Source organism: Rattus norvegicus, chromosome 2, assembly GCF_036323735.1.
Source record: "Rattus norvegicus strain BN/NHsdMcwi chromosome 2, GRCr8, whole genome shotgun sequence".
Lineage (NCBI taxonomy): Eukaryota > Metazoa > Chordata > Mammalia > Rodentia > Muridae > Rattus > Rattus norvegicus.
Genome location: NC_086020.1, coordinates 154124433 through 154196296, shown reverse-complemented (window position 1 = coordinate 154196296; position 71864 = coordinate 154124433). Strand labels below are relative to the sequence as shown.

The 71864-nt window shown below is 45.0% G+C and overlaps 1 protein-coding gene, 1 long non-coding RNA gene and 2 pseudogenes across 3 annotated transcripts; 2 read left to right on the top strand and 2 right to left on the bottom strand.

The window, feature by feature from the left end:
• The first annotated feature begins 8723 nt into the window (after positions 1-8723).
• Positions 8724-9810, top strand: P2ry4l-ps1 (pyrimidinergic receptor P2Y, G-protein coupled, 4 like, pseudogene 1; annotated as a pseudogene).
• A 10277-nt stretch (positions 9811-20087) lies between these two features.
• Mfsd1 (major facilitator superfamily domain containing 1) lies at positions 20088-40130 on the bottom strand. Of its 2 annotated transcripts, NM_001191847.1 has the most exons (16): positions 39908-40093; positions 38008-38060; positions 36990-37102; positions 35332-35374; positions 34668-34735; positions 33146-33254; positions 30315-30417; positions 28694-28792; positions 28192-28303; positions 27477-27533; positions 27004-27160; positions 25603-25700; positions 23715-23827; positions 23130-23177; positions 22387-22444; positions 20088-20843 (listed from the first exon to the last, which is right to left on the bottom strand). In NM_001191847.1, exons 1-16 carry the CDS (start codon positions 40065-40067, stop codon positions 20840-20842), a joined length of 1395 nt encoding a protein of 464 aa, NP_001178776.1. In that variant the 5' UTR covers positions 40068-40093; the 3' UTR covers positions 20088-20839. The 2 variants fall into 2 exon arrangements, with proteins under 2 accessions (NP_001178776.1, XP_008759278.1); XM_008761056.4 differs by lacking the exon at positions 20088-20843 and having other exon boundaries at positions 22383-22444; positions 39908-40130.
• A 10256-nt stretch (positions 40131-50386) lies between these two features.
• LOC120101350 (small nucleolar RNA SNORA17) lies at positions 50387-50503 on the top strand (annotated as a pseudogene).
• Positions 50504-56034: 5531 nt separating this feature from the next.
• LOC102550008 (uncharacterized) lies at positions 56035-70671 on the bottom strand. The gene is made up of 3 exons (XR_351756.4): positions 66380-70671; positions 63656-63703; positions 56035-56294 (listed from the first exon to the last, which is right to left on the bottom strand). It is a non-coding gene; the product is annotated as an uncharacterized LOC102550008 (long non-coding RNA).
• Between the last annotated feature and the right edge of the window lie 1193 nt (positions 70672-71864).

Here is a 71864-nt window from a genome sequence, read left to right as displayed (position 1 = left end):
GAAACAGTAAGTTGAACTGTATCCACAGTAAGACAGAGGCTGGTGTGTACTCATAAGTGGATATTAGGGGTTGGGGATTTAGCTCAGCGGTAGAGCGCTTGCCTAGCAGGCGCAAGGCCCTGGGTTCGATCCCCAGCTCCGGAAAAAAAAATAGGTGGCTATTAGACATAACATACAGGATACCCACCCCACGCTACAGTCCACGGATGCAACGAAGATAAATAGCAAGGAGGTCCCAAGGAAGGATGATTGAATCTCACTGAGAAGGGAAATAAAAACAGTCCTCCATGGTGAATGGAGGGAGGGAACCGGATAGGAGAGAGGATGGGGAGGGGAACGGGGTTGGGACATCCGGTGTAGGGAGAAAAAGCAATGCAGATGTCCCTATAGGGTGTGACCTAACTAGCAGCAGACAGTAGCATGTGAACCACCTAATCCTGTCTGGAGAGGCTTTTCTGGAGGGACATTTTGCTCAGTTTCTCAGAGGACAGTCCCTTAGAACTGGACACTCTGCTGCCCTTTGTGGGGACCACCTCAGTATCACATCATCAGTCCCCATATTGTCCCCCTCTGTAGACATGTTCCTCAAGTCACTCCATCCTTCCCCTCCAAAACAAATGATAACACACATGGCCAGGACTCTGCTTCCTACGTGGTCCAAGCTAGGACAACATCATCTGCCCCACCCTCTCCTTGACAAAGTGAGCCTTCCCCCTGGATGGCTTCAGGGTCTGCTGCTGTTAGCTTTCTCAATGCAAGCTACAAGCGATTCTCTCTGCCGGGTGAGAGGAAGGGATCCTGAGAGAAGTGAGGCTTTGAGATTTAGCTCAGCAGCTGCTTTTCTCTCTTGACCTACACCAAACTACTCTATATTTCTTTATACACAACACAGAGAAACTCAGGCATGATATATTTATAGATCTTTAATGCTAAACAAAAAGAAAGAGAAACTCTTCTTGGACAGTCTCTCTTAGGGTCCCAAGCCCAGAGACAGTGAAGGAGCTCCCCCCACCATGGAGTAATGTTGCAATGCATTGTTGTGTTGTTTTGTTTTTACGTCTTACACTGACACTAAAATTTCCGACTTCAGAGTCAAGTTCAAAGTTATCGCACGCTTCTACGGTGGTTCAACAAGAGCATCATGTCTGCTTTTCTGGAGCAATGTCAGCTCCAGAACCGTTACTGTGACAGCACAATGTTTCCATCCATCCGCATGTCCACACTGACCTGAAACTTCCAGCCATGCCACATCCTTGTCAACAGAACATAAAAACCCACAAACTGCAACACAAACTCACTCTGGAAGTGTTCACTGTATCAGATTCAGAACAATTAAGATGTCCAGCCAGAGCCCAGGTACAGAGCAGTCATGAGCCCATACTGTAAAATATAATACAAAACCATTTCAAAGCTAGCATACGTATTTAACTAGGACTCCAGATAAACTGTGAAAGTGGGTAGTGAATCACTAGGTAGATCTACTTAACAGTTTCCTTAGATGGTACAGTTAGCTGTTGCCCCTGTGGAGCATACATCCCAAGGCGCACATCACATGGAAACCTGAGTCTTTGTTTGGTACTGAACTTACATTTGCTATGCTTCTTCCCACACATGCATACACAGGATGAACTTTGATTTATAATGAGGAGCACGAAGGGACTAATAGCAGTCAGTAATAACAGAACAAAACACCCTTAACAGTATAATGAAACTGTGTGCTTTGAGAACATTATCGAGTAACGTGAGGGTCTCTTTGACACAAGAACTGCAGTACTTCATCTGATAACCTAAATGACTACCAAGTGACTAACAGGCAGGTAGCTTGTGCAGAATGTATACACCTGACAGACCTGATTCGTGGGACAGAACAGTACAGCAAGAGAATTTGTCATGCCACTCTGAATGACACGGAATTTAAAACTTAAGAATTGTGCACTGCTAGAATTTTCCATTTCATCATTTTGGACTGTGGATGACATCATACAACTGTAATCTCAGAAAGTAAGAACCAGGATAAATGGGAACTACTGTGGTCTGTTTAGTAGCTTCTCTGATTTGAGGCAATATTTTGTGGCACATTATGAAGGCAGGACAAACAGTGAGTTGGGAAGTGACTTGTTATTTCTTTTCCAATCTTTGCTCTTTGAGGGGAGGGGTGCAATTGTGGTGGAGTTAGGGAAGTAAGAGAACACTCCCCTGAAATCTGGGGGAAAGAAAATCCAATATTGCCTGCATGAGTTTCCCACAGCATACAATTCTTCTGAACCTTAGCCTCTCCGCTGTAAAATGAAGAGAATAATGTTTCCTGCTCTTACCTCCCAGAATATTCTGTGCTGTGGCCACTCAACATAAAGGGCTGCTTGCAGCTAACTGTAACTCCATTTGTTTGTGTGAAAGCAACATTGTAACTGTAGGTGCAGACTGATACTGCGGGGATCGTTGGTAGGATTATGGGGGGGGGGGTCCTCAGTAATCATGTCTCTTCTACAACCAAGATGCTGTGAACAGAGCCCAACCCCAATTCATGTTTTCATCCACAGGTCGGCGAGGAGGGAGGTTGAAAACTATCTGTGGTCTTTATTGCCATCCAGTGGTCACTTATCAAAATAGCATCAAACTATTTTCTAGTGCATTTGAAACAAAATTAATTCCAGGTAAAACACTTGCTGCATTAATCTGCCATAGAATTATTTGCACCCACATTCCTACCACTTCAAAGAAACCATAAAAGTTTTTTACATGAATGATTCTTTTTTTGTAAATATGTATATTATATGTAAGTATGTATTGTGTGTGTGTCAACAGCTGAATGCATATTTGCATTGATATGTAAACAAATAGGCATATGCTAATGATTTTTGCACCATCCTATTGGTTGAGGGCCCAGACAGGAAGAAAAAGGTGGAGCAAAGGTAAATCCACCCTCCTCACTGGAGCTGAAGTCCCATCTGCCCATCTTCTGACCTGGAACATTGGAGCTCATCCTTCTGAATACTGTAAACAGCCTCTAAGAGTTCTTGGGTGGGTCCAAAGTCAGTGATCCAAGCCAAGGGATGCCCATCAGGCTGAGGCCCACAATATGCCCTAATGGGTTCTCCAACCTTCATCAGCAAAATAGAGGAAGTGCTTGATTCACAAAGTTTGTCACCTGTGTGTGAAACACCAGGCGAGGCAGCACTGAATCTCAGCTTCTCTGTGGGAGCTTCTCACTGAGCTTCTCTAAAACTAACTAAGCATTTGCCAGCACCCTGACATGAAAGATTACAGGGCACAAAGTGAATGAAAACTACACTTATTACACTCTCCCAGGAAAAAGCTTTCTTCTTGTTGTCCAGTAGATTTTAAAGCCAGTCAGAGGAGTGGTGAATGGTTGACATCCTGAGGTTCATAGAACCTCCTCCATCTCTGTGTCCAGAGACAATCTTCGCTGTGCCTCCCAGACCTGGGCCTCACCGCGATAGTCCTCAGCACTTAAGAACTCATGTAGTACCTCCTGCCTCAGTAGTGTCTCTCCTGTCAGCTCCCTGCTCTGTATCCATCCTTGTTGGCTTTTCTGGGGCAGAGATGACTCACCCCTACATCCTGCAACAGCCGGTCTTGGTCTGACTGGTTTCTTCCTGCTCTAGGTTCAGGTCTACGGCATTATCAGTATCTTCTTCAAATACATCTGTTGGAAGGGATTTCCAGACAGTCAGGACAAATCGAATGCAAAGATAGCCTGAGAATTGTTACAATTGATTCATGCTGTCTGAAATTTCCAACAGTGTAATCTCTGGAAGATGGAGAGCAGGGGATCTGATAGCAGGGCTCAGTCTGAGGGCAAACATCTGAGAACCAGGAGTCGATAAACAATGTCCTAGAAAGGCCAGAAAGTCTTGAGCTCTGATGTTCAAGACCAAAAGATGGGACTTCCAGCTCCAGTGAGGAGTGTGGATTTACCTTTCTTTGACCTTTTCTTCCTGTCTGAACCCTCAATTGCAACCAATGGTGTAATGCTGGGTAAGGGAGGATCTTTCTCAATCTGATTCAAATGGCAGAATCCTCTGGAAGCACTCTCACAGGCAAAATTAAAATAATCATGTTCTGTCAGCTCTCTAGGTTTCCTTGTTCGGTGAGATGCGCACACAAGATGAAGCATCACCGGACTTACTCCTTCAGTACCCCAGTTAGGAATGTCCTTCCTCTCAACCCAGACTCTGCCGTCTTCGGCCATGTGGTCCCTCTGCACTTGCCGTCTCTTCTGGATGTTCCTCATCCTGTCCTTGTGCAGCCCATCTCCAGGCTCCTGTGCCTTCCTCTCCTGAAGCTCACCTGCTGTCTGTTTTAAAAAACCTTCACTTGGTCCCCTCAGTGGCTGTGTCCTGCCATTTTCCATAGCTTTTGTGACCACAAAATACAATAAGCTGTAGCCATTTATTTCTAACTTCCCTACAAAGGTGCAAGATCTGGGAGACCTGTGCCTGTGTGTGTGTCTGTGTGCGTGTGTGTGTGTATGTGTGTGTGTGTGTGTGTGTGTGTGTTGTGCAGGTATAAGTGTTTATGTGTGTGTGTGAGTATGTATATGTGCATGTGTGTATGTATGATGAGTGTATGTGCATGCATGAGGATAGGAGTATATGCATTGTGTGTATGTGCATGTGTATATATGTGTGTGCATGTGTGCATCCACTGTATGTGTGTGCAAGTGCATGTGTCTGTATGTGTGTGTGCAAGTGCAAATGCACACTGTGTACATGTGTTTGGAGGCCAGATGTTTACTTGAGTGTCATATTTTAGGTGACATTCTACCTTAGTTTTATAGAGGTGAGATCTTCAACTGGGCAGGAACTCACCAAGCAGACTAGACTGGCTTGCCAGCCCCAGGGATCCTCCTATCTCTACACTGGGTTTATGATATATGTCCCCTTGCCTGGATTGTGTTTAGATATGAGATCTAGGAGTCAAAGTCGGGTCCCCATGCTTGGACAGCAAGCACTTTACCCACCCAGCTCTCTCCTCAGCAGAAGTCCTGTTGTTTTCATTGTGAAGAAAGCTCTGTGGACAGTCTCCAGCCGTCAATTGTGCCCCAACATTACCCACCTTAACTTACCTCTCTTGCTATGTTGTGTTTTTCAGTGTTGTTTGGTTTTGTTTGTTTTGAAACAAGGTCTTGATATCTGGTTTGGTCTCAGACTCTTGGGTTTGACTAACCTTCTTGCCTCGGCCTCCCCTGTAGTATGAACACAAGTGTATGTACCCCACCCCGATGGCTTCACCCCTCTCCTTATTTTTTTTTATTAACTTGAGTATTTCTTATATACATTTCAAGTGTTATTCCCTTTCCCGGTTTCCAGGCAAACATCCCACTCCCCCCTCCCCTTCCTTATGGGTGTTCCCCTCCCAACCCTCCCCCCATTGCCGCCCTCCCCCAATAGTCTAGTTCAGTAGGGGTTCAGTCTTAGCAGGACCCAGGGCTTCCCCTTCCACTGGTGCTCTTACTAGGATATTCATTGCTACCTATGGGGTCAGAGTCCAGGGTCAGTCCATGTATAGTCTTTAGGTAGTGGCTTAGTCCCTGGAAGCTCTGGTTGCTTGGCATTGTTGTACTTTTGGGGTCTCGAGCCCCTTCAAGCTCTTCCAGTTCTTTCTCTGATTCCTTCAATAGGGGACCTATTCTCAGTTCAGTGGTTTGCTGCTGGCATTCGCCTCTGTATTTGCTGTATTCTGGCTGTGTCTCTCAGGAGCGATCTACATCCGGCTCCTGTCGGTCTGCACTTCTTTGCTTCATCCATCTTGTCTAATTGGGTGGCTGTATATGTATGGGCCACATGTGGGGCAGGCTCTGAATGGGTGTTCCTTCAGTCTCTGTTTTAATCTTTGCTTCTCCCTTCCCTGCCAAGGGTATTTTTTTCCTCATTTAAAGAAGGAGTGAAGCATTCACATTTTGATCATCCGTCTTGAGTTTCGTTTGTTCTAGGGATCTAGGGTAATTCAAGCATTTGGGCTAATAGCCACTTATCAATGAGTGCATACCATGTATGTCTTTCTGTGATTGGGTTAGCTCACTCAGGATGATATTTTCCAGTTCCAACCATTTGCCTACGAATTTCATAGACTCGTTGTTTTTGATAGCTGAGTAATATTCCATTGTGTAGATGTACCACATTTTCTGTATCCATTCCTCTGTTGAAGGGCATCTGGGTTCTTTCCAGCTTCTGGCTATTATAAATAAGGCTGCGATGAACATAGTGGAGCACGTGTCTCTTTTATATGTTGAGGCATGTTTTGGGTATATGCCCAAGAGAGGTATAGCTGGATCCTCAGGCAGTTCAATGTCCAATTTTCTGAGGAACCTCCAGACTGATTTCCAGAATGGTTTTACCAGTCTGCAATCCCACCAACAATGGAGGAGTGTTCCTCTTTCTCCACATCCTCACCAGCATCTGCTGTCACCTGAGTTTTTGATCTTAGCCATTCTCACTGGTGTGAGGTGAAATCTCAGGGTTGTTTTGATTTGCATTTCCCTTATGACTAAAGATGTTGAACATTTCTTTAGGTGTTTCTCAGCCATTCGGCATTCCTCAGCTGTGAATTCTTTGTTTAGCTCTGAACCCCATTTTTAATAGGGTTATTTGTTTCCCTGCGGTCTAACTTCTTGAGTTCTTTGTATATTTTGGATATAAGGCCTCTATCTGTTGTAGGATTGGTAAAGATCTTTTCCCAATCTGTTGGTTGCCGTTTTGTCCTAACCACAGTGTCCTTTGCCTTACAGAAGCTTTGCAGTTTTATGAGATCCCATTTGTCGATTCTTGATCTTAGAGCATAAGCCATTGGTGTTTTGTTCAGGAAATTTTTTCCAGTGCCCATGTGTTCCAGATGCTTCCCTAGTTTTTCTTCTATTAGTTTGAGTGTGTCTGCTTTGATGTGGAGGTCCTTGATCCACTTGGACTTAAGCTTTGTACAGGGTGATAAGCATGGATCGATCTGCATTCTTCTACATGTTGCCCTCCAGTTGAACCAGCACCATTTGCTGAAAATGCTATCTTTTTTCCATTGGATGGTTTTGGCTCCTTTGTCAAAAATCAAGTGACCATAGGTGTGTGGGTTCATTTCTGGGTCTTCAATTCTATTCCATTGGTCTATCTGTCTGTCTCTGTACCAATACCATGCAGTTTTTATCACTATTGCTCTGTAATACTGCTTGAGTTCAGGGATAGTGATTCCCCCTGAAGTCCTTTTATTGTTGAGGATAGCTTTAGCTATCCTGGGTTTTTTGTTATTCCAGATGAATTTGCAAATTGTTCTGTCTAACTCTTTGAAGAATTGGATTGGTATTTTGATGGGGATTGCATTGAATCTGTAGATTGCTTTTGGTAAAATGGCCATTTTTACTATATTAATCCTGCCAATCCATGAGCATGGGAGATCTTTCCATCTTCTGAGGTCTTCTTCAATTTCTTTCCTCAGTGTCTTGAAGTTCTTATTGTACAGATCTTTTACTTGCTTGGTTAAAGTCACACCGAGGTACTTTATATTATTTGGGTCTATTATGAAGGGTGTCGTTTCCCTAATTTCTTTCTCGGCTTGTTTCTCTTTTGTATAGAGGAAGGCAACTGATTTATTTGAGTTAATTTTATACCCAGCCACTTTGCTGAAGTTGTTTATCAGCTTTAGTAGTTCTCTGGTGGAACTTTTGGGATCACTTAAATATACTATCATGTCATCTGCAAATAGTGATATTTTGACCTCTTCTTTTCCGATCTGTATCCCCTTGATCTCCTTTTGTTGTCTGATTGCTCTGGCTAGAACTTCAAGAACTATATTGAATAAGTAGGGAGAGAGTGGGCAGCCTTGTCTAGTCCCTGATTTTAGTGGGATTGCTTCAAGTTTCTCTCCATTTATTTTAATTGTCTTTCTAAATGTTAAGTGCCTAGTGTTCAGTCCTGGGATTATACAGCTTTCAAGCCCCTGGGCTCCATGCTGATTGGCTGACCACACACTCCCTGCTCGGCCTGCAGTATCCGATCACCTCTGGGTACACCATCCTCTCAGCTGAGGGACTCCCCTAAGAGAGTTCCTGATACTAGAGTCTTTCCTTTGGACCTGGGTAGCAGTAAGGAAGAAACTGCACCTGGCTTCACAGTTCAAAATTGTTTTCTTAAGTGTTCAGGAGGTTGAGGTAGCTAATAAGCAAATTGTCCTCAGCATTCAAATGAGCAGTTAATAAATCCTGAAAGAGATACAAATCAAAATCCTTCCACGGAGCATGTAGGCAAAACCTGTGTTTTCCCTAATCCTGAAATACCACGGCTCACTTTCTCTTTCACAATGGTGTATGAGGCTAGCACCGGACTGTGGGCAGTATCAGATCCTCTGGGTACACCATCCTCTCAACTGGAGGGACTCCCCTAAGAGAGTTCCTGAGTCTATGCAAAGGGTTTTACTGGGAGGAGGGGTAGGTCATGAAACTCGCAGTTTGCTATGCCTCATTTAAAAGACAGAGCTGTCTTCCAGCCACCATGCTACTGGGTCCCCTGATACAACAGCAGAGAGCAGATGAGTTAAGGTAAGACCACTGAGCCCCAAAAGTCTAAGCACGAGTTTAAAGGTCAGGCTTAACTCTTCTTTTCTTCCCACCTTGGTCTGCTTGTGTTCAAATAAGGACTCCGAGAGCGGGAGACTCCGAGATCAGGGAAAAGCTGAATTCCGGGTTTGAGGGAGGCTAACACCCAACTGAAGTCCTGATGCTGTGCGTTTTATTTCCTTACAGGAGCAGCAGAAGTAGAGGCCATCTTTGAGGAAGCCTCCGTTGAGATGGAGAAGCTAGACGTGAATGTCTCAGAGGATGAAGGCTTCTGCCACTTCTCGGAGAGCTACAAGCAAGTCTACCTATCGCTAACCTACAGTCTCATCTTCATGCTAGGAATGCCCCTCAATGGCGCCGTCTTATGGCTCTCCTGGTGCCAAACCAAGCCCTGGAGCTGTACCACCATCTACCTGATGAACCTGATGGTGGCCGACCTGCTTTACATGCTGAGTCTGCCCTTCCTCATCATCACCTACGCGGCGGGTGACACCTGGCTCTTTGGGGAGACGCTGTGCAGGCTGGTGCGTTTCCTGTTCTACACCAACCTCTACAGCAGCATCCTGCTGCTGACCTGCATCTCTCTATACCGCTTTCTAGGAGTGTGCCACCCCCTGAGCTCACTGTCCTTCCGGACCCACCGGCATACCTGGCAAGCAGCCGCCACCACCTGGACCCTGGTAGTCGTCCAATTGCTACCGACTCTGGTCTTCTCCCACACAGACTATGTAAATGGCCACGTGATCTGCTACGACACAGCCAGCCCAGAGAATTTCGATCATTTCTTCGCCTACAGCATGGTGCTGACACTATCTGGGTTTGTCTTCCCCTCCTTGATCATTCTCGGCTGCTACTCTCTGATGGTCAGGAGCCTGACAAATCCAGCAGAGGACCTCCCAACGACAGGCCACGCAGCCCGTGCCAAGTCTATCCGGACCATCCTGCTGGTGTGTAGCCTCTTCATGCTCTGTTTTGTGCCCTTCCACATTGCCCGGTCCTTCTACTTGGTCATCCGCTTCCTGAACTCACAGGATTGCCAGCTCTTGTTGGCAGCCAGCATGGCCTACAAGATCTGTAGGCCTCTGGTAAGCGCGAGCAGCTGCCTCAACCCGGTCCTGTACTTCTTGTCACAGGGCAACAACAGAGTCCAACTCCTCCAGAAGCTGAGACAAAACAAGGTGGGTGAGCACCCCACTAGTGTGGAAGGAGCACGTAGAAGTAGGCAGATCCAGGCACTGCCAGGATGAAGTCTCAAAAGAAAGAAAGAGCTGGACACAGACCAGACCAGGGCTAGTTAGTGGGAGAGCAGCTGGGACCTTCCTATAGGGGAACGAGTAGAAAGGGTTTGATAGAGATGGCCAGAGATTTGGAAATAAGACTACAGAGGGAGCCAAGAGGGAACTGACCTTGATATCTTGTCATTCTGGTCTCAGGTCTAAGGTCATTACCTCAGCACCTCTGCTGCAACCCCCAAACCCCCACACACTAATGCTGCCCTCTCCCCATACACCAACCACTCTTTCCTCTCCCCGATCATGGTCTGTGGAAGATTTACTTCTGATGCACCTCATTGCATTGGTACACAGGCTCCAACAGGAGAGGAACCTCATCTTACTGCTGACCCCCATCACTGGTCTCTACCACAGGGCCCTGCAGGGTGCCACACAGTGGAGAGAGGCTGAGGGAATGAATGAAGGAAGCGTGGAATGAATGAAGCCCCTACTGTGTGGCAGCTGATGTGGGTGGGGCTGTCGCCTGTTCACAGAGAGGAAACAGGCACAGCATGTTTGGCTATTGGCAAGTTCATCCATCCGGAGAACACGCACCCAGATTATAATTGAAGGGACACTTCAAGCAATTCAGGGGCCCTTGAAGCTTGTGACCTAAACGCAGGACTTCCCAAGTGTCAGCAACACAGCCTATTCCCCAAGGTTGTCCGGCTCACCTCCATCTTGGTATTGACAGATCACAGAGTCAACCTTCTGGGCTCTCCTAGTACATCCCTTTACAGTAAACCACTGAGGAAAGGTTCTACCAGATAAAATGGTAGATATGAAGTCAAGTACCTTCCTGAATGACGGTTTCTCTTCTTTTCATTTAAGCATAATGTTTCCATTCGTGACAGCAACACAAACAATTTCCATTCTCTAAATTAATTTTTAGTTTTTATGAATTCTACGTAACATTGGTTTTCTCCTTTGATAATTTCATACATGTATAAAATATATTGTTCTCACCCCCTACATCTCCTATAAATAATTTTTTCAATTATTTAAGGGTCAAAGCATTCCAAAAAATAATAACCTTGACAACACACACAAAGCACTCTTCTTTTAAACAATACAATCCCCACAAGGATCCTTCTAACCTAAACAATCATCTACTAATTCGTTATAATCTCCGCAGGAAGAGATGGACAAATTCTCTTCATAAGAACCTCCCCCTCTACTGTACCACACTAATTATGGGAAATGTCAGTATAAACTGTGTATGTGTCTACATTACAAAGTTTCACTCTGGAAATACAGTTTATTGCTTCCAAGGCCACACAATAATTAGCTCAAAACCAAGTGCTGCTTGGAAGAATTCTTCAGGATAATTGGTCTAATGAACAGGCGAGGATGCTTTCTAATTAACAGGTCAGCTGGTCCCGTGTAAATGTTTCTATAAGAGCAGAGGGGGCTTCAGACTGTTTCTTCATCTGCACATACATTCTCTCTCTCTCTCTCTCTCTCTCTCTCTCTCTCTCTCTCTCCTCCCCTGCTCATTAGTAGTTTCTTTGCACAGCACACAGGGAAGATTCAGCAGCCGACTTACTGGTTCTGCTTTTCACCACCTACATTTAAATACAAAGCCATGTCCCTGCAGAGTTAGAGTACCAGGTCCCCCGTGGTACGAAGGGATCCTGGGTCATACCAGGCTGCTATCCACTGCCCACAAGCCTTTCTTTCCATCCTTAAGGTGGGAAGAAAGCTCCCCCAGAATCCTTCACACTCCTGGGCAACGTTTTCCTGTTATTAAGCCCCCCCCCCACCTCGTTAACCCACGAGTTTGCAGTGGTCTCTCTGACACACACAAAGCTGATTTTGATTCTGCTGAGTTTGTTTACATACTTAGTAGAAAAGTGTAAGCAACTGTATAAATCTTACTTGTGAAAAGCTAGGACAGAAAGTCTAACTTAGTTGACACCACATCCCTGGTTTGCCAGGAATCGTGTCTCCAGATACTAGAATCAAATTACTGTGTTCCCATTATGAAGGAAACTGTGGATCCTATAACACAGTTCCTACACATGCAGTTCTACACATGCTTTGTGATAAGGAGTTGCACGAGAAAAACAAAAAACAAAAAAAACAAAAAATAAAAACAAATGTCCCTTCTGAGTGTGCCTATCTCTGCAGGATGCAGGAAAAGCTGGGGCCCACAAATCCATTAGACCTTGGCACCTCAGCTTCTTCCACAGTCTTTCTGGTTGTTTGGACAGGTTAAAAAAAATAAGTCAGCAAGTATTATGTTTAAAAAAACCATAATGAGAGCTATAATGGATAAAAATTACTGTGGCCACCAAGACTGTTAATCATGACCCCAGCCCTTCAGGAGTCATAGGCCATAGGAGAAATAAAATGCAAAAACATACAAGTAACATGTGAACTCTAATTAACAATGGAAGCAGCTACAAAGAAGCCCCGTGAGCTGTTCATTATCGAATAGAGACCCAGCTGCCAGGTTTCCAGGGCGCCAGTGGGCACTCAGGCTGAGAGGAGCCCAGAAAGGGCTATGCATAGCTGGAAGCTGAATGTGACTTAGATCCAAATACTTTTCCAAGCAGCAAAGAAAACAGGAAGGGACGTCATTACAAGTAAATTCAGTTTGCAGGAGATCATCAGTTGGCTTCTAACAGGAAGGAGTTAGAGACCTGGCTGGAAGAGCAGCCACGGGGCCTCCCAAAGCCAGCAGAAGAGTCACTTCTCAAGCCAACTGCCCCTGAGCAGAGCAACCTGATGAAAATTAGCCTAGCAGCCCCAGAACTTAAGTGAATTAGAGAAAATAAATAAAAATGTCACAGAGTCCTATCAGGTCTCTTAAATTGGTTTTCCTTCCCTTCAACACCACCCTTCATTAAAAACCAGTATTTTCAAGGGGCTTTGGATATGCCTCAGCGGGTCAAGCACCGCTGCAGAAGGTGTGACAACATGAACTCAGATTTCCAAAAGCTATGGAAAGGTAGGGGCATTAGCACACAGCTCTGATCCTAGCACATCCATGGTGAGATGGTGGGCAGGGGATCCCCTGAGATCGAAGGCCAGAGAGTAACAAATGGCCAGTGAAAACAAGGTGGGAAACACAGCTGAGGTAACTTGAGCTTCTGCTCTTCCTGCCTCTACCTCCTAAGTGCAAGTGCTAGGATTACAGGATACAGTGTACCCCATTTGTGTGGTGCCGGGCTTGACATGCATACTAGGCAAATAGCCTACCAAGTGTGCCACTCTCCAGTCCCTAGCTTATCATTCCTTTGACACTTGAGGCTGAGTCATTTTGCTATTTCCCTATGGACTGGTTCACTTATTTTCACTCTTTGGAGTTTTGTAATACTATTAATGCCACCTTAGTTCTGCCCATTGTCCGAGTCTCAGATCCCCGCAATGGCCTTCTGATACCCAACATCTTCCTCCTCTTAGTTTGCAGCATCCCCCTTGCTTCCTCTCTGCTCTGCTTGTAATGTTGCTATGTTGCTGAGTTGAAAACAGAGTCATGAGGGAAGTAAAGAGACCCAAGATAAGAAAGGGTCCTGCATCAGCCCCAAGGCTGGAGTCAACTGTCAGGAGTGCCACCAGGGGCCAGAGGAACTGGAGTCCATGGTCTGTGGGAATAGAAAACAGACATTTGGAGAAGGTTCTCGCTGGATAGAGAGTAGAAGACAGTGAGCTCTGGAAAATGGAAGGGAGGAAGTCCCACTTTAGTGTTATGGTTGAAGTGGTGAGAGCAAAAGAATATGTAAGGCCTGCCTACGATGGGCTGGCAGGCCAGCCTGGGGACCATGGGCTCAGATGTAGAACATCTGTGGAGGTGACTGGAAATTGGGAACGGGAAGGTGATGTGTAGAAGAGTGCTGCTGGATCGATCCATGCTCATCACCCTGTACAAAGCTTAAGTCCAAGTGGATCAAGGACCTCCACATCAAACCAGACACACTCAAACTAATAGAAGAAAAACTAGAGAAGCATCTCAAACACATGGGCACTGGAAAAATTTCCTGAACAAAACACCAATGGCTTATGCTCTAAGATCAAGAATCAACAAATGGGATCTCATAAAACTGCAAAGCTTCTGTAAGGCAAAGGACACTGTGGTTAGGACAAAACGGCAACCAACAGATTGGGAAAAGATCTTTACCAATCCTACAACAGATAGAGGCCTTATATCCAAAATATACAAAGAACTCAAGAAGTTAGACCGCAGGGAGACAAATAACCCTATTAAAAAATGGGGTTCAGAGCTAAACAAAGAATTCACAGCTGAGGAATGCCGAATGGCTGAGAAACACCTAAAGAAATGTTCAACATCTTTAGTCATCAGGGAAATGCAAATCAAAACAACCCTGAGATTTCACCTCACACCAGTGAGAATGGCTAAGATCAAAAACTCAGGTGACAGCAGATGCTGGCGAGGATGTGGAGAAAGAGGAACACTCCTCCATTGTTGGTGGGGTTGCAGACTGGTACAACCATTCTGGAAATCAGTCTGGAGGTTCCTCAGAAAATTGGACATTGAACTGCCTGAGGATCCAGCTATACCTCTCTTGGGCATATACCCAAAAGATGCCCCAACATATAAAAAAGACACGTGCTCCACTATGTTCATAGCAGCCTTATTTATAATAGCCAGAAGCTGGAAAGAACCCAGATGCCCCTCAACAGAGGAATGGATACAGAAAATGTGGTACATCTACACAATGGAATATTACTCAGCTATCAAAAACAATGACTTTATGAAATTCATAGGCAAATGGAGGGAACTGGAAAATGTCATCCTGAGTGAGGTAACCCAATCACAGAAAAACACACATGGTATGCACTCATTGATAAGTGGCTATTAGCCCAAATGCTTGAATTACCCTAGATGCCTAGAACAAATGAAACTCAAGACGGATGATCAAAATGTGGATGCTTCACTCCTTCTTTAAAAGGGGAACAAGAATACCCTTGGCAGGGAATAGAGAGGCAAAGATTAAAACAGACACAGAAGGAACACTCATTCAGAGCCCACCCCACATGTGGCCCATACATATACAGCCATCTAATTAGACAAGATGGATGAAGCAAAGAAGTGCAGGCCGACAGGAGCCGGATGTAGATCACTCCTGAGAGACACAGCCAGAATACAGCAAACACAGAGGCGAATGCCAGCAGCAAACCACTGAACTGAGAACAGGACCCCCGTTGAAGGAATCAGAGAAAGAACTGGAAGAGCTTGAAGGGGCTCGAGACCCCTTATGAACACAATGCCAAGCAACCAGAGCTTCCAGGGACTAAGCCAATACCTAAAGACTATACATGGACTGACCCTGGACTCTGACCTCATAGGTAGCAATGAATATCCTAGTAAGAGCACCAGTGGAAGGGGAAGCCCTGGGTCCTGCTAAGACTGAACCCCCAGTGAACTAGATTGTTGGGGGGAGGGCGGCAATGGGGGGAGGATGGGGAGGGGAACACCCATAAAGGAGGGGAGGGGGAGGGATTAGGGGGATGTTTGCCTGGAAACCGGGAAAGGGAATAACACTCGAAATGCAAATAAGAAATACTCAGTTAATTAAAAAAAAAAAAGAGTGCTGCTGCTCTTCTTCCTCTTCCTCCTCCTCCTCCTCCTCTTCCTCTTTCTCCTCCTCCTCCCTCTCCTTATCCTCCTCCTCCTCTTCTTGTGTGTGTGGGTGTGGTTTTTTTTTCCTTTGAGGCAGGACCTCATGTATTCCTGGCTGACCTTGAACTCGATGCATAACCGAGGGTGACTTTGAACTCCCAATCCTCTCGGGCCCAGTTGCTGGAATTACAGGCTTGCTCCACGGTACTCCTTGCAGTGCTGAGAATAAAACTCATGGCTTTGTGCTTCTTACACAAGCATTATACCAAAGTACCAATTGCACTGGAATCCAGCTTGGCTAACCAATGAGTCCTCTTCCTCCTCCTCCTCCCTCCTCCTTCCCTTTTCCTCCTGCCCCTCCTTACCTTCTCCTCCTCTTCCTCCTCCTACCCCCTCTCCCTCTTCTACTCCCGCCCCTCTCTTCTTCCTCACCCTCCTCCTCCTTTTCCTTCTTTTCTTCTTCAACAGGTCTTGCCACAGAGCCTTGACTAGCTTGGAACTTGCTATGTCGACCCTTTGAGCTCTGACTCAGATTTCTCCTGGGATTACAGGTGTGTGCCAGCACACTCCAAGACACTGGGCTTTTATTGATCTTACAGGAGCAGGAATGACAAGGTTGCGTCACAGTGAACTCAGAGACTGTGACCACACACACACACACACACACACACACACACACACACACACCCTGCACAGATTTCAAGCCAGAAGAGGGAAAGTGGATACCAGCTCCCATCTCTAACCAAGAAGCTATCTACAGTTGGTACTTGTTGGCAAAGGAAAAATTAGGTTTTTCTCTAGTGGAGTCTCACTGGGTATACTGACCACACTTCAGGGTTGGCCAACACAGAATAAACTTAAGGGTGTGTTCTTAGACTTGATTTTGTGTTTAGGTATTCTTTGTCTTACTGGTGTTTTGCTTGTGTATTTGGGTTTCTGTGCCCTACACCTCCATATTCTGTGTGTGTGTGTGTGTGTGTGTGTGTGTGTGTGTGTGTGTGTGTGTGTGTGTGTGTGTCTGCACAGTGTAACCACCAAACTACACAGCTTCATCTGTAGCACAAAAAGGTTTACTGATGATCAGACCGCCAAAGCTGTCTTGGGGGTGGGACAGAAAGAAGCAAAATTGTGGAAAAACAAGAGGATTTTATGTGACAATCAGCAAGGTGAGGGGTTTTTGAGCTGCTACGGGCTGAGGGTAGAGTGAAGTTATGCATGTATTTCTCAGTCCTGGTATGCAGTGGAAACCAGGTTCCTCTTCAGCTTACTTGCATGCTGTTGATTCTAGGCCTGTAGCCCAGACACCTTGGCATCTTTCAGTGTTCATGATGTTCCATGGGGGACTCATGTGGGCCCTGAAGAGTGATTGCTGCTGTGAGGTTCAGGAAGACAGTGCTGGGGTTTCATGAGCAAGACCCGAGTCCTTGCATGGGGCTTGCAGTCTCCAGCTTGCTCTTACTCTCTAGTGTTCATGCATATGGCTGGGCGCCCCTGTGCACACACCTCTTATTGCTTGTTATATCTTGGGACTTGCACAACCTCTGCTTCAGATTCTGAGATCTACCCCTCTGACCAGCTATGACAGCCAATAGCTGGGTTAATGAGATTCAGGGGAGCTGATGGACATTTGGACTGCCATGTTGTATGAGTTTGTCCTTTGAAGTGGGTTCAATGTGTGTCTGCAAGCGGCTTTTTGGTGCTTCTATTTCCTGAAAAAAAAAATTGCTTCTGTTAGCCATCACAGTTCCGTTTTTGAAGTTTTATTCTGAATAGAATTTGAGAAACAGGCTTTGCTGTGCAGCCCTGGCTGGATGTAGCCATCAGGCCTGACTCACATTTACTTTTTGACATGTAAAAGTTGTTCCTATCTATGGAGCACCACCACATGACGTTTGATACTTGTTGCTCAAATCTGAACTGTCTTAGGGTTCCTATTGTAATAAACACTACCACCCAAGCCAACTCGTGGAGGAAAGAGTTCACCTTACAGCTGGTACTGTACCACCCAGAGAAGTCAGGGCCATAGAGGGATGCTTCTGCCTGCCTTGCTCCTCATGGCTTGCTCACCTGCTTTCCCATAGCACCCAGGCTCTTGCGCCCAGGGGTGGAGCCAATCACAGTGAGCTGGGCCCTCCCAGATCAACCATCAATTAGTGAAATCCACAGACTTGTTCATTGGCCAATCTGGTGGGGTCATTTTCTCAATGGATATTTCTTCTTCTAAAATGACTAGCTTCTATCTAGTGGACATAGAATTAGCTAATACAATGTGATTTCTTCACAGCTAAAAAAAAATAGAGAAAGATCTGTTTAGCTTGCGTTTATTTGTTTATTTACTTATTTAATTTACTGAGACTGGATCTCACGTGTAGCTCTGATTGGCCTGGAACTCACTACACAGGCCAATCTGGCTTCAGACTCACAAAGATGATTTGCCACCCTCTGCATCCTGAGTGCTGGAAGTAAAGGCACATGCCAGTGCTGGCTCAGTTAAAAACAACATACACAGCACATCATTGTTACAGCCATCCTGCTGTGCATGGACTTTTTACCACCCTTCATTCATGAGATCATTGCATAAAACTCTTTGTAGAGTTGATCATTCAGGGATGCAGAAGACATGGGCTGTCTTGCTCAGTGAATAGTGGTCCAAGGTGCTAGTCAATAGCTCAGAGATTGCGACCTATGATGAGTGTCTATAGACTAAGGATTTAGAGAACTTGAAAGCTCCAATATTCCTCAAGGGGATGGTCGAGGATGGTCTTTGAGCCTCATTATGTAGGAGTAGTGGCTGATGCATTTAGGTGGAGAAGGGGCTGGGTAAGGGGGAGCAGGAGAAGCAAGCTAGACCCTAAGGCTGAGCAAGCCTGCTAGGTAGTAGAAAGGGTAGAAGCTGCACGTGAGTTTGGGTTGAAAGGGTTGGTGCAAGGCAGATGGCTAAGGCCTCTTCTCCACATTCAGCACTGTGGTCTTTGACTTCGAGAAAAGTTTTATGTGGGGGTTCTCAAGACTTAGTTTGCACTTTTGAACAACTGGAAGCAGTAGGAAGGGAACGAGTCGTAGTTAGAGGGAAAGGATTTGGAGGCAGGGGAATGGTACGTAGACCAGAACAAGGATGCTGGAGAGATGGTAGTATGTGAACTTCAGCCCCAGCAGGATGGAATGGAGAGACAGATTCTGGCGGTGGCTGGGAGCTCCAACTGAAAGGCCTTTCAGGGGCGGTGTGGTGAGAAACCAAGGCACAGGCTTCTGACTAGAGGAGCAGCCCCAAGCCACATGCCTTGGGAAGTGCATTCTGTGGAAGTTAGAGACTTCCACAGGTCTTCCTATTTCAGTACTGGCAAGAGTGCTGAGTTCAAGAGACACCAAGAACCACTTCAGCTTACATACAAGCTGGGTGAGAGAGAGGGACAGGGGAGGGAAGGAGAGGGACGGGGGTGGGGGGCGGGGTGGGGAGAGGCTGCTGGAGTTTGTCTCCTTTATCCTCTTAGTATTGTACCCATTTGGCAAAAACACAAGTGGGTTCCCCTCCCAGGGTGAATAGTCATGTTTTGCACCTCCCCATGAAAACTCACCTGTGCCTAACACATGCATGGCCCTACCCTGGCTCATCCCCTACACTGCATACAACTCTTAAACTACACGTGTGAGAGATTCCCTGTCAGGACATTATAAAGCCAAGATGAAAGATGCTGCCTTAGAATATGTATGATTGCCCAATGGCTTCCTAAGGGTAAATATTAAATAAAAGGTTCTAAGCCAGAGGCAGGCAGTCCACCAACCCTTTTTGGATCATTTTATTTGTATTGCCATTTGTCCTCCAAACAGGTTATTCTAATTACTTTTATTTTATACATTATTCAAAAGGAAAATAGAAAAAGTTTTGTACATACATTATTGCTAGGCACTTGGATAAGCTCACTAACAAACCAGGCAACGTCCCTGCTCGTGTGGAGCTGACAATCTAAGAAGGAACAAATACACCCCAAACCCACAGTGCCGCAAATTCCTCACAAATCAACGTGAGCTGAAAAGGCACAGGATGAGGCTTTCAAAGTTCCTAGGTATCATGAATTGTATATGGTCTGAGTGGCCTGGAGAAGTTTCTATGTTAAAATGATTCCGGGCTGGAAGCTAAGGTTTCTGTTTAACTCAGATGAAAGCAGGTTAGAGTGTGCACTAGAGAATACACTCGAAGGGAAGGAAACCGAAATGGACAGCCCTGTGAGAGGGGCAGGCACCCAACCCGTTACAAACAGGTCCAGGCTCCCTACACCTTGTGTGTACACAGTGGAAAGGACAGGGCCAGTGTGGAGGAGCCACTTCAGGCTCTTGACATGCAAGAGCTACATGTTGGCAAAGCCTTGAAACTCACCAGGGAAGAGTCCCATAACAAAGTATAAACCAAAAGAAAAGGAATACATTGTCAAACTGTTTCCTGCACTGTTTAAGACTCATCATCACTGTGTGGTGTGCGCGCATGTGTGTGTGTGGGGGGTGTGCGTGGGGGGTGGGGGGGTGTGTGCGCATGCGCCAGCCTGAGGGAACCAAAGAATGCTGGATCCCTTGGAGTTGGGTGGCCATGAGTTGCCCCATGCAGATGTTGAGAACTGAACTGGGGTCCTCTTGAAGAGCAGCAAATGTTCTAACCACTGAGCCATCCATCTCTCCAGTCCCTTGATGCCAAAGCTTCAAGTATACAATGCTGTGTACCACATGTACCCTACACCCATAAAACTACTCAAAGAGACCGTGCCTAGGACATTTCCTTTGCTGCAGCTTTGATTTCTAGAGATTATCTTCCACAGAAAACTTGAGGTCAGTGCTGCAATGTTTTACAAATATAACCTCCTGCATTGGTTTTATGTATCCATGTACATAGGTAGCCACCATAAACTGAAGGACACTTTTATTGTCCTTAAAGAAAAGAAAACGTCCACAGGTTTGCTGCTCAGCAGCCACAAGTGACATTCATACACAACCTCCTCATGGGAAGTTCCGAGGGATTGCGTACTGTTCTCCAGGACACAGTGAGTGCGGTTAAGACGCCGTTCTTTATTGTGTACGTAACAGCTTCTACCCCAGACCCTTATGCTTTGGGGGTTTTCCCTTTTTCATGCTATGATGCAAAGGAAAGGCTACATCTGAAGGATGCACTTACTAAAAATCACCCCAACAGAAGATGCAGACCCTGACGAGGTCCTTCCAGAATGTTCCAGAGTCCCTAAACTGTTCACTGTTGACTAAACACTTCCATAACACACGGTTACGAAAGGCTAAAACGGTCTGCGTGAACCTTAAGTAGGTATGTATCAAATATAAATATATTCTCCACTATGTTATTTTTCTAAGTGATTTTCCTGAAGGTTTCCAGTCAGCAGCGAATGCTGTCTCTCTCACGGCAGCCATTTCAGAGTTTCATCTGCAAAACATAACACAGGAAATTACCAAAAGGCAGCAAAAATAGACAGGGAAATCCATACCATTTTCAGAATTAAAAGTGTAACATTGTAAAATACATGATGGTATGTCTGTTTCCTGTTATTTCTAAACATTTTAGCCATTAAGTTTATGATTTAAAGACATATCTATAAATATATGAATCATTTTTATTGGAGCAGCAGTGCACATGAGTGCAGGTGTCCGGGGAAGAAGCCCTGGGTTCCCTGGAGCTGCTGCTCCAGTCATTCCTGAGATACCCAGCATGGGCACTGGGAACGGCCTCTGGCCCTCTGTGAGGGCAGTACACACTTTTAACCAGAGCCGGCCCTTTAACCTTTCACTTCCAATTTTATAGCACGAAAAAGGAGAGTACCCACCCCCCTGCTTTAAGAAACACGGGCTGTTATTCCAGACTTCTTCCTGTTCAAGTCTCAAAATTTAATAATCAGATGATAGGTATATTTAACTTAAAGTTAACTTTAAGTTAAATAAATCTTTAACTCATAAGAAGCTTATGGCTAAACATTTTAGAAATAATAGGAAACAAATACCATATTTTAGCACATACTTATCGAAGAATAACTTAAATCCCAAACTATAGTCTTTAATCTGTTCTGAAGGAATCTGAAGAAAGCAAACAGCATACCAATATCAAGATGTGAACTGGACACAGTCTACAGTCACCAGAGACAGAATGTAATACAACTCAAGACTGGCCCGTGGGCTTGTCTGCTGGGCACTGTCTTGATTGTTAACTGTCAAGGTCCCAGGCACCTCGAAGCCATATTATCCTTGCATAGGAGGTCATGGGCTGTACAGGCAAGGCAGGTGAGCATGAGCCAGTGACAGAGACAGCAAGCAGCATCGCTCCACTGTTCCTGCTTCAAGGTCCTGCCTCAACTTCTCTCAATGAGAGATGGGATTGTAACCTTTGAATGAACGGTTTCCTCCCCAAGGTGCTTTTAGTCCAACTGTTTTAACCAAGCCAAGAATGAAATTAGGTCACAGGGAAAGTTGAAATGTTATCTTAACCACTGTCAAAAGGGCCAGCTGACAGAGAGAAGAGCACACACGGCCAGGGCAGGCGCAGGGCAGGGCTATGCTCCAAGAACGAACCCTGCAGCCTGCACTTCCCAGAAAGCAACAGGTCCTATTTCTTTTCTTTCTTTCATTTTACACCTTGATAGTCATCTTAGATTTCCTGAAATAAGAATTTTGTACTGCTTTTTCTGGACCTAATTATCAGCTCCTAAAAATGAAGAAAGCAACTAATATCTATAATATCCAAACCTAACTTGAAATAAATGCTCCTAGTTAAGAGTTTTAAGATCCCAGCTAGAGAGATGGCTCAGTGATTAAGAGCACTGACTGCTCTTCCAGAGATCCTGAGTTCAATTCCTAGCAATTGCATGGAATCTGATGCCCTCTTCTGGTGTGTCTGAGGACAGCAACAGTGTACTCATATAAGTAATTCTTTTAAAAAAAAGTTTCAAGATCCAATCTTTCCCCCCTTAAGTACTCACTCTGAATGAGAAGGCTTCATTTGTTCCCTTTGTTTTGCAGAATAATTTAGATTCCCACCTAAAACATAAATGAACATAGTCATTTTAAGTAACATGAATAAAATTCAATCATACACACACACATTTGCATAAAGCATGTGCAAGACAAAAAAAAAATGTCCTATAATCATGCTTTAATTTTAGCTTCACGTTTTCAAGTGTGAAGGTCTGTGCTGTTAGCAAAAACACTGTGTTAAATGTTAGCAATAATGAAAATTAAGAAAAACTAAAACAAATCTAAATTTATGCAGGCAACGTTGTATTACATTCTCCTGAGTATGCCATGCCCTTTAAGGACAGGCAATTAGAAAGATGAATAAAGGCAACATCAAATTCTTATTAAGAAAAAGATTACTCTAATGCTTATTAGCGTGTACTAGTTTTAAATATCTGTTATTTCTAAATCTAAACCAAATACATTCAACCTTAAAGTGAAAATGTTTACTTTTTCTTTTTTTAGAAATGTGACTATGAGGGGCTTAGAGGTTTTTGCTAAGAGATACCTGAGGTTTTATATTGTCAAACACTGACAATCCTAGAATGAACTGTACGGCCCCAACAGTAACGGATGAGACAGTTCAGGGCGTCTGACTATACACAGGCTCCCGCCAGTAAAACAGGAAATCACTAACACAAACTGAAGAAAACGCCGGCCCTTAAGACCACCCACCCGAGATGAAGAAGAAATCCTGAGAACTGCTTACCTCGGGCACGGTTCACCAAGTACAGAAAGACCACAGCTAACAGTGACACTGAAAAACACAGGGCACACTCTAAAGGACACCCATGCGATCAAACTCAAGCCCAGACCAAACTCCTCTTAATCGACATTTTAAAAAACACTTCATTTTTGCTTCTGAGAGCCCTGAAGTACCACAGCACTTCCCCCTAGGGAAGCACTGCTGCTTACCCCAGGGATGGCAGAGCACATCTGAAGCCCTACAGGAGAGGGAGCCAACACACCCCCAGCCAGCACCCACCCTGACCCTCCTTCCTCTCTTCTTGTCCCCAAAACTCCTGGCAGCTCCTAACCAGTTTGTCATTTCAAAGTAGTTCTGTAGGGGTTTCTACCTGAGAAAAACATGTGCCTTTACAAGTGAACAAAATCAGGACATTACCTTAGCCTCCTAGGAACCCAGAGCTACTTCCGAGACCAAGGCCGAGCTGGGCTTCCCGCCCTTACTCGCTAAGGCACGCTGACTAGTTAAACAATATAACAAAGCCCAAGTGTAACAATACCCACCCCTTACTGATATAAAAAGCCAAATGCTGCCACACGGCACACTCACAAGAAACACAGGCGATGAAGAACACCTCCAAAAGCAAGTATCCCCGCGTGTCCAGTATCATGCCAGCGAGGATGGCAATGACGGCCAGCCCAAGGTTCTGAATAGACTGCATGCTACAGTTTCCAGACACAGTAACACATCAGTGTCAAGTCTTCATGCACAGGCTAACCTCACTATTAATATCAGCATCTGAAACCACTCACTACTGGTGCTTACAAAGACTTTCAATCGGGGAGTGAATGGGTAGATTTTTGTTTGAGACAAGGAGACTAGCCCTGGCTGGCCTGGACTCACTCTGTAGATCGAGCTTGCCTCAATTCACCAAGACTCCGACCCCAGAGTGCTGGGACTTGGGTGTGCATCACCACACCCAGAGATTTTAGGGTTTGCCCTGGACTATTTCTGATACTAGACCCTCTGCTCCAAGGCAAGTGACGTGCAAAATGCCTTCCTGAATGAAAGGAGAGTTGTCTGCGTGCGGCCACTGGAGCAGGTGCCCCCTCTGCCTCTGAGAGGCCTGGGGTTGGAGTCAACCTCCAGTGAGCGGCCCTCAGGGAACAGGAGTGCTCACGTCTGCAACTGCGTCTTATGGTTTATTCCACCGGTCTGGCCAGAGGCTGACCCCGCTTCATGGCCAAGTGCAGTTGACGAGACTAAGAAGCACCTGACAGAGAGGACTCCTCTAGGCGAGACTGCTGGTCGCATCCAAAAGGAGTAACTCAGGTGGGAAAGACCTGAATGTGGACAGCACCATCCCATAGGCTGGGGGCCTGAACAGGATAAAAGGGCAGCATGAGGGCTGTTCTAGGTCGTCAACTTGACTGCATCTGAAACTAACTAACCAAATGGAGGGGCACACCATGAGGGGTGCTCACTTAAGCTGAAGTGGCAAAGTCCACTTCTAATCAGGATCTTTCCAGTGGGAAGACACACCTCCGACGTGAGCCACACCTTCTGCTGGAAGCCCATATAAGGACATGGGTGAAGGGAGCTTTTGCCCTCTGCCTGTCGGCTCTCTCCTCATTAGCAAGTCCATTCCTTCACTGGCATTTGAGCCTACTTCTTTGGCATTCTGGCATATACTGAAGACAGCCTAGATACCAGCCTTGTTGACTGAACAACTACTGAATTCTTGGACCTTCTGTTCACACACAGCCATTGTTGGATGTGGTGGTTTGAAAGAAAATGGCCTCCGTAGGCTCAGAGAGTGGCATTAATAGGAGGTGTGGCCTTGCTGGAGGAAGTGAGTCTGCATCTTAGCTCCCTTCCTGCTGCCTTAAGATCAACATGTGGCACTCTCAACTACTTCTCCAGCACCATGTCTGCCTGAATGCTGCCATGTTTCCCTCCATGATAAGAATAACCTGAAACTCTAAAATGTAAGCCAGGCCCAATTAAATGTTTTCCGTTATAAGAGCAGCCATGGTCATGTTGTCCTTCTAAGTCATTTTAATACATACATATATATAGTGAGAGATGCACTCTATAAATTCTGCTACTTTATAGAGAACCCTGAGTAATAGAGAAGGAAAGGAGGACAGGTCTTAGTGTAGATGTATACATGTGTGAGTAAGCAGATGCCCGCACATCTGTCTGCCTGCTTCCTGGCTGCCATGATGGATCTGCCTCACTACAGAAATCAATAGAGCAAAGATGGAAATCTCTAATACCAGGAGCTAAAATGAGCCTCCTCCGTTGGGTTTTTTCCTCAGGTCACAGTTAGGGAAAGTGACCAGAAACACCAGACGCCTGCTTGTTCCTAGTCATAGGCAGGTTCAGAGCTGTTCCAGATCTGAGCACAACTGCATTAGAAGACACGGGCTGCTACGGTAACTATTAACACAACAGACGGTGTACGGATGATCTGTGATGGAAACGCAATACTTACAATCCATAAGCTGTTCCCAGCTGGTGTTCGGGAACTATGAATGCCACCATTGGCCACAATGCACAGGCCAGCAATGAGTAGGAGAACCCCAGCAGACACTAGACGGGAAGGCAGAACGGTACAGTATGCATCAGGTGACAGGTGATACTCATTGAAGATGATCAGTCACAGTGACATACTAGCTAAAACAGAGTATACACCTCCTTACTGTGATTAGACTAAAACTATAAATACAAAGGACAGTCTTGGGCCTCTCTCAGTGCCCTGTTCTGTTATGAATAATTTCACTTGTGATATAAACAGACATAAACTATCTGGGCCCACTCTCCAGTCAAGGGCACAGTTACCTGGCAAAAAGTTCTCACCCAAGTTTTCAGGCAACCTGATTTTCCTTAATTACAAAGGAAGTAGTAAAGGCAGAAGAGTGACTCGATCCTGCTGCTGCCTCTGGATGGTCAGTTCTAACTGAGAAGCAGAGCTGGGAAGGAACCTCCATCACCAGCACTTGTCAGACTCTATGTGAGACTGCCTTCTCCTCAAGACAAAGGCACTAGCCCAGCGCTGTGGGGGCATGCTTGTGGGTGGAGGAGGGCTGTGAGCACAAGGCCAGCCGAGGCTGCACGGTGAACTTGGAGGTCACTTTAGCTATATGTAAGCAAGAATAGGTCTCAATTTTTTAAATTTGATTTGAACTTAAATTTAAGTATTTCATGTACCCATCAGGCTGGTAAATATAAAATAATACTGACATCAATACCAGCAAGGAAAATGGGCAGAGCCGTGCGTTGCCAGCAAAGTTACAGGTGAACAGTTAAGTTCCTGTCACACCCGTCAAGGTGACCACTGAGCCTCTGCAGCAGCACAGATACCTCAAGAACCTGCAAGTCCCTACAGGAAGGCTTCGGGAAACTGCCCGCCAGATCCATAACTGCTTATTCTCGATGTTCCTTTAAGAACACGTAAGAGACACAGCACTCAGCCTGTACTCCTTGGAGACCAAACCTCCATGGATGTATTGCAACCTTTTAAACCTAACAGTCAAAGTCAAACAGACAGATACTGGGCTGGAAGACTGGCCACTTTTATGAAATGACTTATTTTAGAAGTTCAGAAAAATGACTGGAAGTGGTTAGCTTTCTAATCATGAGACTATTTTATTTCAAATTCTACTTCAGCACTGAAGATTCCCCACTAAATAAGCCAAGTGAAAAAGCAAACTTAATATACTTGTTAAAATATAAATAATAAAATATAAATTAATAATTTTTTTAAATTAAATATTCACTTTGTCAAAATTAAAGTCAAGTCACATCCCCCTCAGCGGCCAGCTGGCTTTGCTGGGTGCAGCAAACATGGCCTTAGGGTTCTCTCTGAAGCCCTCAATATCCCTCTCAACGTTACCATGGCAATCCACGGGTTCCAAAAGGTGAAGGCCAGCATCATGTGGGCCACGAGGGTGGTGGCTACCGCACACAGGACCCAGACGATGTTCTTCCCAGTTTTATCCACCAAGAATCCAAATATTGGGGACATAGGAGCTGATATGATATACACAATGCTGCCAGAGAGCATAAGAAGTTAACAGAATGCAACACCTTAGAAACTAAGTCCCCAATGCCCCCTAAAACTACACAAAGCAAAGCGTGACTCCTCCAATTTGTCACCCTTCCAAAATGAGTGCCAGAGAACAAAAATATAAAAATCCAACAATTCTCTGGGTTTTCCCTTTACTCAAAGCCAGGCGTCTGGGATTTGGGGCTGCGATGTCGGGGATGGGGGAAGGGGGAGCTGCGATCACACAGTCTTTGTGGTCTCTGCTCATGAACACTGCGGACATCACATGCAACAAGAACCTACAGCATCACACCAAATACCTGTTGATTGCACTTGCTGACTGGGAAGAAAATCTGAATTTCTCTATGAAGAAGACTCTAAAATTAAAAAGAAAGGTATGCACGTTAGAAAGAACTACTTTGTTTTCAAGAAATAAAGAAAAGGTAAAATTAGCTTAGCATTTAATAAGCTTTCCTTCCACAGTTGTCTCTGATACATCCTAAAGCAATCGACTACAGGTAAGTACTCGTGGACCTACTTCACGGACTGAACCCTGACTGGCCGACACACTTTCAGAACAGCAAATCTAAAAGTACAAGTGTAGAGGCCCATGCAATAGAGTTCTTGCCACAAAGTGACTGCGTAGTCTTGAAGGTTACAGAAACACCAAAGCACATCCCTCCATTTGCACTCTCACACTGCAGCAGCCAACGACTGAGGAGGGAAGCAGACCCTCGAACCCTGAATCTAAGTCTGGCAGAATCCACCTGAGGTAGACAGTGCACAGCCACCACTCACACAGCAGGCAGCCTCCTGATCCAACAACAGAAAGCGGATTTTAAAAGTCTTCCCTAAGAGGATAAAGAAAGTAGTAAGACAATGTTGAACCTGGAGCTAAAACGGCCCACTGTGTCCCAGACTGTAAGACAATCAGTCTACGTATATAGTGTTCATGATAGGAAAATTAACTACAAAAACAGCCCCTCGCTGATGTGACTCGGCGCTCATTACAACTGGAATGCTAGGGACACTCACTTGCCCAGCCCAATAAAAGGGAACACCGCCACGTAGTAGCAGACACAGATGATGAAGACCAGCATCAGGGGTAAGGAGAAGTCCTTTATATCCGTCAACTTAATGACTTCACCTTCAGAAAAGGAAGACACATTACTTCATAAACCTGAGCACCTACAGTTATCATTAGTCATCATTTTTATTCATATAATAATAATAAAGACATTTTCCAGAAAATCCCACATCTATCACCTGTGAGATACAGATACGTTAGTTACCAAGTACTAGGAGGAAGGAAGCAGGAGCTGATATTTACGGGAACTAGATTCGTTTTACTGATATACAAAACAAAATCAAGACTGTACGTTCTGCTAAAACATTAAAGGGGGGATACAAACAAAAACATAGACAAGCAGAAGTGGATCTGGAAACAGCGGCACCGCGCCGCGCCGCGCCGTGCGCGCACGTTACTGCCCATTACCTTTAAAGGCCCCCTAAGTCCCACACTTCCACGGTGAAGTACCTGTTTTTCCTTGTTCTTTATTTAGTATTTTCTCTGCCCTCCGATCCAAATAAGCAAGGACCAAAGCACAGATTAGTGAAAGAATGCACGTTATACCTCCTAAAAAAGAGAGAGATAAATGTTAAAAAGAAAGGGGAAAGCGGCAGTGTGGCCACTGAGAGGAAAGGCTAAAGGCAGGGCTAAGGAGAGCTACGCAGACACCCGGCAGGCAAACTTCATCACACTGTTTCTCAATAACAACTTGGCAGTTAGACGGAAACTACTGGAACCAAAGGCTCCACTCCTGTAGACTGGGGAGCACACGATGGCCATGGGAAGGTGAAGACAGACAGGCCCTCAGGCTCGCTGTCAGCCGGTCTTAGCCAAATCAGTGCGGCTCACTGAGAGTCCTTGTCTCCAAAACTAAAGTGGAGAATGATCATAGAAGACACCTAATATTGAGCTCTGGCCTCTACATACATGTAACATGTCACCTGCACACACATGTGCACAGAACAATGTGGACACATACATACATGACAGAAAGAAAGAGCAGGGGAGAAACCGTTCTCTGACCTGTACACTATAGAAGATGCTGTAAGGAGAGTCAGCAGCCATGGGTTCTACTGCTGCCCCCAACCAGCTGACAGTTCTGGGTGTAACTTAGCCCTAGCCAGGCTCAGTTCCCTGCGCGTGTGACACGAGAAGTGCTCACTCAATGACACAAGTGTCTTTGCTACCTCCAAAGTGCTACGAAACTCTGCACGTGGAGAAAACCAATTGCAAGTACAAAGGCTCATCCGAGACTGTTTGAGAAGGAGTCTGGGACGGACAGGCTTGAGGTGGGATTCTGTTAGCACTGCCCCTCCACCGCCCTCTTGTAACCAGGCTGTGTGCATCAAGCCAATACCAGGAATAAAAGATATTCAAACCGAGCCTTCACCTCACTGCGCCACGAGCCAGTGTGGAGCCCTGCGAGCCACTGACACAGGGGACAGACGCTGCCAGAGTCTGAGGACATGTGCTGAGAACAGCCTGAAAGGGACACGCAGAGCTCCACCCTCTACTTGACGACTCGTCAAGCAGCAAGCAGCACCATGGAACTTTGGCTCAGAGAACTTAGGGACAACAGGGACACACACAATGGGCAAAGACCCCGAACGTTTCAGAAAACTGAGGTAAATATTCTCGTCCTAACAGCAAAGAATGGACCCAGGTTCCTGGCTCTCAACTCAGTGGACTTTGCGCTGATCCACACCTCATCTCTCCAGTGTCCTGGCTGAGCCTGAGCAGAAGGACCCCCGTCTTCCTCCTGCTGCCTGTTACTGTGAGTCACAGAGGTACACTCCCTGAGTGATCTGCCTTCCCACACACAATCTCTTTGAACATACAATATGGAAGTGACTGCACTGAGGAACACAAGGGAGAATCAGATCCTCCTTCAGAAATGGCACTAGAAGTGCAAGCAAGGTACAGGACCATCTTTTTCTAAACAGTCAACGTAACTAATGAACTGCGGAGGGAAACCACGACCTCTAAGGACAGGAGTCTGGCACTGAGTCCAGAGCTCTTGCCTATTTGGCACACCTCCTACCACAGGCCCTGGGAAGGGACAAGACGTGAGATACAGGGAGTCACTCACCAACCATCAGTGTCACGCCCAGGGTCGTGTGGCCAGCCGAGCCCAGTGATGCTTCAATCTTCCCATACAACCAGCCCATGAGGTTCATGTTCACCGTGCTTCCCTGAGGAAAGAAAGCAACAGGTCTCCCAATTACTAACACCCGAGGAGGTTCGCTCACAGTGGCTTAGTGCAACCAGAATCCAGACCACACGGAAGATCATCTGGTTAGACTGAGGGGGAAGACCCACCTCTAATCTGAGCCACAACTTCCGCCGGAAGCCTGTATAAGGATGCGGAAAAAAGGAAGCTCTTGCTCTTTGCCTGCTTGCTCTCTCCGTGCTATCAAATCCACTCCTTCACTGGCATTAGAACCTACTTCAGGATTCTAGCATTACTGAGACAGCCTTCTTTCTTCAACAACTACCTACTGGACTCCCGGACCTTCTGTTCCTAGGCAACCACTGTTGGATTAGCTGGACTGCAGAGTGTAAGTCATTCTCCTAAATCCCTCTGTATACAGAGCCATTCTATAACTCTTTAGAACCCTGACTGAGACACTTTGGATGTGCTTTGAGGATTTAAAAGACTTACTCCATTCCCAGTGTGCTCTTTCCGCCTTCTTACAGATGTGAGCTCTCCACTGTTCCTGCCATCATGCCTTCCCTCTGCCATCAGAGGCTCTAATCCTCTGACACCATAAGCCCAACTACACACTTTCTTTTATAAGTTGCCTTGGTCATGATCATGGTCATGGAGTTGTTACAACAATAGAGAAGAAGCTGAGACAGTCGGCTGGAGATGAGAGGATTTGCCATCCTGGGTAAGCCTGCCTGCCTGCCTGCCTGCCTGCCTCCCTCCCTCCCTCCCTCCCTCCCTCCCTCCCTCCCTCCCTCTGCAGTCCTGAAAAGCAGCTCCGGCTGGCTATTTCCTTCCAACTGAACAGAATCGGATACAAAGCAGCAGTCACGCTCCAGCAGTAGGCCAAAATGGGGAAGATGGGTGTGAGGTCCCACTATTGGCAGTACGGCAAGACCTGTGCTCAGGATACGGATGTGGTTTTTGGTACAGCCAATAGCATGTGCCGACAAAGTATGTCAGAAGATGGAGGGTGGTGGAACACAGGATGACAGCAATGTTCTGTATAAGAAACCACATGAAGAGAAACTCCACCAAGAACTGATCTGAGGAATGGTGGGGAGAATGTGAAGAATGGCGTGAGTTCAGTTCAGAGAAGCTGAACGGTTTGTATGAGTCAGAAAGGCCTGGACAGAGACAGTGACAGCAAACACACCTGAGGAATTCAAGGGACAGCCCGGACAAGTGTTATTAACCTGGAAACAAGGCAATGCCATTAAATCCTGAAAAACTAGGTCAGAACTACAAGGCTCTGGGCGCTGAAAGAAGAGATACCAAAGGTCACGTCCTACAGCACTCTCACATTTATAACCAGGAGGAGAGAGAGAGGAGGATCTGAGGGAGAGGAGGAGAGAAGAGAGATCGGGCCTGAGTCTCAGGAACTAACAGGGTGGAGGGAGGCACTGCTCAGCTGGGAAACAAAGCAAGCTTCCCAGCAGTCTCGAACTCCTCAGGAGAGCTGCTGCTGTACTAGCGCCTGGCTTAGTGCTTCCCGAAACAGTGAGCTTAAAAGGAGCAAATTACAAAGGAAAAGAATACTCGACCCCAGACCCCAGCCCCCAGCCATACAGGGGTGGGGATACTTAAGATTTCCTATCTCACAGGATGCATTAATCAAACCATTACATCTCCTGGGAACCCTCCCTAAGACAAAATATAAAACACCACAATCATTTCTAGTTCTAAACACCAGGAATCTCGCTGGCAGAGACAAGTCCAACGAGATGTGAGCCTCATGGTGAGGAAACCCAACCTCCTGTCAGATGACTTAGATCTGGAACATGCCTGATCAGGAACTGAAGAGCCTTCGCATAGCAACTGCAAACAATTAATACTGAAAGCAAAACAGTGGGGGCAGTTGGTGAAGACCCCTGGTGGGAAAGGACTTCATCTGTGTGAGGTGAAGCATCAAAAGTTTGTGGTGTCTCACACCTTTAAACCCACCACTCTAAAGGCAGAGGCGAGCAGACCTCTGTAAGTCCAATTCGAGCTTGATCTACACAGCAAGTTCAAGGCCAGTCAGAACTCTGTAAAAAAAAAAAAAGTTAACTGAGAGAGAATAGGCTGCTCTACCATAGACTGAGCCTCCTACTAATGGAAATGTGCAAGCAGAACATGGATGGATAGATGGACAGACAGATGGACAGAGGGATGGACAGATACATGGACAGATGGGTAGGTGGGTGGGTTGATCAGTGGAGAGAGTTTTGAGGCAAGGTACCAAAATGGGTGAGAAATAAGGCAAGCGTTACTCAGATGCTTTGAACTAATGGATGTTTATGAGTGCTTCACTAAAGACAGAATAAATGTTAATCTAAGTCCTACTAGAGAAATGTATAAAAACAGGGGCTAGAAGCGGCTCCATGGTGAGAATGCTTTGTGCAATCAGGAAGACAAGAATTCAGATCACAGCTCCCAGGTAACAGCCAACTGTCCCCTGCATGCCTAATAACTCAGATCTGCGGAGATGGGAGACTGCTGCCCTCAAATGAACAAGTGGAGAGTGACGAGGAGGTCCTCTTCCGACCTCTGCACTCAGAGGCACCAATACAGACACACAAGTAAGCATTTTTAAAAGAAAGCTATCGAAATCACTGCCTACTTCTTCACATCCAAGTGCGCCCTAGCATACTTCTTTCTAGGACTGAAGAAATCATTACAAGACTCAACTTGTGCTTCCCATTGGGCCCCACCACAACCGTCACCATACTTACAATTCTGGCCATGCTGAGTTGAAGTCCAAACACCAGGTTTAATTCTTTGCCTTTAAACCAGCTCACAGCATATGTATTCTGGGCAACCGCTAAGGACTCTCCCCCAATCCTAAATATGGGAGAAAAGTCATAGCTTTGAAAGAAATTCCAGTAAGCCATTTTCGTCCTCCCAGAGTAAAGTGGGATCTTGAATGGAGAAGGGCTTAAGTGCTTCGGCCAGCGAGACACAGTGAAGCAAGACTGTGTGACCATGACCATCCAAGGATGGCAACTGCCATTTCAGTCCAACACTCACGGCTGGACACAAGCCACACAAGAGGAACACAAGAGGAGTGAAAATAAACATGCCCTTCAGGGCACACAACCCAAGTATCCAACATGCAGAACAACAAGCTTCCAGATGATTCCAGCCTCCTGCCTCACGTGAATCTCTACAGCAGACATTCCAGACATCGGGGCACAGGCAACCCACCCACACCCTCTAAAATGCAATTACTATTTTCTATTGTGATTTGGCTGAATTAACTAGAAATCACAGGCAATGAAATAAGATATACCATGTGTCCTACGCAAAGCACCGACACGGAGGGGAATCCTTCATTCGCATTTTGTACAGATGGAAACTCATTTTCTGGTCAACACTCGAGGCTCCTGCATGGTCGACGTTCTTCTACTGCTTGGGCTTTGACTTTCCTTCTCTTAGACCCACGTGTCTATCACTACCCCTTGAGATCCTGCATGGCACTGTCCTAGCAAAGCCATCATCCTTCTCGTGTACACATCAGTCCCCACACTTCCTTCTACACTGTCCCACTTCACCCATGTGGCCATTTAACCTCTTTCATGCTCTTATACATGCTGTCTCCTCTGGCGATGTGCTACATCGATCTATACGCCCTGGTGCCTCTGGGAAAAAAAGACCTCTTTCTGCATACTGTATCTCTCAGGGTAGGATGCCTGAGGCTGGCCTCAGAATAGGTTTGTGGAACAGACACTGAAATGTACATGGGGAAGTCACCCTGAGATTCTGTGCTAATTCAAGACACCACAATGGGGGGCAGAAAGACATATCTGCCACTCGCTAAGGAAGAGGAGGATGCCCAAAGTAAACAACCTAGAAATTGATGGTTCATACTTCTGCCAATGAGACTTAAGTAAGTTTTCAATATAATCAAGTTTCAAAATAAATTCTCACAAGCTCCCAGAATTCTCCTCACGGGACTCCACTCTTGGGCCAACAGTGAGGAATTATTTCAGATCTTTGAAACATAGCCTATATATGTAAGTGTACTTCTTAGTTGATTTAACTAAGACTTAGTTTTCTGAGTCATCGTGGTTAGCTTGTAGGGTTTGAATATTTTAAACTTCTTCAGAAATGATGTTTTCTTTTAAATCCTTAGTAAAGCACTACTAGGGTGGGTCAGTGGACTGGTTGGAATATGGGAGGCCCTAGCTTTAACCCTCGGCATCACAGATCCTTAATAAGCGTGCTAAGATAACATGAAATTAAGCTATAACTTACCCAAACACAAACCTCCCAAGCTCCATCAGCCAAAATGCATTAAATATTCCACCCAGAGCAAAAATGACCTGCAATATGAATAGTAATAAAAATAAAACAGGATATTTAAACAGAGTAAATAACAAGACAAATCCTCATTTCCACGTCACTTTCACTAGCCCGCACTAATAAATCCAAGAAATTAAAATAAGAATGTTCATGCATTTAGCAGGACTTCTAGTCACCAGGAGGCAAGCCTCCAGCATATCTGCGAGGAATCTTTTGGGTTAGGTTAACCCACGTGCAAAGACCCACCCCAGCGTGCGTGGCACCATTCTATGGGCTGAGCAGCATAAAAAAGAAATTGAACTGAGCATGCACCCGCCACTTCCTGTTTCCTGACGGCCGGAGTCATGGCTCCGGCCACCATGCCTCCCCTCAAGCAGTGGGCTGGAACAAACCCTTCTCCTTCCTAAGTGGCTTCTGCCAGTCAGAGCAATGAGGAGGTGACTAAGACAATGTAATTTAAGGCTTAAAATGAATGATACCACGTGGCCATTCACGGGCCTGAGTAATTGACAAACAAATCCATTCATTCATTCAGCATATTTTTGCTAAGGGAATTAATTAAATAAGACTGCAAAGTTATTGTCAAGTAATGAGTAAATATTTGGGCTTTTCTTACCTGTCCGATGCAAACAAAGCAGCTAAAAATAACTGTGCCCCATCTGTGTGAGAGAGAAAATGTCATTTCTTCACATTATTGCTGGTAACCAGAGTCCTGTACTAATAACCAGCTTGGGTTTTCTTTGCCCACTCTGCATCCAAGGAAGGTGACCACTCATTTGCAACCTTCCAGATCCATTAACTAACATTAAGTTCTGACAGGATTCCCGAGGTTCCGCAACGGCACACGTTCATTTACCAATTATTACCTCTTAAAACGTAAATGATCTTCCCCAAGTTCTCATTTAGAAATAATGGAACTCCTCTATTAAATTCCTACTTAGGGTGTAGGGCAGGAGGCTAGTAAGAACACTCAGTAGTTAAGACCATGCACTACTCTTGAAGAGGGCCCAGGGTCACCCCTGGGCTTGAAGAGGCAGCTCACCACCGCCTGTGACTCCAGCTTCTGAGATCGGACTCCTGAGCTGGCCCCTGGGAGCAACGCCACACACAGTGCGTGCACAAAAATAAATCTTCATTTTACTCATTTAGAACTGATTCCAGGAAAATCTACAGTAGATAATTTTAAGTCAGCTATAGTCCTTGGTAACTAAAACCTACTTTTAGAAGGCATTTCTACGCCAAGTTAGTGGAGTTACAGGTCCAACTACAGTCTATTAATATTTCACCAGAGCCACAAAGTGGGATTAGAAGACTTCAAAAGTCATCAGAGCCAACTGCATTTCTGAAACTAAAATTCACTCAGAACCCTTGGACAATCATGGCCCGAATATTCTCTAAAACTGGGAAAGTCAATGTCCCAAGAAGGTTTATATAACCCCTGTGAAAAGCAGTTCCTCCGCCGTATAAGTGGAATTAGTTTTCCTAAAAAATCAGCTAATTCTATCCCTTCAGACCCAGTAAAATCTAAGCACTTCCTTAATACTCAACTGTTTGAGGTTCTTAAAAGCAAACCCCCAAACCTAAACACACCAGGGTGTTTCAACCCTTACCCAGTAAGGAAACAGTTAAAACCACTCCGCAGCTCCACTTCTGCCCTCTGAGGGAAGCCCCAGCTGATGTTCCCTAAGCCTCCGTTCAAACACAGCCAATGAGAAAGGGGAAAAGTGACAAAGCGCATGGAACCATTCCTCTTCAGCGCCTAATGACCAGGGCCACAAAAAGTTCAATGGCCAAAGACAGGCAGACATAGAGGGGGAAAGTCTTGAGTCTTAACAGAGCTGAGGGATGACTCTCCACCTATGTGCAAAGACTTTACAACTCCATCTCTCATTTAATCCCTAGAAGCTCATAAGGTGGGAGTCAATGCCCCTACTGAGCAGGGAGGAAGCAGAAGCTTAGGAAGCGCTAAGTGTTAGCATAACAGGGACTTGACCAAGCGACAACTCACACATGTTCGTCTAACCCAATTTAAGAGCATAATTTACCCCAGAAAACTGATGACCTTACTCCATCAGCAGCATCTACTAGGCCTGACCCTAATTAATAAACCAACCAGGCTTCAAGGATCAAGTCTAGAGCCAAAACCAACCTTAAAAAACAAAAACCAAATCTTCATGTCCATCAGATGTCAATTCACAAGTCTATTCAGTTCTTTGAAGAAAAACTTCAACCCATTCCTGCATTCTAATAACCAGCACTTTTTTGCAAGCTTACCTTATTCCAAATATGCGGTCTATCAGAAAGCCACCCAAGAAACACAAAATTACATTGGGCCAAGAATACCAGGCGTACAGCAGCATGAATTTCGTGGTATTCACTTGCATGTCCTAGATAGGGAGAAAAAAAAAAGTTTTCCCATACAGTTTCTGCAATTAACAAATCAAAGCAAAACATGGCAACAGCCGTGTTTCTGTATAGGGCAAGTTTCTTAACCATTTGTGAACTGTTTACTTCCTTGAGACTCTGAAAGTTACAACCCTTGCCCTTAGAATAACAGCCATACCTGGGGACATCTTACTTCCACATACTATCCCTGGGCCTTGTGGACTGCAGGACCTGTCACTGGTAGGGAAGCCAGCTCGGTCCTTTTCTATCACCTACGTTCTTCCTTCTTCCTTTCTGTCTGCATTATGGACGCCTCCCAAACAGAAAATAATCATTGTTGCCTGATCTTATAGATGCTACCCTCCTTAACTCCTACTAGAATGCAAAGGGCAGCCTGTGCATTTTTTCTCTGCCTAATGGCTTAAAAAAAATGCACATGACAATGGTCTAAATGACCAAGAAACAACAAATATCAAATATAATTTTACAATTCAAAACCAGACAAGAATGCAAATAGGGCCAATACCCAGCAGCCAGTATCCATATTTATAAAAGTAAATAATAGCAAAGTTTATCTAAGAAGGCCAAAGCTGTCCCACCATTCACTCATGGTTCATTCACTCATGGTGTAAAATTCCTACCAAAACTAGCATTTCTGGTGACATTGTGGGCCCAGTCCATAAGTATCTACCTAGAGAATAAAGCCATCTCAAGTCATGCATATGTTACTCATGAGTTCTTTAGGGAAGCAAATTTGATCTCTGCAGCTTGTGGGTCTGGTGATAACAGACACTAGAGGAGAAAGCGGACCTCTCAGATGGGGCACCCTGAGCGTCCGCTGTGTCTCAGCATCTACGAGTCAGTGCTCCAAACCAGAGCCGCACAAGAACGTGGAGAACCAACTCACCCGTTTAACCTGAGTCTGGAGGGCTCCGGGGTTGTCGTAGCAGAAATAGCTGCCTAGAAAAGGGAGCACACGTATTTCATTCAGATTGATCATGTCTACATGATACAGACAACTCCTGACTAGGAACTCCCCCATGTGTTTAAGGTTTACTACGGCTGACACTGAAAACAGGTTTTTTGCTTGTTTCCCACCACTTCCTTGTCTACCACCCGAAAGACCTTCCACAATTTAGCGGTGTGCATACACAGCAAATACCAGAAACCTGACTAAGAGGTCAACATCGACTGCTTTTGATCATCTTGTTTCCTTCATTCCTCCCACGCTTATCCCTGTATTAACATCTTCATGAAATCGCTGCATTTTCCTTACTTTAAAAAAAAATTCTACGAGCATCCTCTATGGGTGCCACAATAGCTGTTCTCACTTTACTCCAAAGCAGTATTCAGCTATTCAAACCAAGCCAGTATTTGAAATAAATTCTGATCCTGTGAGCAGAGAACAAACAAACAAACAAACAAACATCATACCCAGGAGCAAATAACTGAGTGAATACGGTCTAGAAACAAGAACGCGACTGCAAGTCTAAGGGATCAAATGAAAAATAGCAACATCTCCTGAGCAATTAGAAACGGGAGTGGGGGGGAAACCGGCAGACTTAAGGCCCCAAGTTAGCACTGCCCGTTTCCACGCTGACAGTAAAATACACCAAGCTACAGTCCAAAGGTGGAGACGGTGGCTAGAGAGGCAGGACTCTGGTTTCTCAAACCCGAACATTGAGCCCAATCTACCTACCAAAAATAACTACCAAAAATAACCTGTGAGCTAGAGTACGGGCAATTTCTTCAAGTGTTTTGTCTTTGCTTACTGGTTCTAAACCTAGGAACTTCTGGTTTAGGATTTAACTGCTTATAAGAAATTCAATATCATGGTTGGTTTGTTCGTTTGTTGAGACAAGATCTCACTTTGTAACCCTGGCTGGCCTCTCTAACTCACAGGGATTCCTTGGCTTCCATGAGCCTGGTTGGGCTAGGGCAAATGATTGAGGGATCCCGGAGTTCAGGTCTCTGCCTTCCAGTACTGAGATTAAGAAGGGTACCACCATGACCAGCTCAATACCACGTTTCTTTTTTCTTTCTTTCTTTCTTTTTTTTTTTTTTTTTTTTGAAGTTGGGGACCGAACCCAGGGCTTTGCACTTGCTAGGCAAGTGCTCTACCACTGAGCTAAATCCCCAACCCCATAATACCACGTTTCAAAGCAAATAGGTACCATCTTCCCAAAAAACTAGAAACCAGAGCCCAAAGTATCTTTTATACACCAGGAGCATTTGTGAATCTGACCCCTGAAAACACACTTTCAAGCCAAGCCAGGGGTTATAAATCCGAACAGTTTCAATGTAAACTAAAAACTGTAACACAGGAGGGAAGGTAGTCTAATGAAAGTGTTCTCCCGGGGATCAGATTTCATAAGTGAAACCAACTTAACAAGCGTGGTCTTGCAGGACTGCCCCACAGAGGAAAGGTAAGTGAAGAATCCTACGAAGGTGTTCAGAGCGGTGAACACTATCCAAAGCGGGTCCGAGCTCTAAAAGAATGTAAAGGAAAGCACTGGGTGGCGGGAGGGGTTCCTGGGGAGGGAGGAAGAGGGACTTAGTCACGCTCCGAAATTCCCCGGAGCAACGTTCTGACACTCGAGCACAGGGCTCCGGGGGAAAGATCTGAGATTCCTACTCATCTGCGTCCCCATGGAGGAGATGCTGTGCTACGGGGCTTGGCAGGAACAAAAGTCACCTCCCTCGCGACGCTTGGAAAAAGCGGGCTCCCAAGCCCCGGCAGCAGCGCGGATCCGGAGACCCGAACCCCGAGATCCCTCAATCATCTGCCCTAGCCCAACCCCGCTCACCGAAGCCAAGGAGGCACATCAGCAAAAGCACCACAAGCCGGTGCGCCAGGTGGCTGGGGTCGCAGAGCGCGGGCAGAGCGCGAGGGGCGCCCTGGAGTGCGCTGTCCGCCTCCGGGCGGCCCCCAAGCAGCGCCCGTTCTTCCCCATCTTCCTCCTCCATCGGTCCGGAATGGAGCAGGAAGCAGAGGCAGGGTGGCAGTGGCGGCGCTCACGTGACCGCGTACGCTCACGTGACTCTCTCGGGTCACGCCTCCCCGCGCTCACGTGAACGGCGGTTCACGTGGTGTCGGGACTAGTGTTCTTTCTTTTCTGCTGATGTGGTGCACATAGGGGAAGGAGTGGAAGTAGGTGACCTGGTCCTGTGGAATAGGGTTCTTCCTCATTAGCATCTGATTTAAAGCCGTTAGGAAATGCTGGTGCAGAAGTCCTGGTGGAAGGCTTGACCAGAGTTAGAGTCCTTCTCATTGCTAAGTCCTCCACACTCCTCACTTCCAGCTCTTCATGCTCCCAGACCTGACGAAACATCTGATGTACCGGGCACTTATGTACTAAAAAAGAGTACAAATTCTCTCACCTCAGAATATTGGTGAGAGAATTTACTTAGGGAGACGGACAGAAAATAATAATGCGAATAGATGAGTGGATGGATGGATGGATGGATGGATGGATGGATGGATGGATAACTTCGGCTGAAATAAATAGGCATTGAATTCCCCAAAAATGGCTGGTCTTGGATTTATACGTTTATAATTTCACGTTTATATTATCTTGGAATAAGAAGTCAAGAGTAAAAAAAAAAAGTCTTTATGAGACATTCAAAGTTTTCCAGCAGAATACTGAGACCACTAGGTTTGTTTTGAGAAGCTTGATTTGGCAAAACAGCCTTCTACCACACTTTTCTAGGTGTGCCGAGTGTTTGCACTAGAATTTTAAGTGTAGCAAGACTAGGTGCTAAATAGCTGTGAAGCACGCTGCAGAAGTGAAAGTGAGAGGCTCAAAGACGGACCTTGGAAGGTCAAAAGGTTTGGCACCAAAGAGTGTACCAGTGACTGCTTACAAAGTAAATTGGGGATGTGTTTAAAAACTAGCACATGAGGTTTGAAAGAGGAGGAGGGCTTTTGAGTGTCTCCTAGATTTCTAGGTTGGGCCCTCCAAAGAGATCCAAACATAGGGGATGGGGAAGCAGAAGGACTGTGTCAGAGTGATACCGTTTGGAATGTTTATACATAGCCTGCTTGTTACCTTGAAGTCCCCTGACTAACACTGTGCTTTGTCAGCACAGTGGTCATACCCCATTTTGGGCTGATTTTTTCACTCAGCATTAGCTGTACTACAGTGAAGGGCCAGGACCAGCATTTTACTCTCCCTGGCTTTGCCCATAGGAGCGATTACTGAGTCTTGTGGTGGCTAATTTTATGTCAACTTGACACAAGCTGAAGTCATTAGAGAGGAAGGAGCCTCAGTTAAGAAAATGCCTCCATGGAGTGAGCCTGTAGGCAAGTTTGTAGGACATTTTCTTAATTAGTGATTGTTGGGGAGGGCCCGGCTATCCTTGGGTTGGTACTCTGGGGTTCTGTAAGAAAGCAGGAAGAACAAGCCATGAGGAGGAAGCCAGTGAGCAGCACTCTTCCATGGCCTCTGCATCAGCTCCTGCGTCCAGTTCCTGCCCTGTTTGAGGTCCTATCCTGACTTCCTTCAGGGATGGACTGTGCTGTGGAAGTGTAAGCTAAATAAGTCCTTTCCTCCCTAGCTTGCTTTGGTCATAAGGTTTCATCAAAGCAATAGAAACCCTAACTAAGACAAGTCTAATGGCTAAATCAAAGAGCAACTTTAATTTAAAATGTTATATATTTTAAAAATAGTATTCATACTAAAAGCTATCCCCATTCACATGTCTACCACCAATACAGGTAAGAACCCTATCTTACCACTATCTCTAACCCAGCTTTTTTTTTCAGTCTTTGAAAATCTAAGTAAAAATAGCTATCATACTATTGTAGTCAATCAGGTAGTACATCTGTGTTGAAGGAGGTTAAATTCCTTTCGAATGATAAATAGATGTTTGTATTTGAATGACTAAGGTAACAAACGCCCTCTTGTCCTGACCCCATTTTGTGTTTGCTTAGGCAGTTCTCGGCCCTCTATCCTCCCAACAGACATGCCTGGCTACACATCTGAGATTTCCTTGACCCTGACTGTGGTTTGATGCATTCACAAAACCAATTAATGTTTATACAAATTTAAACTAACATAACTGAAGAAGATACAGGTCAAAAGTAATAGGCATGTTATGTGTAAGATAACAATAAAAATAACAATAGTAAAAATAATGTTTTGATGTTATTCTGGCCCTTATCTAACTTTAATGTAAATTATGATCCCTCCAACACAAGGAGGGAAACTACACCCTAGAAAAAGCAAAAGAGCAATCTTCTTTTAACAAACCAACAAGAAGATAGCCACACAAACACAATTCCACCTCTAACAACAACAACAACAAAAATAACAAGAAGCAACAATCACTTTTCCTTAATATCTCTTAACATTAATGGACTCAATTCCCCAATAAAAAGACATAGACTAACAGACTGGATACGTAAAGAGGACCCAGCATTTTGCTGCATACATACAGGAAATGAAACTCAGTGACAAAGACAGATGCTACCTTAGAGTAAAAGGCTGGAAAAACATTTTCCAAGTAAATGGTCCCAAGAAACAAGCTGAAGTAGCCTTTCTAAAATCAAATAAAAAGTATTTTCAACCAAAGATTATCTAAAAAGATAAGGAAGGACACTGCATACTGGTCAAGGAAATATCCACCAAGATGAACTCTCAATGCTGAACATCTATGTTCCAAATGCAAGGGCACCCACGTTCATAAAAGAAACTTCACTGAAGCTCAAAGCACACATTGTACCTCACACAATAATAGTGGGAGACTTCAACACCCACTCTCAGCAATGGACAGATCATGGAAACAGAAACTAAACAGAGACACAGAGAAACTAACAGAAGTTATGAACCAAATGGATTTCACAGATATCTATAGAACATTTCGTCCTAAAACAAAGAATACACCTCCTTCTCAGCGCCTCAAGGAACCTTCTCCAATATTGACCATATAATTGGTCACAAAGCAGCCCTACAGATACAAGAAGATTGAAATAATCCCATGCATCCTATCAGACCACCACGGACTAAGGCTGGTCTTCAATAACAACCAAACAACAGGAAGTCCATATACACATGGAAGCTGAACAAGGCTCTACTCAATGATGACTTGGTCAAGGAAGAAATAAAAAATTAAAGACTTTTTAGAATTTAATAAAAATGGAGGCACAACATAACCACACATATTGGACACAATGAAGTCAGTGCTAAGAGGAAAACGCATAGCTCTGAGTGCCTCCAAAAAGAAACTGGAGAGAACATACACTAGCAGTTTGACAGCACACCTAAAAACTCTAGAAGAAAAAGAAGCAAATACACCCAAAGGGAGTCGATGGCAGGAAATAATCAAACTCAGAGCTGAAATCAACCAAGTAGGGGGAAAAAAAGGACTATACAAAGAATCAACAAAACCAGAACCTGGTTCTTTGAGAAAATCAACAAGATAGATAAACCCTTAGACAGACTATTCAGAGGGCACAGAGACAGTATACAAATTAACAAAATCAGAAATGAAAAGGGAAATATAACAACAGAAACTGAAGAAATTAAAAAATCATCTGATCCTACTACAAAAGCCTATACTCAACAAAACTGGAAAATACGGATGAAATGAACAATTTTCTAGAAAGATACTGGGTACCAAAGTTAAATCACAATCGGATAAACCATCTAAACAGTCCTTTAACCCCTAAAGAAATAGAAGCAGTCATGATAAGTCTCTCAACCAAAAAAAGCCCGGGACCGAATGGGTCTAGTGCAGAATTCTATCAGACCTTCAAAGAAAACCTAGTACCAATACTCTTTGAATTATTCCACAAAATGGAAACAGAAGGAACACTACTCAATTCATTCTATAAAGCCACACTTACGTTTATACCTTAACCACACAAAGACCCAACAAAGAAACAGAACGTCAGACCTATTTCCCTCATGAATATTGATGCAAAAATACTCAATAAAATGCTCACAAACAGAATCCAAGAACACATCAAAACGATCATCCATCATAATCAATTAGGCTTCATCCTAAGGATGCAAGGATGGTTCAATATACAGAAATTCATCAATGTAATCCACTATATAAACAGTGAAATAACAATCAAATAATAAAGAATCAAATAACCCTATTAAAAATGGGGTACAGAAAGAGCACCAGTGGAAGGGGAAGCCCTGGGTCCTGCTAAGACTGAACCCCCAGTGAACTAGACTGGTGGGGGGAGGGCAGCAATGGGGAGAGGGTTGGGAGGGGAACACCCATAAGGAAGGGGAGGGGGGAGGGGGATGTTTGCCCGGAAACCGGGAAAGGGAATAACACTCGAAATGTATATAAGAAATACTCAAGTTAATAAAAAAAATGGGGTACAGAGCTAAAAAAGAATTCTCAACTGAGGAATGCTGAATGGTCGTGGAGAACCTAAAGAAATGTTCAACATCCTTAGTCATCAGAGAAATGCAAATCAAATCAAACCTTAACTTCTACCTCACACCAGTCAGAATGGCTAAGATCAAAACTTCAGGTGACAGCAGATGCTGGCGAGGATGTGGAGAAAGAGGAACACTCCTTCATTGTTGGTGGGATTTCAAGGTGATACAAACACTTTGGAAATTAGTCTGGAGGTTTCTCAGGAAATGGGTCATAGCACTACCTGAGGACCCAGCTATACCACTCCTAGGCATATTCCAAAATTATGCTCCAACATATAATAAGGACACATACTCCACTATGTTCATAGCAGCCTTATTTATAATAGCCAGAAGCTGGAAAGAACCCAGATGCCCTTCAACAGAGGAATGGATACAGAAAAATGTGGTACATCTACACAATGGAATATTACTCAGCAATTAAAAACAATGACTTCATGAAATTCTTAGGCAAATGGATGGAACTAGAAAATATCATCCTGAGTGAGGTAACCCAATCACAAAAGAGCACACATGGTATGCACTCACTGATAAGTGGATATTAGCCCAAAAGCTGGGAATACTCAAGATACAATTCACAGATTACATGAAGCTCAAGAAGAAGGAAGACCAAAATGTAAAGGGGGAACAAAATACTCACAGGAGGAAATACAGAGACAACGTGTGGAGCAGAGACTGAAGGAAAAGCCAACTAGAGATGGCCCCATCTGAGCATCCATCCCATATACAGTCACCAAACCCAGACACTATTGCAGATGCCAAGAAGTACACGATGACAGGAGCCTGATATGATTGTCCCCTGAGAGGCTGTGCCAGAGCCTGACAAATACAGAGGTGGATGCTAGCAGTCAACCATTGGACTGAGAATGGGCTCCCCAATGGAGGGGCTAGAGAAAGGACTGAAGGAGCTGAAGGAATTTGTAGCACTATAGGAAGAACAAAAATACCAACCAACCAGACTCCCCAGAGCTCTCAAGTACTAAACCACCAACCAAAGAGTACACATGGAGGGACCCATGACTTTTGCATATGTAGCAGAGGATGACCTTATCTGGCATCAGTGGGAGGGGAGGCCCTTGGTCCTGTGAAGGCTCAATGCCCCAGTATAGGGGAATGCTAGGGCAGTGAGGCAGGAGTGGGTGGGTAGGTGGGGGAGCACCCTCACAGAAGCAGGAGGGGAGAGGAATGGAATAGGAGGTTTTGGAGGGGAAACCAGGAAGAGGGGTAACATTTGAAATGTAAATAAATAAAATAAGCAGTAAAAAAAATCTTATAAAAAGGGGGGGCTGCCCTGCACAGGTACCCAGGTGGCTCCATATAATGATTTGTATATGCTTGGGCCAAAGAGCAGCACTATTAGGAGATGTGGACTTGTTGGAGTGACTGTGTCACTATGGCTGTGGGCTTTAATGCACCAATCCTAGCTGCCTGGAAGCCAGTCTCCTCTTAGAGGCCTGCAGGTGAAGATGCAGACCTCTCAGTTCCTCCTGAACCATTCCTGCCTGGGCGCTGCCATTCTCCTGCCTTGATGATAATGGATTGAACCTCTGACCCTGTAAGCCAGCCCCAATTAAATGTTGTTTTTATAAGAGTTACCTTGGCCGTGGTGCCTGTTCACACCCTAACTAAGACACTCGGTTACACTGTATCTACAACCGCTCTTAATGACTTCCGTCCAAGTTGGATCTTGTAGTGTATGTGACTTTCCTATTATTTCTGAAGGGCACTCATTCACTGTGCCTTGCTGTATCCTCAATGCAAGAGGTATCTCTCCTCAGCTTGACACACAAATGGGACAGGATCCCAGCTTTTCAGTTGCCATTTGTCTTTTTGGTGATACCGTGGCTTGGTTTCCTCTGCTTAGCCTGTGGCATCATGTCTATCACTCCTTTTGTTGGTTTGTTTCCTTGTTGTTTCTTTAAGACATGGTTTCTCTGTGTAACAACCCTGGCTCTCCTGGAACTAACTTTGTAGACCAGACTGGCCTCAAACTCACAGAGATCCATCTGCCTCAACCTTCCAAGGGCTGGGATTGAAGGTGTGCACTGCCGCACCAGACTTTTTACTGTTCCTGAAGTTGAGGTTTGGAACCTAGTTAGAAAATCTCCCATGGGGTTGGGGATTTAGCTCAGTGGTAGAGCGCTTGCCTAGCAAGCACAAGGCCCTGAGTTCGGTCCACAGCTCCGAAAAAAAAAAAAAAAGAAAGAAAGAAAATCTCCCATGTCCAAATCATAGAGGATGTCACCTGTTTCTCCCCTGTAGTATATGTGATTTTATTATCCAAGCCCAGTGGGTAGTCTATTTATAATGTATTCACTTGTATAATGAGAGGCAGCTGGATACCAGCTAACCCAACACCATCTAGTGAAAGTCCATCTTCGCCTGGATGCGTGGAGACAACACTTTTATTTTGCAGTGAACTGCCAAGTGTATTCAGTTCCCTTCTGAGGGTTTCACCCCAGCTCTGCTGGCCTCTCTGTCTCACATCACATCACTGATCTTACTTTAGAAGCTTTGACTAATCTGACTAATCATTGACTAATCCAAGTCCTTCTTCCCAGCTTTTGCTTCTCAGTGTTTTCCTGGGTGTTCTTGCTTATTTTCCCACTGGGGATTATTATCAGAGTTTCACTTTTATCTTTTTTTAAAGATTTATTTTATGCATATGCATATACATATAAACAAACATAGATGTCATTTATATTAGCTGTCTTCAAACACACCAGAAGAGGCCACTGAATCCCATTACAGATGGTTGTGAGCCACCATGTGGTTGCTGGGAGTGGAACTCAGGACCTCTGGAAGAGCAGTCAGTGCTCTTAACCACTGAGCCATCTTTCCAGTCCGAGTTTCACTTTTAAAAGTCTTCCGAGTACCTCATATTGAGCCTATGGTGTTCCTCACAGCTGTGAGCTTCCCTGCTGTCCAGACCAAGTGGAAGAAGACCTCAGCAACCCAGTACGAGATGTTGACATGAGTTGGGTGGCATCCATGTTCTGTTTCTGGACTTCACACAGAGATCTGCTGCCACCATTGGTGAGAAGAGGGGCACTTCCATTTTTGCAGCACAGCCCAGTGTCTAAGAGGAAGTGGACATACATTGCATCATCTCTTTTGCACAGAGATTCAAGAAGTGACCAGAAAGGCTTTCCTTAGAGCTGGTATCTCTGACAAGATGGCTCACACTGGCACTACGACTGTCAGCCATGAGCACATCTGTTGTTCTGACTGTTTGTGGCCAGTGATTTTGAATGTGGCTGGTAATATCCAATTAAAGTCTAAAGTCCCTATCTGTCATGAAAGGAAAATAGCACATGATCTCAATAAAGCCAGGATTCTGGATCAGCAACTGTGGTCAGACTCCATATCTAGACTGAACATCCTATCTAAGCTTCAGGCAGGATTCTCCACCAGTGAGACCGCTGGCCACTCTGCACTCTCTGACCACTGCTGTTGCTTGACTGAATATGAAGATGTGAACTCTTATAGTCAGACCAAGAAGAAGGTTCTGTAACATTCTAACAGGAATGAAGTTATCCTAAGGAGACTTGTGCCCATCTCTTTGACTATACAACTTTTGAGACAGTGTACCACAAGGCGTTGTCATTTCCCTTGAATCTCATGCTGGGAAAAGGAAAGCAGGGGGAGGGGAACATAGTGACTCCAGGAAAGAGTGTTGTGGGTTGCCTTGGTGCTATTTGTACTCTGATGTTAATTCTGCTTCCTCAAGAGGGGCTGCCCGTATGAGGAGTGGATTTCATGTGAACCTTCTCCCCATTCTAACTGGTCGAAGAGTGGAAGAAGGGAAGGGGAAGGTCAGAGGAAGAAGAGGTGGAAGGAAGATGGAGAAGAACCACATGGCCTGGAGGAGCAGCAAATAGCAAGGGATCTCATAGCTGGGGAATAGAGCAGTGTAGTGGTAGATGGGCCCAATCTAGGCCTACACTTTGTAAAATAATAATGGGCTGTGTGTTTTTTACACAAGCTTTTTGGGGTTGGATATTTACTGCAACAAAAAGAGATGTTGTGCCATTCTTTCAACACATCAGAGCACCTTGCAAAAAACACAGAGACAGAGTCATTAATGGGTCCATGGTGGATGGAAGCCCCCTGACCAGGACTGCTTAGTTGTACACAGCAGCCTTTTATTTAAACCTAAAGGTAAATAAGGGAGGAGTTTACTGAACCTCTTTGCCCTCTTCCCAATGTGACCACACAAAATAAATCTCTCTGCTTTGCACCATTCTTTGTCTCTTTAACTGGCTCATTGAAGAAGGTAGGTGAGTTTAGCTTGTTGTGGCTTCCAGGGCCCCAGATCTGACTCTAACAACATTGACAACAGCACAAAGGATAAAGAATAAACATTCATTTGATGTTGTACCCTTCAAAGTTCCAGGTCAAGACAGGCTTAGCGGACAAAACAGCATCCATCCTTCTAGAACGTCCTTTCACCCCCACCTTAAAAACACATAAGAGACTTGAAAAAGCAATGTGTCCTCTAAAAATTCCCCATCCCAAAGTAATAGCCCCCAATAAGAGTGAGTAGATGAAATTTAAGACAAAGAATTCAATAATTATCTTAAATGTGCTCAAAAAAAATCACAGAGGACTCAAACTCTTATTGAATTCCAAGAGAAGGAAAAAAATAAAATAAAGGGAATATAGAATGTGAAAATGGAATTCTATAAAGATATAGTAATACTGAAAAATCTGAAATTCTATAAATGAAGTTTTCAGTAAGTTAAATAAAAAGTTTAGTGGGAAGCCTCATCCATAGAATGGATGATGGAGAGAACAGAATATCGGGGCTGGAGGACAAGATGTGGCAATTAGAACACACAGTCAAGGACAGAGGCAAAGCAATAAAATTGTGCACAGACTCAGGACAGACATTTCCACATGTCTGAGGAGAGAGATGCCCATCCAGATAAAAAGGCATTTAGAACACCCAATATGTAAAACTAGAAAACAAAGTCTCTACATGATTTTGTAAAGACACCGACAAGAGGGTGCTGGAAAAATGCCTCGGCAGACAAAGTGCTAGCAAGAATGAAGATCGGAGTCCTTAGCATCCACACCAAGCTCTGCATCCATAGTCCCAGTGCTGGGGAGGTGAAGACAGGTAGATCAGTAGAGCTCACTCAACGCCAGGCCTCACGGAGACTGTGAGCCCTAGCAATAGAAAGCATTGTGCTGGCACAGACTTATCATGGAGTAGATCAGAGGGCCCCGGAAGAAAACCGCTCTGCCGCAGGCACAGATATGCACCATCTCTGCCACCGCGGCTGGAGAATGTAATCAGATTTATATCTTTCACATACACACACACACACACACACACACACACACACACACACACACACACACTCAAACCTCAAAGTGGATTAAAGTTCTTAAGAACAAGACCTGAAACTTTGTGACTGACAAGACTGGGGAACATTTCAAGGTCCCCACAGAGGCAAGTACTTCCGGTAAAGGTCTGCAGTGGTCCATGAGATCACCCTCAAGAGTTGACAAATGGGACAACATTCATTGAAAAGGCACTAGAAAGAATCACAGGTAAGAGACAGACTACAGATTAGGGGGGAAATCCTTGTCAACTCTGCATCAGGCAGGACAGAACTATATAAAGAACTACAAGAACCCAATCAGCACCCTCACGAACTTTCCAGTTACAAAAAGGGCTGCTGAAATGAACCGATTGCGAAAGAAGCAAAAATTTATTTCAAATAAATATTTGAAAAAGGTTTCAACCCCTTTAGCCATTATGAAAAGACGAATTAAAACTACTTTGAATCTCTCTCTCTCTCTCTCTCTCTCTCTCTCTCTCTCTCTCTCTCGTTAATATCAAAAAAAAAAAAACAAACAAACAAAAAACAAAAACACTCTTCCCCTAGGAGTGGCTGGTGTGTGTGTCCATGTCAGTAGGTGGCAGAGAGAAGAGAGGCTACGTCTCTGTTCTGACCTGTCAACATCTGAGTGATCAGTAGGTAACCTGACATCCCCTGAGAAAAAGCAAGCCTGAGGTGGCCCAGCACCAGGGGTCCTGGACAGGGAGCTACCTTAAGAAGACCACTAATCCAGTGCCTTGGTACTGTGCAGGCAGGGATTGGCTCCCAGGGTGAGGAGTGAGCTGGAGTCTATAAGAAGCCGGGCTGGGACCGTTGGCTCTGGATGAGAAGCAAGCCTGAGACGACCACCAGTCTGGTGCCATGGGGCCTGACAGGGAGTTAGCCTGAGATGACCACCAGTCTGGCACCACGCAGACCTGGGTGTGGTGGTGTAGACCATGCCCAAACTGACCCCTACCATAATGCACAAGCACTCATGAAACCATTTCTGAGACAACCTCAGACACTCAAAGACCCCGGTGCCACTAAGAGGAGCAAGTAAGTGGTGGGAAAGTGGAAGAGAAAGAGAAACAGAAGGACGTAGGCACAATGTGGAGTGAGGCACAGCCTGATGTGAGTGGCTAGTGATGCCATCTGGGACCATGATGGGGTCCTCCTGGTCTATGCTGCCACGGGGGACGGGGCAGGAGGAGGGTGAGGGAGGGAATGGGTGGCCCTACAGTAGCAGGGGTCTGTAACCAAAGGCCTAGGAGATGCCCCTGGTCTGAGGGCTGCGCCCTACCCCTCACCTGAGCACTGTGGAAGAGCTGGCCCTAAGGGCATAAGAGCAGGAGAGCTGACCCTGCCCCTAGCCAGCTGCAATCCTCAAGAGAGCCCCCCCCCCCCCGCCACTTCCCCATTGCTGGAGTTTCGGGTGAGCCGGGCCTAGGGATATGAGCGTGGGAGAGTGGGCCCTGCCATGTCCTCTGTGGTGTGGACAAGGAAGAGCTACCCTTCTCCCCTGTGGTGGAATTTTTCCCGAATTGATTAAATAAAGATGATAAGAAGCCAATCACTGGGCAAGAAGGAGGCAGGCCTTTCAGATCAGAGGAAGAGGGAAGGCAGGAGGAGGGGACTTCCTTTTGGAAGGCAATCAAGATGTGGGCTGGGGGTTATTAGTTTGGGTGGAGGAATCCATCCAGATCTGCCACTGGAAGGTTTCTAACATAGAATAGTTGGTGGATTTGGGATGCCAGATTCCGAGCCCAGCGATTGTGTTATCTGTTGATTCTAAACTAAGGTTGTCTGATGTTTTCCATTTTGCAGCAACTCAACCGAGCCCAAAGGAAATGTAACCGCCACAAACCGCGTGGGTTTGTGAGAGTGCGCCCCAGCTAGCCACGGAAATTTGGGATTACGGAGTGGGTTTGACAGTACCAGCCTCGGGGGTTAGATGACTGGGAATGTGAGCGGGTTCCAAGGCAAGAGAACCTTAAGAAGTTGGGCTGATCATCTGGAACACATGGGCACTGGAAAAAATTTCCTGAACAAAACACCAATGGCTTATGCTCTAAGATCAAGAATCGACAAATGGGATCTCATAAAACTGCAAAGCTTCTGTAAGGCAAAGGACACTGTGGTTAGGACAAAACGGCAACCAACAGATTGGGAAAAGATCTTTACCAATCCTACAACAGATAGAGGCCTTATATCCAAAATATACAAAGAACTCAAGAAGTTAGACTGCAGGGAGACAAATAACCCTATTAAAAAATGGGGTTCAGAGCTAAACAAAGAATTCACAGCTGAGGAATGCCGAATGGCTGAGAAACACCTAAAGAAATGTTCAACATCTTTAGTCATAAGGGAAATGCAAATCAAAACAACCCTGAGATTTCACCTCACACCAGTGAGAATGGCTAAGATCAAAAACTCAGGTGACAGCAGATGCTGGCGAGGATGTGGAGAAAGAGGAACACTCCTCCATTGTTGGTGGGGTTGCAGACTGGTACAACCATTCTGGAAATCAGTCTGGAGGTTCCTCAGAAAATTGGACATTGAACTGCCTGAGGATCCAGCTATACCTCTCTTGGGCATATACCCAAAAGATGCCTCAACATATAAAAAAGACACGTGCTCCACTATGTTCATCGCAGCCTTATTTATAATAGCCAGAAGCTGGAAAGAACCCAGATGCCCTTCAACAGAGGAATGGATACAGAAAATGTGGTACATCTACACAATGGAATATTACTCAGCTATCAAAAACAATGACTTTATGAAATTCGTGGGCAAATAGTTGGAACTGGAAAATATCATCCTGAGTGAGCTAACCCAATCACAGAAAGACATACATGGTATGCACTCATTGATAAGTGGCTATTAGCCAAAATGCTGGAATTAACCTAGATGCCTAGAACAAATGAAACTCAAGACGGATGATCAAAATGTGGATGCTTCACTCCTTCTTTAAAAGGGGAACAAGAATACCCTTAGCAGGGAAGAGAGAGGCAAAGATTAAAACAGAGACTGAAGGAACACCCATTCAGAGCCTGCCCCACATGTGGCCCATGCATATACAGCCACCCAATTAGACAAGATGGATGAAGCAAAGAAGTGCAGGCCAACAGGAGCCGGATGTAGATCGCTCCTGAGAGACACAGCCAGAATACAGCAAATACAGAGGCAAATGCCAGCAGCAAACCACTGAACTGAGAATAGGACCCCCGTTGAAGGAATCAGAGAAAGAACTGGAAGAGTATGAAGGGGCTCAAGACCCCATATGTACAACAATGCCAAGCAACCAGAGCTTCCAGGGACTAAGCCACTACCTAAAGACTATACATGGACTGACCCTGGACTCTGACCTCATAGGTAGCAGTGAATATCCTAGTAAGAGCACCAGTGGAAGGGGAAGCCCTGGGTCCTGCTAAGACTGAACCCCCAGTGAACTAGACTGTTGGGGGAGAGCGGCAATGGGGGGAGGGTGGGGAGGGAAACACCCATAAGGAAGGGGAGGGGGGAGGGGGATGTTTGCCCGGAAACCGGGAAAGGGAATAACACTTGAAATGTATATAAGAAATACTCAAGTTAATAAAAAAAAAAAAAAAAAAAAGAAGTTGGGCTGACGCCGCATGGCGTTAGCCATGGAGTTGGCGAGACCACCGGTAACCAGCAATAGCGTGAGTTGTGTTTTAGTATTACGGGCTACATCGCCCTTTCCCCTCGCTGCCTGTGGTAGGAGAGTATACTGGTGATGCCGGTGAGGAATAGAACAGTCCTCTGAGGGGAGAGTGAGATGGTTATAGGAAAGACAGAAAAGATTGGATATCTGTACTAATCCAGAGGCCTCCCTATCCCTCCCTGTTCCTCCAAGATTAACAGAACATCCAGCCCTTCACCTTGAGCTTCGAGTATATACCTTATCATTCCATTCATCAGTAGGCCAGGAATCTGCCAGCAGACCCTGGTCTGCCTTGATTCTACTTGACAGAACCAGGTAAAATGGTTCCTGACAGGAGAGCATACCCAGTCAGGAGAGCAGGCCTAGTCACAAGAGCAGGAGAACTGGTCCTGCTCTGCACCAGCTCCAACACTCAGGTCTGGGGGCCCTGCATTTTCCCTGAATGGCACAATAGAACTGACCCTAGTGTCAGGATTATGGGTAAACTGGTCTGAGGGCGTGAGCATGGGAGGGCTCTTCCTGCCTCTTGTCTACTGTGTGGTATCGAAGTTGAAGGAGAGACCCCTTCCCTTCCCTTTTGCCCTTACCACCTATGGCAGGCAGGAGAGCTACCCCAGGATCTTGAGAGTGGAAGAACCAGCCATGTCCCTTCCTGGCTTCAGCAGTCGAGAGAGCTAGTCCTGCATCTTGCCTGGACAGCAGGATAGAACTGGTTTTGGTTGTGGGGGTTACTCCTGAGCCAACCCCAAAGGCTTGAGAGTGAGAGAGCCAGCCTGCTGACCAGCTCAGATGCCTCTCAGACCCAGGCTCAGGGCTTTGAATCTTCCACCCACAACATCTACCCCATTGATGAACTGCTGGAGTGCATCGATATGGAGACCAATATGGAAATCTTTAAAATAAAACTAGAACTACTCTCTGGTCCAACTACAGCACTCTTAGACACATGTCCAAAGGAATCTAACTCAGCACACCTCAGAGATGCTTGTACATCCGTGTTTTCTGCCGAACTATTCACAATGGCTGCAACATAGGGAAACCCTAGACATCTATCAAAGAGCGAGTGAATGAATAAAATGTGCGCACATCAAATGGCTAAGTATTCAGTCTTAAAGATGAATGGAACTGTGACATTTGCAGGGAAACAGCATGGACATAATTGAGGGAGTGTATACCTGCCCTTGTGAAGTACAGCGAGCCCCAGGCCCCTTTGCTCTCTGCCTGTATCTCCCCTCTTTCTCCCCTTCTCCTCTCCTTCCCTTCCCCACATCCTTCCCCCTCCCATGACTCTTGGCCACCATAAGATGAGCTGCTCTCCTCTACCCCAGCCTCCTACCATGGTGTTCCAGACTCATTACAAATTGCAATGTGACAGCAAATCGGCCATGAAAGACGTCCCAAAGCAAACCGTCCCTCTGTCCAACTGATTCTCTTGCAGCCACAGAGACATGTGTACCACACGTGGGATTAACATGCATGGTGGAATGTGTATTAATAGTGCAGAGACCTCCAGACTGGCAGCACAGCACGGTCCTATTATCTAGTTTGAAATGCTGGGAAGGGGAGGGGGGCTGAGGAGGTGGACCAGTGGTTAAGATCACTTGCTGCTCTTGAACAGGACCTAGGTTCAGTTCCCAGCATGCACATCATGGCTCACAACCATCTGTAACTTCAGTTCTGGGAATTCAGTGCCTTCTTCAGTCCTACCAGCACCAGGCATGCACATGGTACAACACATACATGTAGGCAAAACATTTATGCATAATTAAAAAAAACTCCTTAAGAGGAAGAGAGAGAGAAATTATCTACCCTTGAAGATACGAAAATGGTATGTCCCAAAGAACCTTCATGAAGGGCTGGCATGTTGGAAATAAAACAGGTACCGTGTTTGTTACTTTTTGTGTGACCAAATGTCTGACAAAAAAAAAACAGGCTAAGGGAGGATACATTTATTTTGGCTCGCAGTTTGAAGGGACACAGTCTGTCACAGCAAGGAAGGCATTGTGTCTGCAATGGGTTAGCCAGGCACTGACAGCTTCTCATAATAAGAACAAAGGAACCCCAAACAGCCACCACCTTCAAAGTTTTCCCCCAGTCACTAACTTCTGCTACGAGGTCCCAAAACCCAAAAATTCTACGAAATGTCACAGAACCAAAACAATGTCAACATCTGAGGATGAAGTCTTCAAACACATGAGCCTGCGGGGGTGGGGGGTGGGAGGGATTTCCCTTTCCCAGTTAACCGTGCTGAGAATAACATAGCACCCTAAATGTCTAACATCAATGGCTAAATTTATATTCTACAGAAATCAGTATTAATAAATCTACCTTTTAAATGTATTTTATGAGTGTTCTGTGTCCACAGTCCCCTTCCCATCCCCCATCCGCTTGTATTTGTTTTCTCTCCTGTTTTACATGTATCCATCTGTCTACTCATCTTTATGACTATCTGCTGGTCTCCCTACCCAGATTCATGGAAGTCTGTATTAAAGTCAATTGCAAAAACAAACACAGTGTATTTTTCCTCCCCAATAAGGATTGAGAGAATCAGAAAAAAACACAGGTGATCATGAATGACTTTAATTTGAATTTTTACAGTAACTTATGCACTTGTTTATAAACGAGTGTGTGGTAGGGTGACAGCTTGCAGAAGTCGGTTCTCTTCTTCCAGCGTCTATGTTCTGGCGAGGAAACCCAGGTTATCATGCTTTGGCAAGGAAACCCAGGTCATCATGCTTGACAGCAAGTCGCTCTACTCATTAAGCCGTTTTGCCAAACCCTAATTGGAAAGTTTCAAAAGAAACCTTTAGCTTAGTAAAGGAAATGCATCATTATAAGTTAAGCAATAAAAACGGTGCACGTTTATTTGTGAGTTACAAAACTGAAGAGAAAGGCAAAGCTGATTCAGTAACAGCTCTGGGGAGTATCAGTAATCACGCTCTGCTCCACTTGAGTTTTGGATTTACTGTCTGCTCCCAACAACACCCTTTCCCAAGCTGCCTCAAGTGTTTTCCTTTGCCAACGGTACAATGTTCGCCTCTGCCAGTAGATGGCGCAGGAAAGACATCCAGAGGGAGGGGCTCCACCTTCATCGCTGACCAAAAGTTTAGCTTCAACAACACAGGCTTTCAAACCCACACTGTGTCCTCTTCTAAGCAAAGGGTAGGAATCAAGCCATGGAACATGCGAACATACGCGCGCGCGCATACACACACACACACACACACACACACACAGAGAGAGAGAGAGAGAGAGAGAGAGAGAGAGAGAGAGAGAGAGAGAGACCTCTGCTCTGGGGATGAGAAGGTTATTTTTAATGCCACTGGGATATCAGCATGAGGAGATAGGTATATTCCTCTACAGAGCAGATTTTAAAACTGGGACTTCCCCCAGGTGGTGCCAACACTCAGCTTGTCCGACCAGAAGGGGACTATTCAGAAATGATGCCCGACTTTCCATTCAACACACCCCCAGCAGCAGATGAGCACAAGGAACTCGCTGGCCCCTGGTGCACTGCTGCCACCCGCTCCAGCAGGACTTGTCTGTAAGAACTGCAACAGGGCGGGGTTGCCTGTGGTTCCACTCCTCCTCCTAACCCCACACACGTGATTATCATGCTCTGACCTGTATTTCAGCATACGTACACATTAAGTGACCTGCTTTGGTGAGCATGTCAGAGAGGCTGGTGACCTCCCGGGCTCGAAAGGCCATCGGTTCAGTACTCAACTCCACCGTTCCTCACTCCGAGCTTCAAATCATGATTGACTCCTGCTTTAGGCATTTTTAAAAAGGGAGGGGGATGGGGACCATCAATTTAAAGCCAGGCAGGGCTGTATATCAGCCCTGTCCGAAAAGCAGCAGTATCAGTTGTCTACTTATTGAGAAATGTTCTATAAGATCTCACATCGATTTCCCTCACTCTTGTCAGTTTATATAATCTTCCTCATTCTCCCACCCCATCATATATCATGAAACACATTTGTCCTGAATTGCAGTGCATCAAGCCCATCTCCAGTATTCTGTTATTACAAAATATGTTTTGCAATAATCTTGGGTACAATAACTTCTGTTATTTGAAGGAATTGTGACTTAGGCTAAGGAGGGAGTCATGCATTAAAGTAAAGATGAACTTTGCTAAGTGTTGCCAAATTTTCTTGATGGAAGTTTTGCAGCATTCTATGTTATAAAAAATATCACCACTTTTGCATGCTACTGGAACAAAAACAGAGAGGTAGACCAATAAGCCAGAAAACCCATAAATCAGCCCACTCTGCTGCAGTCTCCTGAGTCTAAACAAACAGGCCCAGAGCATGCTGGGGAAGAGAGAGTCCAGAAGTAAAGAGAATGTCTGTAATGACTGATATAGATTATGTGCACACATGTAAATGTTTGGGTGTGTGGATACATTTGTGTGCACATGAACATAAAGGCCAGAGACCACTCTGTGTGTCACATTCCTCACAATTTTCCTTTTATTAAAGGAATTCTTTTTTTTTAAAGTCTCCTTTTTTAAAAGTAGAGTCTTGTTTGTTTGTTTGTTTGTTTGTTTGTTTGTTTTATTGGTTGGTTTTGTTTTATTTTGTTTAAGACAGGGTTTCTCTGTGTTTAGCCTTCCTTGGCTGTCCTAGAACTTACTCTGTAGACTAGGCTAGCTTCAAACTCACATAGATTCTCTGCCTCTGCCCCTGCCCTTCCCTCCTCCTCTCCCTCTTTCCCTTCCCCCTCTTTTTCTCCCTCTCCCTAGCCCTCTGCTAGGATCAAGGGCAAGCGACACCGCTACCTGACTTAAATAGAGTCTTTTACTGGTTGGAAATATGCCAAGTAAGCAAGGTTAGCTAACCAGAGAGCCTCAGGGAGCCATCAGCCTCTTCCCAGGGACAATAATAGCTGTGAGTTTTTTGTTGTGTTTTGTTTTAAGTGGAAATCATTCAACTTGGGATGGACATGCCCATATCTTTGGAGCGGTCCTGGGATGCTCACTGGAGTCCTGACACTGTCACCCAGTCACTAAGGTCCTGTGGCCAGTGGATGTCACTCTAGGACTATTTTCACAGCTACAATCTTCTCAGTTGGCTTATTTTAGGATAACCATTGTCTTTGAAAATCCACGTGTTCAACAAGGGATGGGTGACAAAGGGGAAAGTGTGTAATTATATTCTAGTCTAAAATTCTTTAAATAAGATGCACATTTTCAGTAGACAAATAAGGCAGGACTTCCCGAGGCTTGAGTTTATCTTGAGGAGCCCGGGGCTCCCATGCTTCAGGAGGTCCAGCAAGGTCTCACAAGTTGTATGGTAGCCTTGCCTTGATAAGTCTAATTGTCTAAATCAAGAACAAATTCTGTGGTGGTGTGACTAAAACCATAATCATGGGATTACGATATCATGATTGCTATATCATGATATATAATTGTGATTAGTCTGTAATCCTAACAGCTTGGCATTGCTGTCCTTTGGTGAAAGCTCTATATAGGCACAGAGAGAGATCTCTCTGGGGTCTACCTCCAGAGCACTCCCCACCATCTTAGAGAAGAGTTGTCAGTGATAACAGGCAAACATCTTGGGCCTTGCAATCCTTCTCCTACTGAAAACCTCTAAAAGACAAAAACAAACTAAACTGGTCTTTGACCAAATTTCTAAAGCATTGATTGATTTAAAGGAGAAAAGTTAAAGATGGGGCCCACAGGATGATCAGGGAGAGGGCACTTGCCACCAAACCTGAGTTCCATCCCCAGAAGAAAACCAACTCACACAAATTACACCCCCCTCCCCAATGCACAGCCATAGCTGTCCTGGAACTCACTCTATAAACTAAGCTTACCTCAAACTCACAGAGATCTGCCTGCCTTTGCCTCCTTGGAAATATTAAGGGAACAAGCCACCATACCCAGCCTAAATCATTAATGTGTGTAGGAAGAGAATTTAAACTTAATATTGTGGTACTGTGTGTTCAGTTTACCCATAACAATTGTTCAAAAGGCTATCTTCTCCCACTGGTGTTGTCAAGGTTCCCTTGTCAAAAGCCAGGAAACTATAAATATCACAGTTTATTTCTCATCTGTCAATCATATCTCATCAATAGGTATTTCTACCATTTTAACAATGTTACAGTGTTTTGTAATGAATTTTTGAATAAAGTATTGTGATCCCCCAAGTGTTTTATTTTTGATTTTTGTTTTTATTTACCCAAAAGTATCCGGCTATTACAGGGCCCTTGCATTGTCATTCAATTTTTATGATCTAATTGCCAAATTCTGTTTTTTAAAGAAAATTCAACTGGAATTTTTGATAATGACTGACTTGTCTGTTATTTTGGGAGTAATGCCATCTTAACATTCAGCCTTCTGATCTGTGTGCATAGAATACATTTTCATTTATTTGCATTTTATTACATTTAAAAAATTTTTGCTATTAATTGTATAATTGTTAGACTTATTTAATTTTATTTCCAAATATTCTTGTCTTCCATTCAATTTATGAACCAACTATTTTTTAAATTTAATTTTCTGATAGTTCCTTACTATATGTGAAAATACACTTTTTTAAAACAAAAAGTTGATATCATATCCTTCAAAGCTACAGAACTTATTTGTGTATCCTAATAATTTTTCAGTGAATTGCCTAGAATGTTCTACACACAAGATCATACAACTTGAAAACAATTACTGCTTTCTCCTGTTTCTAACTTTGATTTCGAGAGATGTATTTGCTTTCTGTTATATATGAGCACTTTGCTCCCTGTATATATGTGCGCCGTGTGTGTGGACAGAGCCCCAGAGGCAGCAGATCCCCATAACCGGAGTTAGACGGGTGCGAGTCACCATGTGAGGGTGGGGAGCTGACCCCTATTTCTGTACAAGCACAGAGCTGCTCTTTATCGCTGAGCTATCTCTCCGGCTCTGTTTTCTCTCTGACTCTGAGTATCTTTATCCTTTTTGCATGCCTAACTTCTCTGGCTGGAACCCACCCCCACCCCACCCCACCCCACCCCCCCGCATAAAGGGACGTCGCTGCATAAAGGGACGTCGCTGTCTCACGTCACCGTACTATGGGATGTCAGCCATGGGGTCTTTGTGACACATGCTTTTTATTGTACTTAGAACTTTTTTTTCTTTTCCTAGTTACTTGGTAGTGGTTTTATTTTGAAAGTACGTCTTGTTGTCGGTAGAGCACATGATTTTCCCCATTATTTTATTCCTTGCAGAGTAGCGTGCTACTTAATTTCATAGGCTAAGCCAATCCCACACTGCTGGGACAAGGCCTACTTGTACACGCTATGCAATTATCGCTCTGCCTTTCTGGGTTTGCCTTGCCGGTGATCCGTTAGCTCTCCCCTCTGTGTTCATGAGAGATACTGGTCCACTGTCTTCTTTTTTGCCAAGTCTTTGTGTGACTCTGCTATTAGATTAATACTGGTGTTTGAGGATGAATATATTCTATATTTGAAAATGGAAGTCTTTGTGCAGTGTTTGATTTCGTATCCCTAAAACATGTATTTATTTAGTTTCAAAATGTACTCTGGAACCTATGTAACTAATCCCTATCATAATGGTGAAGCGCACACACAGAGAAGACAATTTTGTAATTTTAAGCTAAATAAACAACATTTTATATGTCTCGTTGGGGCTCAGCAGTTAAGAGCACAGACTCCTCTTCTGGAGGACCCAGGTTCAATTCCAGGCACCCACATATGACACCCTCACACAGACATACACGCAAGCAAAACACCAATGCACATAAAATAAATTATTAAAAAGTTAAATGTCTTGTCATTATCGATGTCCCATAGCCACAACACAGATCTAGTCAGTAAGTACAGCGGGGGTTTTGGTGTTGGGATTGTGTTTACACACACATGCACACACGCGCACACACGCGCACACACACGCGCACACACACTTGCCTAGCAGCTCTTTCTGTTCACTTATCTCTGTCATATAATTCAGCTGCGGATATCCTCCTGAATCTAAGGCAGAGAGAAAAGCAAAGTGACAGGCTGAATGGCTGTGTGAGAAAGCTTTACACTACAAGCCTGGGTTGCTACTCTGAGTGCTGGTCCTTGCATGGCCTCTGTGAATGCAGACTTTAGGAGAGGTACCACTGCTGACTGGTGAGTCTGACCCCATGTGGCTACACTCTTTGTGAAGTATGGGTTCATACTGAACACCCGTTTTCCTTCTGTCTGGGATCAGGCATATTCAAGGCAGGGGGTGCTATGTGACAGTAAGGACCCTGGGCAGGGGTCTCCAATGAGTGTGGTTGGAGCCATTTTGCACATGTTGTGGGAGTTGGGGGTGTCCTGTGTCCTTCACTAAACAGAACCCCTGGGGATTCTGCCTGCTTCCCTCCAGAAGCCTGTGCTCCTATCTCTGTAACCGACGACCACAATCCTAAGACTGATTTATGCTGGGCCCCACGGGGAATGGATGGCCTTAGGGACCTGTGACACCACCTGCCAGCCCTCCCCAGAAACATATGCCAAACTTCAGACCTTCCTCCCCTGAGGTTTTTTGAAAGAAAGTCTCTTTGTCAACTTTCATTTTATTGAGGAGGAAAAAATTAATCTCATATGCAATATATCAAGAGCAGTAGCACGAAAATCATTCCTATACAACAAAAGGCTACTTAAACGCATGCGCCAGGTCCACGCAGGTTTGTTTCCTCCGTTAGCTTTGGATTTCCTGTGTACGCATGGAGGACGTCAGTAAATGATTATAATATGGAATGTATAGATTTTTCAAATGCAAATGAGAACCATCTTTTTCTAAACCTTTGTCCAATAATTGACCAAAGTATCTCTTAAATCAGTATTAGGAAAATTGCTGTTCTTTAAGCACGCTGCCTACTAGCTCTCAAGCTGGACTAGCTATATACCTGGGAAAACTTGCTGTAATGTTGCTTAAAAATAAATCCTCCTTACTCAACAGAGCGGACTCATGGTTGTAAATAGCATTCTCCTGTTATGAAACCACCTTGACTTGAGGTGCTCTGGGTTGCGTTGAAGTAATTTTAAGTTAGTTCAATTATTCTGTCCTGTTTGTGACTATGATACTGAAACAGGTTATGAGACCAAGCCACAAAAACTAAGCAGACCTCCAGGGAATTAAACTGAGTTCAAAATAATAAGGAGGCCAAGCTCAAAGGCTGCAACCTATATGATTCCATTTTATATATCACTCTGGAAAAAACAAAATTCTAGACATGGAAAACAGATTAGCGGTTTGCCGAGCTTAAAGATTTGGGGGTCAAGGGTGGAGGTAAAGGGAATAAACAGAATATTATTATTAATCGAGGCTTTACAGAGATGAAATCATATATATATCACTTTTTACATATTTTTCATTATACATTAGATCTTTTTCATTTCCAACTACATATGGTTTTCACCTTGGCTGTGACCTTGCTGAGTGGGAAGCATAATATCTTTAATACATGAGTTAAACCTAAGATGGTGTTCAAATGAACTACAGGTAACTGTTTATGTCAATAATAAATACAGTAGATTACTTTTTAAGCCCATTTTTATTACAGATGCAATTGCTGACTTCCCATACATCAATGTGCTTAAAGTGCCATATGATGTCAGATGTTTAGCCTAACAGCATAAAATTGAGCAGAAACTGTAAAAGGTGTTTTATGGGTACCATAAAAGCCTAGGGCTGGAGGTCCTGTCTTTTGCATTACTCTGATCCATCAAGTCCCCCAGAATTTCTAGATAGCCAATGCACTTGAGAATCAAAGTTGGCCTTCAGAATTTTATTGATTTATCTGTGACCTCCAAGACAGAACCTACCAGAAGTACACAGGACAGAGGGCAGGCTCCTGCAGGACCAGACAAGGAAAAGCATTAAGCCTTATATAGTCTTCCTCTGCACCTAGGTCTTCCCAAACCAAATTAGTTCTCCTTTATCGAGTACACTGACTGTCTCCAGTACTGCTCTGCAGTTCTGCAGTGGACAAGACAGGGGAGGGTAGGTTGTGAGGAAGGCGGGTGAGAGCTCTATAGGAGACAGAGGGGCAGAAGGTCGAAAACTGAATAGGAGAGCTGAATTCCTGGGGTCTGTGTGAATGGTGGTGCTTCGTCCTAAGATAAAGAACAGAAAAAAGCCAGGGACAGCACGAAGCAAGAAAGGACACCAACCTTTGTTTGGAAGTCTACATGTCATCCAAGCAAACAGTTCAATGGATCCTAGCGCAAGATGAAAAGACAAAAAGGAGTTAACACACGGACTTTCTCCACAGACCACAATATCCCCAAATACTATTTTCTTGGTGACTGAACCATCTTTCTATGAAGGATCAAAAAAACACATTTATTCCCAAAGCTCCCTTGCAGTTAAGACATGTGACCCACTTCTGGGCAATGGCTCCATAGATAATCAAAAAAGAAGTTTCTAAAATGCTTTCCTTAATCAAAGGAATTACCCTCCCCCAGCCCCCGCTGGCTTTCGATACAATTGGGTAACATGGTTAATGTCTGGTGTTATGCAGCCATCTTGCAATCACAAGAATTGAAGATGTTGGATAAATTGAATACATTGAGAATGAATGGCAGAGCTGAGAGGTGATAAACCCTGAATCATAAACACTGTTGCTGAATACTTCGCCATGCTTAGAGAAACTCTGGGTGTGGACTCTTGGGATGTAGCATTACTTAAACCACTTTAAGTTGGATTTCCTTTTATTTGTAGTTGAAAATCTCATAGCTAGTGCATCAACACGTAAGTGAGGGGAGCTGAGCAAGTCCCTCACCAGTCGAATGTGTGCCTGAGATGTTCAAGGACTTGGACTGAACCTTCAGCATTGAAGGGAAAGGATAAGGGGAAGACATAGTAATTTTTAAGCATTCCTTTCCATTTTGAAGTATGTGTGTATGTCCATGTATGTGCATGTGTGTGGGTGTGTGCACATTCACACACATGTGGGTGACAGTGGTTAGACAGGGGTGTTGGAGCCCCAGAACTACATAGTTGTCAGTGGTTATGAGCCGTCTGACAAGGGTGCTGGAAGCCAAACTCTTCTGTAAGAACAGTATACATTCTTAACCACCGAGTCACCTCTCTAGCCTGAGTAATTATATTTTAATTAAGGAAATGGTTAGTCATTTTGCGCTTATGTTCACCAATTCTTGAAATAACCTAGTGAAATTAAACTTATTAAGGAATTTTCCTTTCAAAGGTGTACTGCCTGGTTTTGTGTGTCAACTTGACACAAGCTGGAGTTGTCACAGAGAAAGGAGCCTCCTTTGAGGAAATGCCTCCATGAGATCCAGCTATAAGATATTTTCTCAGTTAGTGATCAATAGGGGAGGACCCAGCCCATTGTGGGTGGTGCTGTCCCTGGGCTGGTAGTCCTGGGTTCTATAAGAGAGCAAGCTGGGCAAGGCAGGGGATGCAAACCAGTAAGTAACATCCCTCCATGGCCTCTGCATCAGCTCCTGCTTCCTGACCTGTATGAGTTCCTGTCCTGACTTCCTTTTGTGATGAGCAGAAATGTGGAAGTATAAGCTGAATAAACCCTTTCCTCCCCAACTTGCTTTTCGGTCTTGATGTTTTGTGCCGGGACGAAAACCCTGACTAAGACAAAAGGATTGACTGAGAATTGAAAGAAGGTACAATGGTCTTTGAAACACAAACCAAGACATCGAACTTAGCTCAAAGGAGTGTGGAGAGCAAGAGTGATCACTCTGAGAAGCCAAAGGGTGAGAGAGATGATGTTAGACTACCTGGAAGTGGTGTGCCAGAGGCACTGGGCAGACTGGGAGCTGTGGGATGGGAATTTGAAGCCTAGTGCTGTACTCTTGGTCAAAAGCCCATGGCTTGGGAGGTCATAGACCCTAGAGTAGAGGCTGAGGCTGTTACTTTTCTAAACTGCCGTCCCGTTCATCTGTGTCTATATCCACATACCCAGGCTGTTCTCAACCATGATCAGAGAAGCCTCTCTTTGCTATGGTCAATGGTCAGTGTGAGATGCTGAACTGTCCAGGTTGCCAAGAGTAAGTGGCTGGGTGCCCAGCTCTTAGTGGGACATCTCTCTCAACCCCTGTGTCCTGCCACCACCACCAGGGCTCTAGGAACATTCATGAAGAGAAAAGACTGTAAAAGACAGACAGACAGCAAAGAGGGCTGTGGGATGCAGACTCCTGGACCTGGCCGTCGTCACACTTATAACTCCCAGCAGCTGTGCTGACCTGTACACGATCAACCCAGCCAAAATTCCAGCACTCGTGGGGTAGATGAGCTCTAAGATCCATCCCTTATTAAAAAGCTATTAGCAGTGGACAGTTGTGGGGGAAGAGCAAATCTTACTTTTATTTTTATTGTGTGGTCACTAGTAGATCTCTCACGCTTCAGAGGATGGCCCTACTCCCATACGTATATAGGCAACAATAATTGGACTTAAATTTAAAAAAAGACATGAAGTTGGGAGGCAGGCATGTAGGGAAGAATTTGGGGGAGGGGGAGCAGACAGTGACGGCTATGGTATTTCCTTGTATAAATGCATGAAATTCTCAAGAATAAAAAAAAAAGTCTTTTTTTTTTTTTTAGAATAAACATTTTGCTACTTACCACTCAGGCACCCTCACCAGACAGAACTGTGAAGACCCCAGAATTGAGTGAAAAGGTTCATAAATATGGATAAGATTTTTATAAATACTGCCTTCCTTCCAGCAAGACCATCACTCAGTTCCACGGTGTCATTGGCAATTTGTGCCTTAACAGCTGCTGACTCTGGAGGCTCCTTTAGCACGCCAGTCATGTACGGTGTGAGCCCGTGCCCGCTCCCTAACGCTCACTACCCTCTGTGCCTTACCCTGCAGCACAATCCCCTTCTCCAGGGATGGGAAGTGACTCGTTACACTCACCCAGCTTTCACCTTCCATGACAAGTTCTGGCCTTCCCCTGGCACCACAGTCTGTACAGCCTAATTGGTAGCCCAAGAGGAAATCACCCCTGGGTGAGATTTCTTCATTTGCAATCCATTTGCAATTTCACTTCCTCATTACGGCCAAGAAGGCTGCATGAGGCTGAAGGACGCTGGCATGTAGTGGGATGTTAGCTTACAGTCAGTCACGCACTAGTCGTGAAATGTATATCTGCTTATTTTCCTTTTCTTGAACTATATAAAAAGGGGCGCAAAGTTCGTCAGGTAAGGAAGAGGGTGGATCTGAAACTAATGCAAAAAAAAAAAAAAGACCACATTTAAATGTTTTCTATTGAGTTATAGAGTCAACAAACAACACTTTGTGAGTCTACCCTTTGTGTGTGTGTGTGTGTGTGTGTGTGTGATATGCACGTATGCATCACGTATGTCCACATGCATGTAAAGACTAGAAGACAACACTGGATGCTGTTCTTTGTACGCAGTCCCCTCTTATTTTATTTACTGAAAATGAAGTTATTTTCATGCAACATACTCTGACTCCAGCTCCCCTTCCACTTCTCCCAGACCCTCCCAACTCAACACCTTGTTTCTTTCTCTCTGAAGAAAACAAAGAGACAAATAAAAAAAAACAGACAAGAATAAAACAAAATTAGCCAGCAAACCAAGAAAGAAACAGACAAAGAACATGAAAAATGCACACGCAGACACACACAGAGATATGCCATAAAAATACAAATTCGGAAACCATAACCTACAAGCAAAGACCAATAAGTTTAAAAAAAAAAAAAAGACTAGTCAAGGCAATATGAGACAAAAAAAATCTATAAAACACCATTGAGTTCCTTTGGTGCTGGCTGTTTACTGTTGGGCATGGGGCCTGTTCTCAAGTGTGGCTTATATACCCAGTGAGACTCTATTGGATTTTCCTTTGGAGCAGTTGTTAATTGGAGATAGCGTCTTGGTCAGGGATGTGAGACCACTTCTTCTCAGTGCTGGGACCTGGTTTAGAGCTGTGCAGGCCCTGTGCACGATGTCAAGTCTCTGCGAGTTCCTGTGTCGGTCAAGTCTCTGTGAGTTCCTGTGTCGGTCCTGTTGTGTCTGGAAGGCCTTGTTTCCTCGGTGTCCTCCATCCTCTCTAGCTCTTACTCTTTCCACTTCTTCCCTGAGCCCCAAAGGAAGGAGTTTAATGGAGCCCACCAGTTAGGGCTGAATGTCTCAAGGCTCTTTACTCTTTGCACACTGCCCAGTTGTATTTGCTGCCATCCATTACAGAAGGAAGCTTCTCTGATGATGGCTGACTGAGACGTTGACCTATGAGTGCAGCTGAATGTTAAGAGTCATGTTCTTGCTGTGTTCTCTTGACAGAACAATAGTATTTGGTTTTCTCCTAGGTCTGTGGCCTCTCTAATTTTAGGTTCTTGGTCACTAGAGCAGTGTCAACATGGATCCATTTCGTGGTGTGGGCCTTGAAACCAATCAGCTAGTGGTTGGTTTTTCCTTCAACATCTGTGCCTCATACCCGTTTATCCTGCAGGCAGGTCACCATTGTAGACTGTAGGGTTCATAGCAGGGTTAGTGCTTACTGTTCTCTAGTAGTATGCAGAGTACTTTCCAGTACCATGAACGCTAATCCCTAAGGGTGAAGGATCTAGTTAGGGACTAGCTTCTCTGTATTCAATGAGATATTTTCATTTGGCGTTTACCAAGAGAGACTTACCGTCAGTTTGTGGGAGACAACCAGAAGCCCCAGCAATCACTTGAGTTGTTTTCAGGTTTCCACTGGGACCCTTTGGCCAAAAACTTAATCAGACTCAGACGTAACCCATTCCTAACTGGAGGTTTCATTTGGTGTCCAGAGATGTCTAGTTGAGGTTTTTGCCTCCCCCATCTTTTGGCAACTCTATTTGTTTGGAGTAGAGATCCCAAAACCATTCGGCATGACCAAAGTTTACATTGAAAGTCTGTATTGAGCCAGCCAGTGACTGCCTGGAGAGAAAAACAAAAAACCACTTCTCCCAGAGCAGCCCCAAATGCATATTACAGGGAATTACTTTTTTTTTTTAAGTCAAAGAGCAGAGAAAAAGAGAAAAATGCCTGGTTGGCATTTGCAAGGGGGAGCAAGCTAGCAGTTTAACAAGAGCTGAGAACACGCAGTCAGCTGGGGCACTTTAACCCGGAGTTTCTAGAACAGGGTTGGGTGCTGTCCTCAGGGACTTTTCATGGAGTGAGAAAGGGGAAGGAGTAAGTTCCAGTTTAAACAAGAGACGGCTCCAGCCACGGCAAGATGAAGAAACCTTTGCCCTGCTACAGATTTAGATTTCTTCCATCTATGTATATATTTAAAGAACCTTCTACTGTAGCAGGTTTCCATATGAGCTCTCAGAGATGGCTTCTAGTGTTGCCTGTCCCTCCCAAAGTTCCTCCCTTACACCTCCCTTCTCCCCCATGGAGATCTGATACTCCTATTCCAGTCTCCATTGACCCCCATTTCTCCAGCTATATATATTCTATTTCCTCTTCCTCGCATGGTCCTTCCCTCCTACCGTGTTCCTTATCCTAACCTCTCTAGTATTCAGGTAGCACCATGCCTTCCGAGACTAAAAGCTAACATCCACACATCAGGGAATGCATATACCACATTTGTCTTTCCCGGTCTGGGTTGTCTCGCTTGGGAGGATTGTGTTCCTAGCTCCATCTATATTCCTGTAAAGTATCCGATTCAACTTTTAATGACTAAATAATATTCCACTGTGTAAATGTACCACACGTTCCTGATTAATAGTCCTCTGTTGATGGGCATCGAGGATGTTTGCGAGTTCCGACTGTTTTGAGTAGAAGAGCATTGAGCACAGTTGAGCGAGTGTCTCTGTAGTAGGCCATAGACTCCTTTGGATATACGTCCAAGAGTGACATAGTTTGATCTTGAGATAGATCCATTCCCGGCTTCCTGGGAACCACCACACTGATTTTCATCGTGGTTGTACAAGTTTGCAGTCCCATCAGCAATGGATGACTGATCCCCTTACCCCACATCCTCAACTGCCCGAACTGCCTTTTTTTGTTTGTTTGTCTGAATCATTCTGCCTGTCTACAAGCTAGGTTGGCTTGCCAGTGAGCTTCACAAACTGACCTGGCCCCACCTCCCCAGCTCTGGATCACAAGGGCAACTCGATGCACTTGGCTTTTGAACTTCATATTTAATGTGATTAGCCAGGTACCTTCAGAAGCAGGTCTAAAAGTAAAATGAGCATCTGAGGGGAACAGCGGGCCTAGACGTGCAATATCTTTCCATTCTTGAATATTAGAAATGAAAGAGATTTAGCCACTGAGTGACTTCTGCAGAATAAACACACACACACACACACACACACACACACACACACACACACACACACACACACACACACACACACGGTTTATCTATCAAAGCTTCTGACTCCCAATCAGGTTCCACATCAGCCTGTGTCCCACAGCGTTAATCCAGGATGTCCCATCTTAGTGCCAAAGACTTCGTCTTTTATTAAGTTACTTCTCCAAACGTCTCGGAAATCATGGGTCTCTCACATGATCCACCCTTTCCCAGCTGCCAAAACTGCCCCTCTTGCCTGAATTCTGTAAGTTCTTCCTCTCCTTCCTTCTCCTGCCTCTCTGACTTCCTTCAATGCCCTAGGCCTTTCCTAGTCAGCATTTCTCGGATCAGGCACAGGCTCCACTTACTTACCAGAGAAGATAGCAGAGCTTTCCCAGTCCAGTCACGGAGCAGCCTGGGGCAAGAATGAGCAATAGTGCCCTATATTCCTGCCATATCCTCCCTTATCCTAGTTAGTTTCCTAATAAAAGACTACACTTCCCAGCATCCTTTGCAGCCAGAAGGGCGAGACTATGGAAGGCAGACATCTTTTTCTTAAAGAGGTGGAAAGGAGGGGAAAGAGGCGAGTCTGACCTTAGGCACACACCCAGCGAAAGGCAAAATATTGGCTGTGTAGTTGGTTAAGCCTTGCATCCTACACCATGACAGAGTGTAAGGGAGATCTGGTATAAAGGGTGTTTACTGGGCGAAGGGAGAGGAGTGAGGACCTTGAAATGGGGTAGAGGCCGAGGAGTGGACATGTAGACAGGCAGACAGACAGAAGCAGAGCCATGAGGGCAGAGAAAGAGAGTGCAGCACAGAGTACAGAAAGGGGGGGAAGGGGAAAAAAGAGAGACCGGCTGCGAACCCGTGGGAACATGTGGAGAGAGGGACGGGGAGAAAGTGGGAGAGAGAGAGCCGGAGCAACTGGCAGTCCTTTTTATACGCAGTCCACACCTAGCGCACTTGGCAGCACGGATGGTGACGATGATGTAAACTGTTGCTAGATCCCTGGGAGGAGCCTAATGCAATCGCTTGTAAACTAGCACCCTGTGTTAAACGTATCCCCAAATCTTCCTCTGTAAATTCACCAGATAGGGCAGTCTCTCCATGTAGGTTCTGGGGTAATATGGAGAGGAAAGAAGAAAGCCCAGAAACCTGACACTGAAAACTGGTAGCCATTGTTCTTAATACCTCCTAGGCTGACCCTGCCTTGGGGTCTTCTTGCTGGCAGTCCTGATCTCTGTCCTCTTATAGCACCTACCCCCAAAACCCCATCCCTCACCTGCCTTTCCTACCCTGTCTCAGCTCCCTCCAAATGCTCCAAATGAATCGTTTTTCATTGTGCAGTGACTGGGCTCACTGTGTAGCACTGTTCACCACTTGGCCATATCTTTCCCATTTGAAAACAGAAAACAAAGCTAAACAAAACAAAATACACTTCGTTTGTATGTTTCTTATGTTTGTATGTGGTGTGTACATTATTTGCAAATGTGAGACCCCATTTTGGTGTCTTTGACTCATGTGTCCCACAGGTGTGTTGGAAACGTTTTCAAATGCTCACAGGTTAGCCCCAGCGGGCCCTGACAAGTATAGGAAGGCATTGTGTATTAAAGTCCTGTACTGAACACAGGCGGGTGCTTGTGCTGGGTTTAAACCCCAGCAGCTCCTGGGTGGGGTGTGGTAGAATAGGCCTAAAACCCAAGCACTTGGAAAATAGAGGTAAAAATGTCTGAAAGCCAAAGCCATCCTTGGATTCATAGTGACTTTGAGGCCTGCCTAGGATATGTGGTACTCTATCTCTCAATCTCTGGGTGGGCGGGTGGGTGGATGGATGGATGAATGGATGGACGTATGGACAGACGAACAGATAGATGCATATCAAAAGAAAAAACAAACAAAAAACAACCCTATAGAACACAAGTGCATTTTATGTTGGAAGAAATAGAAGATACATCTCACCAAAATGAGTGGGCCCAAAGCAGAGAATGCTAACACAGGATTCAGCAAAGATAATTCAAGTAAGGAGCCACAGGCCCATGGGTCTCTAAGGAAATATGTTAAACAGTAAAACGCCAGTGGGTTTCCTGATGTGTTTGAACTATGAGGAGAAGAA

Bases quoted from the DNA above. Each gene is read 5' to 3' on its own strand.
- Mfsd1 (XM_008761056.4), bottom strand. From the start codon at position 40,067: ATGGAGGAGGAAGATGGGGAAGAACGGGCGCTGCTTGGGGGCCGCCCG. The intron at 34,736-35,331 runs GTAAGAAAAGCC...TTCATATTGCAG, and splicing joins GCTTTGTTTGCATCGGACAG to GTCATTTTTGCTCTGGGTGG. The intron at 30,418-33,145 runs GTAAGTATGGTG...TTCTTTCCTCAG, and splicing joins AACTCAGCATGGCCAGAATT to GGAAGCACGGTGAACATGAA.